Below are 65,560 nucleotides of genomic sequence, written 5' to 3'. Positions count from 1 at the left end.
GTTTAGTTGTGGATTAGTTGGGGATCATTTCCTCAATGAAGGTTGAGGAGTATTTATAGGCTTTCACCTTTTGTCACGTAGTGGCCAAGTGGCCGGAAAGACTGATCTACCCCTCGGCCGAGGGACCTATGGCAGGCCGGCGGGCCCTGTTGACTCACCGTCGAGGGGTCTTGGATGTGAGTACGCGGGTATGTGTCCCGGCTGGCAAGTTGCCATGCCGAGACCCAGGCTGACAGGCCGATGGGCTACATCGGCTAGGCTGCATGAGTCGTTGACTTGCTGTGGATATCTTTGACCTTGCTCGATATGTTGACTTGGTCAGCGGTGCAGAATATGCCCCATCAATTTGCCCCCAGCGTAGTCTATGCCGTGGTATGGGCTCCGATGTTCGTTTAAGCGTATATTCTGCGTAAATAATTTGCGGGAAATTTCCTGCATCGGCTTCTTCTGCGTACCATATCCCCCCTCCACATGGATGTGTAAAGGGCATCCGATGTGGAAAAAGAGAGTGACGCCTGCGGAGACCAGGGTTGAGAGTGCCGGTTGTTTTTGATTGCCCCATTGCCGGCGCTTATATAGCCTTTAGGTTGACATGGTGGCCGGCGGAGAATCGATGCACGGGAATTTGTTGAGGAAGGTGAATAGGCGGAGAGATACGAATGGGCGTGTTGAAGACGTTTGGTCACTTTGTTGCACCGATTGACGTTCAACCGTTTGCGAACGATTGACATTCCGTGGTTGCATGTCCGACACGTGTCTGTTTCGTTGATTGGTGACGCTTCATGGGCTGTTCCCTGATTGGTCCTTCTCTATGGGCTTTTTCCTATAAATAGGGTAGTTGCCCCGTGAAATTGGCCACCAATTTCATTCTCCAAAATTTTCCTCTCTAAACTTTCAAAGATTTTCTTTGTCTTCTAATCTTGAGTTGTTACTCCGTGAGTGTTTTCTTTAAGGTAAACAAACAAACTTCCTTCTTATTTTGTTAAGTAACTATTGCTATCATGTCTTCTGTCGACGCCGGGGCTAGTACTTCTGCACCGGGGGGTCCTAGGTCTCCTTCTCCTGAAGTTGATCCTCGAGTTTTGGAGGAATGGGATGACTCCGATGAGGTTGATGACGATTTTGGTGATGATGCTGAAAAGGCTCGCCCTAATGAGGAGAGGCAGTGTGTTATGGATCACGGCGACGCTTGTAAGGTCCGCCTTGGTGACGTGCTTGGACCCATAAGCTTGCCCGTTGTTCCGGCGAGAGATTTTTCGAGGACCATTTCTTCTTTGGCGAGGGGTACGAGATCGTTATTCCTAGGGAGGGCCAGGCGGTCTGTTGTCCTCCACCGGGTCATACTGGTGTATACATGCGGCATTTGGAGTACGGGCTCCGGTTTAGCTAAATGAGTACGTTATGGCTATCATTAGAGCCATGAACGTTGTCGTTGCCCAACTACACCCGTTGGCCATGAGGACCATAGTCGGTTTTGTTTGGTCATGTCTCTTCAGGAGAGGCCCCGACGTGAATTTATTCCGCGGCTTCATTATCTCCGGCCATCGATACCTAACCGTGTCGGATGGTACAGGTGTACAAAACGGAGCATGGTTATGCCTCTGTTGACAAACTTACCTCCCCGCAAGGACTGGAGGGATCGGTGGGTGTACGTTAAGGTGCTTGGATGACTATCCACGCCTCGCTCCTTCCAAAGACCCGGTTAATTTGCGGTGCGAGACTAAGGCGGAGCGTGACAGGTGGGTTTCATACAAGAAGCTCAAGATGGATGCCACCGTGTCTACCTTAACGCGGATGAGAAGGCGGCGATGAGGCTCTTTGAGACGGATAAGAGTGGGTGCCGAGAAGATGGGTTCCCCGACGCGGATCATTCTTCGGGATGAGCCGCTTTGCTATGTCGGTCTCATACCCTTACTAGCGCGGGGTGAGTGGGGTCGGTGCAAGGCCCATCATCGCTCTCAATGTTCTTGTTCTTCGAACTTTGATTTATTTCTTCCACCTAACTCCTGCTTTGTTTCCTTTGCAGACCGCTTTGGGCCGGACCTGTCTGAGAATATCCTCCGGAGAATGGGGCTGCACAAAGATATGACCGTTGCTAAATTGCATCCCAAGGCTCTAACCCGTGACCGCAGGACGTCGCCAAATGAGCTTATGGACCAGCAGCTGAGATGCTTGAATGCGGTGGAAGCCCAGGCGAGGGTCGTTAGTCACGTGCCGCGCCGTACGCGAAGAACAAAGTCTTCGGCGGTGGTGGCGCAGACATCAGTTCCACCCCCCATCCCCCCTGTTCAGAAGGAGACGGTGGAGATCGTTTACATTTCTAATGGGGATGATTCTGACGAGGAAGAGGGGTCTCCCCTTGTCCGTAAGAGAAAGCAGACAACCTTTACCGCTGCCGTTGCTTCTGCTGCTGACGAGGAGATGCGCCCTTCGGCCAAGAAGGCCAAGCACGGTACTGATCTATCCGGTGGCTCAGATTTAGCCGGTTCATCAGGCGCTGCCGATGACAGGCTCTTCGGCATGTCGATGTATGTTGATACTGATGCTTTCTTTAAATTTTGTAGATCAGCCGCTGTCAGTCGCCGCTCCTGTTGAGCAGCAAGTGGAAGAGAAACCCGCGCAGGCTGATGATCATGACGTCGCCATTGGGTCTTCATCCCAGAAGGTTTCCCTTTCCCGACCGCAGACTAGTGATCGAAATGTCACTGTTGACCCTTCATCCCAGAAGGTTTGCCCCTCCCGGCTCGTGGCGGGAGGTGCGAGGTTGGTCGAGAGGCGGCGAGGTGGAACGAGCTGGCCGGTGCTCGCATTATAGAGCAAGAGAAGGCCGTGGCTCAGTCCGCTCTTGAGCTTGATGTCACTAAGAAGGTGGCCGCGAAGGCGAGGCTGGATCTCCTTAATGAGCAAAGGCTTAGGGGAGATGTCGAGAAAGCGCTCTTGGCTGAGAGAAAGCTTAGGAGGACGCTCGAAAAGGAGGTCCTTGCCGAGAGAGCCAAGGCCGAGGGCTGCTGCGGCCGAAGTTGCAAAGTTCTTTGGAGAAATGTGACCTTGTTCGAGGCATGCCGACCTTTATCTCCAGCAAAGGAATGAATTTAGGGGCAAATTTCAGATTCAGGGGAAGGTGATCCGGAGCAAGGAGGCCATCATCAGGCAAAAGGAGGACGACATTGAGATGCTCCAAACCAAAATGCTCCCTGACCTGTGTTCCGAATTCCGGGATCTGGCCGAAGCAGCTGCCAGGGAAGTAATTGAGGAGCTTTTTCCTCTTGAAGGTTCCTTTCCGTGGGACAGATATGATGAGCTGTTTGACGATAAGCTCGAAGCTAAGGAGAAAGCCGTGGAGGAGAGGGTCAAGGAGGCGGCGAGAGTGAAGATAGAGCAAAAGCGGCCGAGGAGGCGGCGAGCTATCGCCGAGAAGGCTAAAGCGGCCAAGGCGGAAGCCGATTGGGCAAGGGCGATTGAGGCCGCCGAGGCTAAGGTCAGGCTGCTTGAAGCCGAGGCCGCCGAGGCTAAGGTGGGTCTTTGCTACCGCTGCGATGGCGAGCAACGCGGCAGACATAGGAGATGATATCCGTAGCCTTTTGTCTTTTGGTTTGTCCTTGTAATTTCTTGTAATTCGTTGAACATTTTTTTAATAAGAGCTCGTTTCTTCTGCCTCCGGCCTGGCCGAGGTTTTTACCTCACCTCTTTTTCTTGCGCTAGTATTTGAGCCTCAACCGTACTTTTAGCGTCTCTGTCTTCGTCTGGGTTGTCTCCTTACGTTATTGATTGAGTGTCTCTTTTGTTTCCGCCTCGGCTTGGCCGAGGCAGTCTAGAGCGCGTATCTCAATCGTGTTAACGCTTCTAAGGCATTTTGATTGCTTTGCGAGTATCAACTGCGATGGTCGTGATTGCCGCTCTTGTCGGTGTGACAAAGGTGTGAGCCAAAGATCGCTTCTTCATGAGTCATCGTGGCGTCTACCACTTGGTGTGACTGCGACGGCGCCCAACCTCTTGGGGTGGCTGCCGTGGCGTCTACTACTTGGGGTGACTGCGACGGCGCCTATTTCTTCATGAGGCTGCGCCGTGGCGTCTACCACTTGGAGTGATGCGACGGCGTCAACCTCTTGGGGTGACTGCTGTGGCGTCTACTACTTGGGGTGAATGCGGCCAGCGCCTATTTCTTCATGAGGCTGCCGTGGCGTCTACCACTTGGAGTGACTGCGACGGCGTCCAACCTCTTGGGGTGACTGCCGTGGCGTCTACTACTTGGGGTGACTGCGACGGCGCCTATTTCTTCATGAGACTGCCGTGGCGTCTACCACTTGGAGTGACTGCGACGGCGTCCAACCTCTTGGGGTGACTGCCGTGGCGTCTACTACTTGGGTGACTTGACGGCGCCTATTTCTTCGAGAGACTGCCGTGGCGTCTACCACTTGGAGTGATGACGACGGCGTCCAACCTCTTGGGGTGATCTAGTGGCGTCTACTACTGGGTGACTGCGACGGCGCCTATTTCTTCATGAGGCTGTGGCGTCTACCACTTGGAGGTGGCTGCGACGGCGTCCAACCTCTTGGGGTGACTGCTGTGGCGTCTACTACTGGGGTGACTAACGACGGCGCTTCTTCTTCATGAGATCGCCGCTCTTGTCGGTATGACGTGTGAGCGACATCCGCTTCTCGATAAAGACCGCTGCGCTCTTGTCGGTATGACAGTGTGAGTCGGCGTCTGCGTTTCCTAGTGACTATGGGAAGAGCGAACATTTTGATGGAAGACTTGGATGATTTTTCATTTAGGTAAAAACATGCGTCGGGGTGCCCAACAATTTTTTGGACACCTCTGCCGCTACATAGATTATTCCCGAGATTACCAGCGTCCTAATGGTCTGTCGAAGGCACAACGTCCTAGTCGGCCGCTAGTTACATCCATGAGGTCGCCCTCCCCGTTGTAAGGATAGACCTTTCCCTTTCTCCGATTTCTTTGCCACTTTGAGGGATTGCATGTTGCATCCTCCTCGCGGCTATCCGGACGTTGACCACCTCGTCGTTCTCGTCTTTAGAGACGAGCTTATGCGCTTCCCCCCGGTCCGAGACATACATCGGTGTTAGGGCCCGGATGGACATCACTGCGTCGGCCTCGCTCAGGGTGACTCGGCCTATGAGAACGTTGTAGGCGGACGAGCCGTCGATGACCACGAACTCGGCTAGGACATTTTTAGCCGCGTTCTTTCGCCGAACGTCACCGGAGTCGATTGATCCCGGTGGTACCGGCCGGCCCCGAGAAACTGTATAGTGGGTTGGTGCGGGGGCTCGAAGTCCTTGACTTTCGGTGCCGAGGCCGAGGAAGCACTCCCGAACATGATGTTCGTGTACGCGCTGTGTCAATCGGCACCTCTTGACCAGGTGGTTGGATATGTCCAAATTGACTACAAGTGGGTCGTTGTGAGGAGCGATGACTCCTTCGTAGTCCTTCCTTCCGATGGTTATATCGGGGATGTTGGAAGCAGGGATCGCCGTGTTGGGCACAAAGTTGATGGCCTGATATAGCTCGTTCAGGTGCCGTTTGTGCCCATGAGCGGATCCTCCGTTCTCGTTGCCCCCGATGACAACATGGATCACTCCTATCCGTTCAAGACGGATTTCTTACCCGAGCCGCTGTCGCGTCGGTCTTTTGGCCTTTGGCAACGTATTTCCGAGGGCTCCCCTTCCGGATCGCTCTTTCAATGGCATTCTTCGATGCCGGCATCGTTGGTTAAATGGCCGGTGTAGCCGTGGTACTCACGATCGGCTCGTGTCACCGTCACTTTTTTTTTTGGCTTGGGGTCTCTCCCACTGCCCTCGCTTTTGCTCGGGGCAAAGACCTCGGCGGCCGATACGACGAGAGGGTTTTATCACCGTACCGCCTCGGTGGTACGTTCCGAACTCCACTCGCGCCGTCGAGTCTGTCTCTGGCGGTTTGTCCGACCGTGACCTATTGTTCTCACGGCGTCTTTCATCGGACCGTGACCCGTTGTTGTCACGGCGCCTCTCATCCGTGTTGTCCTCCCGGTGACTCTTCTTTTCGGAGGGCTCGGCTTCGCTGGGGCCTACCCATGTCTTGTGATAGTCTTCTACCTTGATGGCCTGGTCGGCCATCCTCTGCGGCATCCAAGCTCGAGCCTCCGCACTTGATGAGCTCATTTTTAAGTCTCCCCTTGGGAGGCCCTTCATCGTGAGGCCGCCGTTCGGGATTAATTTCTCGAATCTGCTGGACCTTTCCGTCGAACCTCTTCACATAGCTTCGTAGAGACTCGCCCCCTCTCGTTTGATAGTTAGGAGGTCCGATGTCTCCACGGACCTTCTCTTGTTGCAAGCGTCTTTGGCTAGAAAGGCGTCCCTTAGGTCGGCGTAGTAGTATATCGAGCCGTCGGGAAGCCCTTTGTACCAACTTTGAGCCATCCCATGCAAAGTTGTTGGGAAGACTCGGCACCGGACCTCGTGGGTGCTCCCATACCGACATGTAAGACTCGAAAGCCTCGGCGTGGTCGGATCACTATCTCCTTTGTATGATAGGGGTGGCAACTTGAGCTTAGTTGGCACCGGACTTCTAGGACGTAGGCGTTGAGGGGTCGACCATGTGTCGAACGACACGCGGCGATCGGCTCCTCGCATTCCTACTCCGGCTCCTCTCCTCGTAGCGGGGAGGACTCCTTCTTCGACTCGGACTTCTTCTCCAACTCTGCCGAGTCGGACTCCTCCGTTCCTCCGGGTAAGCCTCGTTCGTGTTGCGGGGATCTTTGTCCTCCCATGAGTGCGGGAAGGACTTAGGTCTACCACGCCCACTTTGGGCTCCCCGCGACTTAGGCTGGTCGGCTTCTCCCGGTGCTCCGTTCAAATTTCTCGGAGTCACGTTTCGGGCCCTGGTATCCTGGATGGTTTCCGCCGCTCTTGTCGGCGTGACAGTGTGAGCAGGCGTATTACTAATTAAGTCCAGGACCATTTTCAGTTTTGCTATGTCAACCACATGTCCCATGATGGTGACCTGGTTGGCTGGCAGCGGCGTGTCCGGCATTATTGGCATGCCGAACTCCGGTTGGATTACCCCGCCGGTGGAGGGCTGCACGACTCCAGAATTGTTGAAAGTATCATCGTGGTAGAATGCGGTTTCGTCGGTCACGACTGCGTCTTGTTGTTTTGACATCTTAGCTTTTTGGGTGGGTTTTTGTTGTTTTTTTTTTTTGTGTTTGGGAATGAATGTGACTAGCTTCTAGCCTTCTAGTGTCTTTCCCCACAGACGGCGCCAATTGTTCCGGGTGTAATTCCAGATCAAGTATAGTTACCACCTGTGGCTTGTTGAATGATGTCTTGAGTAGGATTCTCCTTTGGTCTTAATCGTTCCCCACGGCCTCTCCTGCAACAATGAACGAACTGAGGGCTTGGCTTTGTGCCAAGCGTACTCACTCCGACGCTCAAGTCAGTAAACTTAAGAGATAAGTTGTTACTTGGCTGAATGTGTATTGTAGAGAGATAAGGAAGATATTACCAGATGATTAGTGTATTTAGGTTTAGTTGTGGATTAGTTGGGGATCCTTTCCTCAATGAAGGTTGAGGAGTATTTATAGGCTTTCACCTTTTGTCACGTAGTGGCCAAGTGGCCAAGTGGCTAGCAGGTGGAAAGACTGATCTACCCCTCGGCCGAGGGACCTATGGCGAGCGGCGGGCCCCGTTGACTAACCGCCGAGGGTCTTGGATGTGAGTACGCGGGTATGTGTCCCGGTGGCAAGTTGCCATGCCGAGACCCAGCCGATGTGCCAACGGGGTCGCATCGGCTAGGCTGCATGAGTCGTTGACTTGCTGTGGATATCTTTGACCTTGCTCGATATGTTGACTTGGTCAGCGGTGCAGAATATGCCCCATCACTTAGAAAATTCGAAGACTCAAGAATTTTAGACCAAATTGGAATTTGTTTGACTCAATACCAAACTACCGATGCATTCGTTTGAATTTACAAACTTGAACACGAAGAATCGAGGTAATCAATCCATATTCATCATGTCTAAAGAAATAAATTTGTATCTCGTTTGTGGATCTTAGATTTAGAGGTCAAAATTCCAAAGGTCATATAAAAATATGCCTTTGGAAGTTGGCTCTTTTGCCAAAATAACCGTTTCACTCAAATTATTTTTTAAAATGACCATCTTATAAATTTAATTACCAAAATGATCATTTAAGTCATAAAGTTGCAAAAAAAAAAGCAAACTAAATAAATGTAATATGAATTTCCCTAATTTAATATATTCAGCAAATAATTAAATAATGAAAATATATTCTACTAAATTAAAAAATGGTAATATTTTAAAATTATTTTCAAAAAATTAAGATAATTATCTATAGGCCTATGAATTTACTTTTGAGTGAAGGAATATGATTTTTTTTAACGTTTTACATAAAAAAAACATATGTCATTTTCATAAAGATATCAGACATTTTATATATTAAAAAAAACTTAAAGAACATGCAGCTTTCCTTCTAACATCCCCACTAAACTAAAAGAATAAGAAAGCTCTAATATTTTCCCGCCTAAATGAATATTCCATATTTGGGCTTCATTATATTCTATTTACAATTAGGCCAAACTACTTAATTCCATATAATTCTATTTCATTCACATTTATATACCTACAACTGGGTCAATACTGATTAATTACATACAACAACTAACCTACTACAAGATAAAAGCATTAATATATTCTTTTTACTTCTAAAACGAAAAAAATTATCAATAATATATATTTTTCTCACACTTTAATTTAATATCTATTTCTACTCTATACAACGCGAGCATTTAAATTTTGGTTAATTTTTTAATGTTTTTTTATTTAATAAATACATAAGTATATTTATTACAACACATATACACACAAAATAGTTTTGGTAATTTTATATAGAGTAACAGTGTTGAACCTGCTTTTTTTCTATCTCTTAATACAAAACATTACTAATATTAAGTTTTATTCTATACTAAAATTTCAAATGGAGTTAAAATAAGTTACAAAAAAAAATTAATAATTGTTAAATTCTCTAATGTCTCTCACAAATGTCGTGTTTTAGCACGGGATCTCAACTAGTTAATATATAAGTGTATTTCTAAAGTTTCTCTTTTACTCAACTTATCCAAACTTTCACCAATTTTGAAAATAATTGATTTTTTTATTATTATTTTTTTGATAAAATAAAAACTATTTTTGATCAATTAAGTTTGGATGCTTTGGTTAAGTTTAATTAGATATTCATATTAATATATTACTAAGTTAACATGGTCATTTTGGTAAATATAATGAACATATGGTCATCTTGGTAAATATATGAGATTAAATGGTTATTTTGACAAAAGACCCTTGGAAATTCAGGGTGGATCGGATCTGGATCTAAAACATTATACTAGATCTTTCGAATCTAGGTTGAATTTTGGTCAAAGGTCAAGATCATAATTCATATATTCAAAACATGGTCCAGCAAAATACGGTTTCCTTAAAAAAGCAAGCTCAACATATGCTAATTAGGGCTTCTTAAAGCAACTAGAAGTTATATGCACCGCAAAAAATAAAGCCCCAAAATATGAATGAAAAAATGTACTATTTTTTCCATTCAACTTCACTTTATATGTATTTCTTTTTCGTCCATTCAACTTCACTTTACATGTTTTTTTTTTAGGCTAAGAAAATGATCATTCTATCCTTATTCACACTCCATATTTACAAAAAAAATCATTCATACCACACACCAATCCACCATAAAACCGAGAAAAAGGATTACGCATCTGAGGTAGTACCTCAGACCTTGTAGTTTTTAAGCATATATACATATTTTTTTGAGCATATTACCATTTATAAATATAGTTTTTGAGCAATATTATATTTTTTTAGTTTAATGTTTAGTAAATGTGCTCAAAAACTTTATAATAAAGTAGAACTCAAAAACTTTAAAATAAAACTCAGAAAATAAACAATAAGAGGTACTACCTCAGATGTATAGTCTATGAACTGCATAAAACCCCACCTTTATATTTTGTTAACATTTTTAACCCCACCATTTTCTTTCTCTAGGTACTTTTTATATTTTTTATAATCCGCTCCTTAATACCCGCGCTAAAAGCAAACATGCGAAGTGGAGTTGAATGGAGGGAGTATACTCTAAGGGTTGTATTGAACTCCATCGCTTATAAATTCGGTGATCAAAAACACAGACTTGGTCAACACAAGGCCTTAGGCGCTCCTAATGGTAAGGAACTGAGGGTGTTTGCGTTAGGCTATATATGCCAATTTTCCACATCTCTCCTATTAACAATTAAGAAAAGTTAAATACCGTCACTAGGGGATATCGTGTCTGGATAGTAAATCTCAGTCTCTCACCCTCTTATTACAAACTCTTATGTAAGTATATCGTTCCGGGTGTAATTCCGGAGCAGGATTATGACCACTTAAGCTTGTAGAATGACGTCGTTGCTTGTCTCTTCCTTTCGCTCTCTCCTGTAAAGATGAACAAACTGAGGGCTCGGCTTGGTACCGAGCGTACTCACTCCGACGCTCAAGTCAGTAAACTTAAAGAGATAAGTTGTGTGTTAACTTGGCAAAGTTTATTGTAGAGAGATAAGGGAGTTTATACCAGATTAAGATGATTTTCGGATCCTTTTCTCAATGAGAGAAGTGGAGTATTTATAGACTTTCACCTTTTGTCACGTAGTGGCCAAGTGGCCAAGTGGCTAGCAGGTGGAAAGACTATCTTACCCTCGGCCGAGGGACCCATGCCGAGCTGGCAGGCCTGGTTGACTCCATGCCGAGGGGACTGGATACGAATACGCGTCATCTTATTGAACACTATACCTTGTAATGTACTCCCTCCCGGTCGTTATAATGTTCCCCTTTGATATGGGCACGATACTTAAGGAAAAGTATTAAAATATTAGTAAAAGAGTTGTGTGGGGTTAGTGGTAGGAGAGAGGGATGAATTATTAGTAGTTAAATAAAGAATTGTGGGGCCAAAACATAAAGGAAAGTAATAAAATAGGAGTAAAAGAGTTGTGTGGGGTTTGGTGATAGGAGAGAGAAATGAATAAAATAAGAATAAAAGTTTCTAAAAATAGAAAGGGGAACATTACTTGAATAATCCGTTTTGGGAAAGAGAGAACATTATAGTGACTGGGAGGGAGTATCTGAGAGGATGGTACCAAAAATCGGTACCAGACAACTCTATTATCCCGTTAAGGAAAATGTGATGAAACCATACTTTTTGAAATTTATACTAACCATATTCTGGTCTCGCTGTCTTTTGTTTTAGAGACCGGGAGCCTGTGAATGGCGGGTTATGGGTTCGAACTTTTAGTTCAAAATATGTTCTAAATAGGTTTATACTCTTTCTGTCTCGCTCATTTGTTTACTTATTTTATTTTAGGGTGTCTCAGTCAATTGTTTTACCTTTGTATTTTAGAAATGTTTTTGATTAGCAATTTGATCTCCACAACTAATTTGATTCACTTATCATCTAATAATTGACTCATTTATTTATTCTTGGTCTTTGTGTCAAAAAAAAAAAAGGTAAACAAATAACCGAAACGCAGATAATACTACTATCGTTTAGTCATTTGTCTCATTTCAAACCAAGAATAAATGCATGGGAATTATTGGGAAATGGTTGAAGAATGATTAGCTAGATATGATATGGAAAAAATAATATCAATGCATTGGGCCGTTAATTGGGCCATGGGTAAACAGCAACACTAACATCCTCATGGGCCATTGCCATGAGTAAGACCCTGATGCGAGTAAGGCCCCCTAGTATAATGGATAAGCGAAGCAGACGCTTATTTCCTGCTTTATTTTCAACTTCACTTACTCGTCGAACATTTTCTATTGATTCGATTCAATTCAATTCAATTTTCACTCTATTCGATTCATTCAAAGCTCGGCTCCATTCAGTTCAGCTCCACTAAATTCAGCCAATTTAAATTTTGTGAATCTTAAACTTAATAGTTTTTATTAATGTTATATATTTATTAATATTATTATTAACATTATTATTATTATATTATTTTTTTTATTTTATTTTTTTTATTATTATTATTTATTAATATTATTAATATTATTTATTTATTATTATTATTATTATCATCATCATTAATTTATTATTAATTAATCATCCTCATTATTGTTATTATTATGAATATTATGGTTATTAAAATCAATATTATTATTATTATTATTAATTAATTAAAAAATATATTAATAATAACATTGTTAATTTTAATATTACTATTATTAATACCTAATTAATTTTTCATATAAGAACTTTACTCTTTCACATACATTTTTTCATAACGTTCTATTTTGTACCCTTTTTACCTAAAACTGAACCAAGTAAACTCTTAAATCAATATTTTTTTTCCTTAAAACTTAATTTAATTGCTCAAATGACTTAAAACTTACAAGATGGAATCTAATTTATCAAAAAAATAAACTAATTTACTTGTTATCAATTATTAATATTATTTGTTGAGTTCTAATTAATCAACCAAATTTTATTTATTTGTTAAAGATGAAATTAGGGTCTGTCAATTTTTATTTATCTAATTAATTAAATTAGGATTGTTGGTGCTTCGTGATGGCTACATAATCAGTCAAATTAAGATGATAAACGGCTAGACTTTGAACATCAATCTAGCAAATCGATGCTCCATTATTTCACCTAATTAGATTGATGATAAACCCTGGTTCATGGTAGCTACCTAGGTAATCATTCAAATAATAATAATAATAATAATAATAATAACAACAACAACAACAATAATAATAATAATAATAATAACAATAATAATAATAATAACAAAAATAATAATAATAATAATAATAATAATAATAATAATAATAATAATAATAATAATTTTGGGCCTCTATCTTCTTAGGCCCCAGTTATTTGAACTGAATTGTTTGTAAATAAATATGATGAAATGGAACATAATGGATTTCTAAAATTTTGGGCCTCTATCTTCTTAGATCCCAGTTATTCGAACTGAATTGCTTGTGAAATTTTTTAAGCATCGCATCCTAAACTACCTGGTCTTAACTCTTAAGACCCGACTCTCTGCTTGATAGCTCCGTTTTTGACCATCTGTATCACCTTTTTGTTGATGATTTAGTTACTGACTTAAATAATTAATTGATTCTCCATAGCATTCTCCAAGATATCTCGGAATCGATTGTTGCAATTACTACGACTCAAGGTATATTTTAACAAAATACATCATTTTCATATATTTCATCCAAAACATTTTTTATTTCTTAACAAATATGTTGATATTATTTTTTGCTATCTTTGCGACACAGGATCTCATTGTTTGGATGTTGTTAAGGCACAGGATGATGACCCTGGATGGTTGATAGACCAACGAAAGAAAGAGTTGGACATTTTTTTGAGTTTTATTGTAATTTTTTTAGCTTAATGTTTAAGTGAATAAACTAAAAAACTTTATAGTAAAACTCATAATTTTTAAAACAAAACTCAAAAACTTTATTACAATGCTCAGAAACTATAGAATTGGTGGTAGTACATCAGATGTATAATCCACTTACTGTTTTTTCATCCTACAAGCGAGCCACCACCATCATTATTAGATCATTGATTGAAAATAAAACGTTTGTTTTCTTTGAGTATATTGAAATATGTTGGGCCTAATATATAATCAATATATAATATATATATATATATAAATTAATATATGTGTCGCAATATCGCAACTTTTTATAATTAGACCTTATGTATTTTATGTTTATTTCATTTTTTCAATACATATATTTTAAATATCACAAATATTATATTTAAAAAAAACCAATTTTTAATTTTTTTTTACTCATATTATTGAATTAGTATTTGTTACTTTGTATATTGTAACAAAATAACAAAAATAGCTATATACTCTATTGGAGGCTTTATATGCGTGTAATCATAAGTTGTTTTCTTAAAGTAGATATTTTATTTTTTTAATACATAACTTATTTGACAAATATAATTCCAGTTACACGGTTCAGTCGCACGAGATGATATTGGACCGTGGATGATGGACAGATCTCAAACATATCAGCGTGACGTCAAGCAACCGAAGGCCAGGAGATATGAGAACCATCAGGCCTATATCTTTGATCCAGGAGGGTCATTGCATTGGTGAGGTTTGTAATGATGCCTTGATGACAAAATTACAGCCTTGAATGCCTCATGTTATGCCTTGTTTCAACTGTCATTTGTCTTAGATCCTTGAGGACAAGGATCGTTTCAAGGGGCGGGTATTGATACACATCAAAATGAGACTAAGGGTAGCTTAGACATTTATTCTTTTTGTTTCTTATTTCCCAAGTCATTAGTAGCCTATATAAAGGCATTAGTTGCCTTGTAATAATTAATTAATGAATTTTATGAATGAACTTGTGAGATTAATCTCATTTGTTATAATGGAATCTAGGTGATTAATTCACCACAATTCTATTATTGGGGTAGCCTATCGATCCTTGTGGTCGAACAGCTGCATTTCTGTTAGGCCCAATTTAGCCTGGTCTGACTCTAACTTGGCCTGACCTTAGGCTGATTGAGGCAACCAGGGACCGGACAAATCTAACTACTATTTGGCAGATGAAGAGTACCACAAGATGGTAAGTGCAGAATTGCCTGGCAGGACACTCAAGCAGGCTGGATTAAGTAGATAAACAAGAAATACAGTTATATGAACAAATAACCACGTCCTACTCTCATGGAAGACCAAGTCCAACTACAAAGAGCATATAATCTTAGAAAATCTGAACGTGCAAGAGGAAAGGAAGGACGGTTTGTTAAAGAAGAATAAGTCAACCGTGTTAATAGGGAATGTGCCCTATTTTCCAGCTAACAACTCCAACAATCAAGGGGAACGTTGAGGTTGAATGTAACGTTAGCATCTGTAGAACTATAAATAGCATAATCTAACAATTGTAAGGACATTCATTATTCATCAGTTATTTACAATTTATCTCTCACTCTTTCCTGAATATTCAGTTATATACACAAGTTTGTACTCAGCTTATCAAAATAATACAAACGATATTCTTTATACTTAGTTCTTCCTTGTTATTTACTCATATTGTTATTCTAAACTTATTGAACTAAATACCCTAATTACTCAATAATCAAGCCGGATCCTTTCAGGGAAAATCCTGCTAAAACAATTTCTATCCTTTTTACTTTCCGTCTTAATTTAGATCCTATCACGAGATACACACTAATTTATACTCCATAATATTCTTCATTAGTTTAAGAATGAGACATGCAGAAAGTTCGTTGTTTCATAGGTGCTTGTGAGAACATTCTGCCTGTGATCACTTACTTTCTACAATTGTCATTAGGGAGAATATAGCAAAAGAGGTTCCATACTCCATAATATTCTTCAATGTTGTCTTAGAACTCTAGGGCTTAAAGTCATCATTCTAATGGCAACAACCCAATAACACAATTGTTTTATGCGTCGAGAGTTCCTTAATTGAGAGTTTCATATATAAAACCGTCAATAACCACAACATACACCACCCTTCCGTGTTTAAAACCCCTCCGAACCTCACTACTTAAAGCCATAAAATGAACATCATGCATATAAACCAGTTCATCTCCGTTGTAGTAGTGTTTTGCTTTTTCACGTTGTCAACGAGTGTGACAACGACGATAGATAATGACACCGCAATATTCATGTATTATTCCCTAAACATTGTGACAACTTTTTTTCCAAATGAAGTAATAAAGAAAACAATTAGTCTTGTTGGAGACGGGTCGGAGCAAGTGACGGATAATGCCACTCACAAAACGGATATGGGGGACAAGGTGGGGGCACCCCCATGTGCTTCCCTCTCTCCTTTATTTGGGTCATTTGTGAGGGAAAATGGTATCCGTCACTCCAAAGTGACGGATACATGCCCGTCACAATGAGATTTTATCTTTTATTTGTAGCCACTAGAAGAGTGGTAGTCTATACTTTTTCTCTTGACAATCTTGAACGTGTGTGATGTCAATCGACACAAATTCGGAAAATCGAAGTAGGTTTGATCATTTGGATTTTGATTGATCGTTTTAAACCAATTAGACCAAATGATAACCTACTTTAAAATGACCCAAAGAAACTTAAAATGTTCTGGTCCACTCAACTATCCAGCCCAAAATAACTCAGGTTTGAATCAACCCAAGCCCATATCAACTGGTAATAATGCACTAGAATTGTAATAACCTCAACTAATCCTATCTTAATAAATATAGAAACATTTCGTGCATCCACATTGATCCACGTCACCTTATACATTTTTCTTTTTCTTTTTTTTGTTTTTCCCATAAAATAAATCGTGGGCCCCATTTGCCAGTTAGTTGAATTAATTTTTTTTTTCATTACAGATTTATCGTGTTTATAATCTGATAAGTTATACGCACCCAAAAAAAATAATCTGATAAGTTAATATGTTTATATAATGATTCTTATTTCTTTAATTATACAATTTTACAACATTAAGAATATTAATTAAATAATATAATATAAAATATCAATACAATGTTCCCAAAAATTGAACAAATTAAAACTGATAGAATAAGTGCTTAAAAATTGATAGCTATAAAAATTTACGGAGTAGTTACATCAATATTAAATAATTTTTTAAGCATACAATTACAGATTTACATATTTTCTAATTCTAAAAAAAAATTACCATTTGATTCTCATGAAGTATAACTATTACCAAAAAAAAATAACATAATATTTTTTTTATGAATAATGAAAAATAATAAAAAAATCTCAAAAAATTACGTTAAACGCTAGAAGGAAAAATAAAGAATTTCATCACTACCGCTAAAAAAAAATAAAACTAAAAGAAATAGAGTATAAAATATTCATGTATTTTGGTTAACATTTTTTAAATGTTAATCATTATATCAATGTTCTTAAAAATATACCCGTGCAGTTTTGCACGGGTTGAAAACTAATAAGATTTAAGAATGATACATTGAAACTCCAAGGTACCAGGTTAGTAACATCACAAATTCTCATTTGTGACGAATTTTCTTGTGACGTGAGATGAAGGGGCAAGTGGAAGGGACAAGTGGAAAGGCAAGTGGCAGAGGGTTGTGAGAGGTCACAAGCTTATGACCATCGCAAATAAAACGGACTGTTGCAACATAGAGTATATTTAATATTTGATATTCTCATGAAATAAATATTCATTCTAAAAATTCATTAGGTACGTGATTGTACAACATCATCTAAATAATACTTATTAATCAATATATTAGGTATCTGAATGCACATACTCTAAATAATACTTATTGATCAATACTTATTATTATTATTATTATTATTATTATTATTACTCAACATACACATACTCTCAATCTCTCATATATCTTCATCAATGAGACCCGGACTCACACCAGTCACCAACTCACCAAATACCTACCTATTCATTATAAGATTGATATTGATACTAAATTAAGGTTGGTAGTACGAAATTAATTGAACTTGTTGACTCCACAGTTACTATAATACGTACTTACGTAAAGACTAGAGTCAACAGTCAAAACAAGAAGCACATAAATAGAAGTAGAATCCAAATATGAGTCACAGAAACACATGGGAAACTCACATGAAACAAGGCAGCCAAATATGAATATGGGCCAATTGATACTATACTAATCACAACATGAGACCTTCTCATTATTATTTTTTATCGTTTCTTCGCACTACTCCATTTCAGAAGCTTTTATTATCTTTGTATGTACTTCTTGTCCATACCCTCCCTCCTCGATGCGAGAAAGACGTGACCTTGAGTTTAGTGTACAATAAGACTCAAAATTTTCTTATTTTTTTCGTTCAGAATTCAAACTTCAATGGTTAGTTAAACGAATTCTTTTGTTGTTATAACAAATGAGTTTATTCCTCTTATAACGGAAAAAAAACAGATAAAAGCCTTGTTTTAATGAAACTAACACTGATTAAAGTTTGAATCATCGTTGTATATGTAACTCTATTTTATTTTAGTTATCTAATTAGCCATGTCTTGACTTAAACAATGAGCTACTCACCAGCTACGAGCTACACTTGACCTTGGTCGGCCTGTGACGTAAAGGAGTCAAGCTAAGCTCAAACTCACACGAGCCTAGTTTTGACCTAGCTGATCTCGAGTTGCTCGCGAACTGTCTCGTCTAATTATCACCCCTACACATAACCTGTCCATTTACTATTGATGTTTAGGATCCCACATATAACAAAGCAATTGAGCCAATTGAGCTAATTTTGTGAATTACATAAAAGGCAAGTGAAATATTGAATATTATTACAAAAACAAGCTGATGTAATGGAAGGTATTCCAAAGTTAAGATCATTTCAATTTCTTTCTCTCCCTTTCATGTGTATTTTTTTCCTAATAGTTTTAATTTAATATAAAATTTTAGTTTTAGGTTCACCCCTACTCACAATCTGTCCATTTACTATTGAGGTTTAGGATCCCACATATAACAAAGCAATTGAGCCAATTGAGCTAATTCTGTGAATCACATGAAAGGCAAGTGAAATATTGGACAGTATTACAAAAATAAACTGAAGTAATGGAAGCTATTCAAAAGTTAAGATCCTTTTGATTTTTCTCCTCCCCGTTTCATGTCCTTTTTTCCTAATAGTTTTAATTTAATATATTACTCCCCTCCTCCTCCTCCTCATTTTTCATGTCGTTCCAAGATGAAAACCACCAAAAGGAAATGAAAAGCGAATTAAATTGAAGGATCTTAGACAAAGGTATTATTTATGTAGTATTTGTTCCCCCATTAAAACTCCGTTCTTTTAGCCTGAATGGAGCTGAACTGAATTGAGCTGAAGTAGACTGAATAGAATTAAAGTTTGCTAACATAACTAAAAGTATAAAACTGAAATAAGCTGAGCTAAATAAAAGTTGAAATTAAATCGAAAAGAACAGAGCTTAAAACACCCAATATTTCGTAGTTAACTACTCCTTCAATTATTATTTTTGTCTACTACTAATTTCATAGATCCTACAATCCCCAACAAGTAACAACAGCCACTACAAAATACCAAATCAAACATTATTATCCATCTCACACCCCAAATATTCCTTCCTAGACCAAGTCTCCCAATCCCACACACAAACAAACACTCACTCACGTCAAATAAAATGAGTAAATGACCCTTAGAAATTAGAACACTTCCCTTCCTTACCCAAACCTTCCCTCCACCATGGGCAAAAATGGCCAATTCCTCAAACTAAAACTTTCCCTTTTCCGATCCTCATCCTCACCTACCCGAACCTCCACACCTCCACCACCACCCTCATCTCCACCGTCTCCGCCTTCCGAATACATATGCCCCGTTTGTCAAACCTTATTCACCGAACCTGTTGTCATTGGTTCAGGTCACACCTTCGACCGCACGTGCGTCCAAGCCTGTCTTGACTTAAACTACACACCTAATCTATCCGATGGCACGTGCCCTGATTTTTCCTCTCCTTTGATTCCTAATTTAGCCTTACAGTCCGCTATACCGAAATGGTGCGACGAAAACGGCGTCGTTTTGCCGAGCTCGAAGAGTTGTGTCGATGTTATGGAGAAATTGCGTGTTGATATTTTTAATAATGATGATGATAATTGTTTGATTCGGCCGTCGGAGAGGTTTTTGATTGATGAGGTTATGAAGGTTAAACCTAATCCGGATGATTCGCACGCCATGACGATGTTCACTCGGAAGGTCAACCGATTCGACTCAACGAGTTCCGACGAGTCGGTTATTGCGGCGGCGAGTCCACTCACTCCGCTTCCGTTGAAGACTCGGCCGGCGTGCTGGTCGTCGTACGGTGGTGAATCGTCTTCTTCCGAAGCGCAGACTTCCGGCGAAGTTGTAAACCCTAATTTTGTCAATTCGGATGAAAACGATGAGGAAATCGTTGCGAAATTCAAGAGCGATTATCCGCATGATCAAGAACAAGGTGCGATTTTGTTGAGGAAAATCACGAGAAAAGACGAGAACTCGCGAATTAAATTGTGTACTGCGAGATTATTGCGCGAAATTCAACCGTTGTTGATATCGAGTTACGAGTCGGTTCAGGTGAACGCCATAGCCGCGTTAGTGAATTTATCTCTTGAGAAAGAGAACAAGATCAAGATTGTAAGGTCAGGAATCGTTCCTATAGTTGTTGATCTTTTGAAAGGTAGATTATCGGAGACGCAAGAACACGCTGCAGGCGTAATCTTTTCGCTTTCGTTAGAAGAGAAGAATCGAACTGCGATCGGAGTTCTTCAAGCTTTGCCGCCATTGATGCACTGCTTAATCCGGTCTGACTCGGACCGGACTCGGAGTGACTCGGCTTTAGCGCTGTATAACCTTGCTTTAGACCATAACAACCGAGTCAAACTCGTTCGACTCGGCGCAGTTCCGCCGCTTTTAGCGGTACTGCGATCGGCGAACGAGGCTATCTCCGGGAGAGTTCTCCTAGTGTTGTGCCAGCTGGCGGCGAGTGCGGAGGGAAAGGCGGCGATGTTAGACGGAAACGCGGTGGAGCACCTGGTGGCGATGTTGCGGAGTACTCAGTCGGCGAGTGAGTCGACTCGGGAGAACTGTGTTGCGGCGCTTTACGCGCTGAGTCATGGGAGTTTGCGGTTTAAGGCGCTTGCGAGGGATGCGAGGGCGGTCGAGGTGTTAAAGGCGGTCGAAGAGAGCGGAAGCGAGCGAGCTAAGGAGAAGGCACGGCGGTTGTTGGTGGTGTTGAAGCCGCGGAGGGAGAGTGTGGATGAGGAGAGTGATGACGTTGATTGGGAAGCGATCCTTGCATCGACTTCCGCTGGAATCGGTCCGACTCGTCCTCGAGTTGGTCCGGGTCACGGTGGTGTCGGGAATACAACCGAGTTTTAATTGAAACATATCGTCTTAAGCTTAAAACGAGTTTCAGGTCCAGGTCCAAAAGGGGAAATCGGAGTTTTTGGGTTATTCTTTAATTTATTTAAGTTTGCTTAATTTAGTAATGTTTTAGGTGTACATAAGTGTCAAATGTTTTGGTAGATGTTAATCATGAAGCATGATTTGGGGATTAATTAAATTTATTTGAAATTTGATGATAGAATGTTTGTGTACATAATTAAGTGTTTAGTTGGGGCCAAACAAGACAAAATTGGAAAACACAAAGAAAAGAAGAAAGAAGATTAAGGACATGAATTGATTTTGGAGTGGTTAGTGATATATAAGTGTACTTTTTGTTGGTTAGTTGGTAATAATTAGTGATATGTTTGTGTACTTATTCTTGATTAGTTGTTGGTGATTGTAAATTTTGGTAACATAGTCATTGTAAATAGTTGTTTGGTAATCATTTTGTATTGCTTTTCTATTTTCAACAATTTTATTTGAATACTCGAGTATAGAAGACTATCTAAATTCTTACTTATGACGATTCAAAACCTGTTTCAATAATGTTAAAAAGAAAGAGGGTTGTAAAACATTCCAAGTCTTTGATCGTCATAAGCAAAGAATAACTAATTAATGGATTCACTCAAGTCACTAGGTATAGGTATAACGGAGTATGTCGCTATTATATTGTACGATAATAGACCCACCACATCCACCGTCGTCATTTCCATCTCATCAGAGTTATGTGTTCGCACCCCCATTGCTACCACCATGTCCAAACTCAGCTTATGGAGTTAAGCATGACAAGTTAATGGAGTTAAGTTTAATAGCCCTCAAACATTTATGCTGTGTTGTAAGAGTAGGCAGTGAGTCATGAGTGAACGATGGCGTGTGCCGGGGTAGAGACTCGGGTCATTATGCTGGAACGCCCCAACAAGGGTCATGCTCATTTTAGCATGATACGAGATTGACACGACACATCACGTCATGGATCGTGGATTGTACTTGGGTAGAAGTTTGAGAAAAAAGATCGTGCCTAGCCCAGGCATGCCACGACCTACCTGACACGACATGCTTAGGCACGCCCATAATACAAAGAAAGAAGACTTAAGTGCAAGAATTTGTTGGTCACTTTCAAGCACGACACGACACGTTGTAGGCATTGCCAGGGCCACCATTTTATTTCACCGGCAATGCACGAAACACATATTTGTGGGTCGTGCCATTTCCTCCTCCGAGCACGGTGGACCGGTATGAGACACGACCTACCTCCATCTCTAGTGGGGACGGGTGTCCATGATGAAGATGATAAGTATTTTGTGAGGATGGTTGAAGTAGATGGTTGATCAATTCTTATACCATATACCCAGGTGTATGGTACTTCCTACTCCCAATATTAAAAAAAAAATAAAAAAAATTAAATAACAAAAGTCCCCCACTACTTAACAGTTATCACTTTCCATAAACTCTTTCTTTCTCCTGTTTCAAACTACGTCTTCCGTTTCTATCAAAAAAAATCGTCCATAAAATTTAATTTTCCATCCAACACAGTGGTTTTGTAATCTTGATTCGAGTTTTGATTAATTAAATTCTAACTTATCAGGTATGTGTTAAAATTACTTCGTGTTTTGATTAATTAAATTCTAATTTATCGGGTTTGCGTTGAAATTACATAAACCCTAAAAATTGTATAATACATTAAATTAAATTGAGTTTTTATGTTTTATCTCTCATTATTTATGATTAAATTTGTGGTTTCGAGTGTGATATTCATCATATGACACTATCATATTCACTCAGAATTTAGTGAATATGATAATTTAATTTGATGAATATGTCTTATCAAGTGTGATATTCATCATAAGTCACTATTATATTCATTTTGATTTTAGTGAATATGATAATATAATTTGATGAATATGTAGTATTTAGTGTGATATTCACCTTATGATACAATTATATTCACGTTGAGTTAAATGAATATGATAGTGTAATTTGATGAACGTGTGTTATGTAATGTGGTATTCATTTTATGACACTGTTATATTCACTTTGAGTTTAGCGAATATCGGTATAATTTGATGACTATGAGCTGTAAATTTGATAAAACTCGAATACAAATAGATGAAAGAAAACTACGAATTTAATAAATTCAATAGGATTTTAAATTTGATAAATTGAGTTGTTCCGGGTGTAGTTCCAGAGCAGATATTCGTTACCACTCGTAGCTCGTAGAATGTCGTCTTTGGTTGAATCCTTCTTCCTTAATTGTTCCTCTCGGCCTCTCCTGCAACAATGAACGAACTGAGGGTTTGGCTTTGTGCCAAGCGTACTCACTCCGACGCTCAAGTCAGTAAACTTAAGGGATAAGTTGTTACTTGGCTGAATGTATATTGTAGAGAGATAAGGAAGATTATACCAGATGAATAGTGTCTTTCACTACAAAAAAATCACGCTAAAGTGACGGAAAGTTTTTGACGGAAAATAAAACCGTCAGATTTTTCGGTTTTCTGACGGATTTCTGACGGAAATGTGTTTCTGACGGAATATCCGTCAAAATCCGTCACATATAAATGGCGCGTTGGCGCCATCTCTATTGTAGCCAGTTTCTGACGGATCATGCGTCAGAAATATTTAGGGGATTTTGACGGATTTCCCGTCAGAGTTCGAACAACATATAAACAAAATAAACCACCATTTTTGTTTTCCCCAAATGATTTGCAATCGCTCACTCCCACACTCCCAAACCCTAACTCCCAAAACCCCGACACTCACTTTCCGTCCACCATCGGCCTCCTCACCGCTGCCACCACACCGATCGGCCATCACCGGCGACTTCACTCCCTTTCCCTCTCTTCCTTTTCTTTTCTTCTTTTCCTCTTTCCTTCTTTTCTTTTTCGTTCTTCCACCGGTCGTCATCACCGCCAGCTACCGCGAGTCTTTGCCTCAGGTCGTCACCTCTGGTAACCGCACTCTCCCATTTCTATCTTTACTCCCTTCCTTTTTCTTCTTTTTCCATATTATCCCATGTGTCGGTCATCGATTTGTCAGTTATGCTTACCTGTTCGCTATTAAGTATAAAATTAATTTTCTATTATCTTAATGCTTATGAGCTATTTAACTTCCTGGGTGCTATACTTGTTTCTGTTATATTTGGTATAGTGCGCTTGTAGCTGATTCTGGAGTATTGTTAATTAGATGCATATTTATTTGTATTTTATGTATTGTTTTTGCAAAATGCAAGATTTTTGCTACTTGGGTTTAGTTAATATTTGAATTTTATTGATGGTAGTGATTGTAGTTTTATGTATGGTTGATTGTTTGTAAATGTTAGATGTAGGCAAGGATTAGAATGGGAGAGGTGGTTATATAAATTTGTTTGTATTAATTGTTGTTGCAATTCCTTATGTATTTGTTTTTTACATGCTATCAAATGTTTGGAGTACATGGGCTATTTATACACATTGAATGGCGGTGTATATAATTCTACTAGCTTAAGGATTTTTCTAGATAATTACCCACTAAAACTTGCTTAGCTTTGAACTTGAGTGTTGAATCTAGATTTCTATAGATTATATTTAACACATATGCATGATTAGAATCGTGGGATGCACTATATGAGTAATGGGGATGGAATGGAGGATGAACAAGATGATGGTATTCCATAGAAGGTCAGTCTTCTTTCCCGTCAGTTCTTTTCACTAAGGATTACATTTGAACTTTTAAGAATTGATTAATTTAGAAAATGTAGTATACAAGCACTTTCTAAGGTAACCAGGTACACAAGGTATAGTATTGGGCTGGTCATAAGATTACATGTGCTATATACGAGTTTGTTCTGATTGTCGCTCATTTTTATTGAAATTTTGTGCTTATGCTAATTGGTATTTTGTTCAGTAATAAGCGAGCAATGGTCGTTTTTGATGATGACGCCAAGCAAGATGCGAAAAAGCAATGCTTGATTCAACCTAAGCAGGAAGAGAGGTATAATATAACTTGTTAGTTTTTCAATTTACATTTCGAGGATTCTAGACTAGCTGTTATAAGCTGATCAAAACTCAAGCAGCTTTAATTTCTCAATCAATCAATCTTTTAATTCTCTTTTATTTCATTAATATGGATTCTTGCTATCGACCATAGAGCCAATATCTTTAATATAGTCATTCATTCTTGCTTTAGATTTAAGGGCTTATGATGGATATGCTGCTTCTAAAGAGGAAATTACTAGATGGAAAGGGGCAGTAGAACAAGAAGCTGCAACTGGATGTGCTATTGAGTAGGAATTTCTCGCTCAGGTATACATAGCTAGTCAGTGCATTTAGCATTTGAGCTCTTAGTATTTGACTCTGATTAGAAATTACTCTTGCTTCAATGTCCCCTTATCCATTTTTCAGACTTAACCTAAATGAGTGAACTCACTAGCTTGAATAAGTTCATCTCAAAGAATTGATTGATGTTCTTTTCTATTTCTCCCCCCAATATGCAGGTGGCCACAAGTCCATAACCTAGACCTATAAATTATGTTATATATACAATCCCCATCCTATAAATGGTCGCTTTGTGTTGGGTAAGGATGCTCACATTAAACCAATAATGCAGGAGGGTGGTGTAATCCTCCTTTGAGGCACTTTGATTTAGCTCAGCCTGTTTCCAGCAAATTGCTCATTACAGTGCTGGCATTGTTCATGTTTCCTTCCGAAGGTTTGTTAACTCTGCTTATTATTCCTAATTATACTCGTAAATAGCCCGTTACCGTGGCGCTAAGTGGTGAAAACTTAGTTGAAATTCTCAAAGGTCTCAAATATCTCACAGAGTAATCTTGTAGAGATATTTATGACCTTAAGGCTAAAACTATACTCGTTGCCATAAGACGACTCTCACACTCGATAAAAATAGTGGTGAAAATATACTGAAACGAGAGGTCTTAAATTATGACGGACTTAAATAAGACCGACTGATCTTTTAATAGTATTAGTCCTACTTTTAATCCGTAGTTTCCAATGTGAAAAGTTATATACAATTTCTCAAATAAGGGTTTGAATCGTATGGGTTCGAATCATAATTAGCTATGTGGTTGATCGGTTAAGGCTATTTTTTAGCGCGGGATGTAGAAAAATTTGAGGCACCTGATTGATCGGTTAAGGCTATTTTTTAGCTAGATTTTCAACGGATGCAAAACAATGTGTTTAGCTAGCTATCTGACACCCTTTTATTTGACAGTTGAATGATAAGTTCCGCATGTGTACGAGAAAAACTATATGATTTTCTTTGTTTCAGCCTGCTTCTACCTTTAAGGCGCTTTTTTCGTTGAATTTTTGCAGGAAATATGAGCTTACACGAGTATTGGATTATAATGAATGTATTAGACACAGGAAAGGCATTCCTTATCATTCTCTTCGCATACAATTTTCTAGGGTAATATATTGATGAAATTAAATCTAAGTTCTAATGAATTTTGCAACAAATCATTTATTTGACAGGAGCAATTCATTTAAGTTGCAGGTATCATAGGCTGAGAGGAATCTCTTGAAAAAGGAAAGAACTAGAGCTTGTAAAAGAATAGTGATAACATGGGACGCACTCTGTTCTTGTTCTCTGAGTTTTTCCAATTATGTACTTGTTTTAGAGTTTAGCTAGTATAAATACCTGATGAAAAAACAGTGTGTGTAACCTGATGGAAAAAACAATGTGCTTGTGTATATTTTGAACTAGGCTGATGTAAGCCATATATGGCGTGGAATATTTTTTTATTTTTTTTTTTAAAAAGTCAACTTTTCTGACGGAAATTCCGTCAGAAATATTGACTTTTCTGACGGAATTTCCGTCAGAAAAGTTGACTTTTTGTTGACTTTTTGTCAGACATGAGAGGCTACGTTTGACGGATTAGCCGTCGATGTCCGTATTTCGACGGAATTTCCGTCGAGAATGCGTTTTTGTGACGAATCGTAGTGACGCTCTTTCCTGACGGATTATCCGTCAGGAACCCGCTTTTCTGACGGAAAAAGGCGGTTATTGACGGAATTAGGCCGTCAGTTTCCCTTGTTTTTTTTGTAGTGTTTTAGGTTAAGTTCTGGATCCTTTCCTCAATGAAGGTTGAGGAGTATTTATAGACCTTCACCTTTTGTCACGTAGTGGCCAAGTGGCTAACGGTGGAAAGATCGATCTACCCCTCGGTGAGGGACCTATGGCAGGCCGGTGGGCCCTGTTGACTCACCGCCGAGGGATCTTGGATATGAGTACGCGGTATATGCCCCGGTGCATGCCGAGACCAGTGACAGTAGATGGGTTTGACGGCTAGGGTTGTCGAGCCGTTGACTTGCTGTGGATATCTTTGACCTTGCTCAATATGTTGACTTGGTCAGCGGTGCAGAATATGCCCCATCAATTTGCCCCCAGCGTAGTCTATGCCGTGGTATGGGCTCCGATGTACGTTTGAGCGTATATTATGCGCAAGTAATTTGTAAAAAATTTTCTGCATCGGCTTCTTCTGCGGCGGCTTCTTTTACCTCGGCCTGGTCTTTCTTAGGCCGTACCATATCCCCCCTCCACATGGATGCGTAAAGGGCATCCGATGTGGAAAAGAAAGTGACGCTGGCCGAGACCAGGGTTGAGAGTGCCGGTTGTTTTTGATTGCCCCGGCCGCTTACTTAGCTTGGTTGATCATGTGGCGGCGGAGAACAGATGCTTGGGAATTTGTTGAGGAAGGTGAATAGGCGGAGAGATATGAATGGGCGTGTTGAAGACGCTTGGTCACTGTTGCATTGATTGACGTTCAACTGTTGCAACGATTGACATTCCGTGGTTGCATGTCCGACACGTGTCTGCACGCTGATTGGTTGACGCTTCATGGGCTGTTCTCTGATTGGTCCTTCTTCATGGGCTTTTCCCTATAAATAGGGCAGTTATTCCGTGAAATTGGCCACCAATTTCATTCCCCAAAATTTTTCTTCTCTCTAAACTTTCAAGGGCTTCTTTGTCTTCTATTTCTCGAGTTGTTACTCCAAGAGTGTTTTTCTTCAAGGTAAACGAACAAACTTCCCAATTTCTTAACTTTGTAAGTTTTTATTGTAAACATGTCTTCTGCTGATGCCGGGCCTAGTAAACCGGCGCCGGGGGGTTCCCCGTCGCGTCTTGATGAGGAGGAGAAGTTGGACGCCCTCCTGATAAGGCCTGGGGGCCCTAGGTCTCCTTCTCCTGAAGTTGATCCTCGAATTTTGGAGGAATGGGAGGATGACGATGATGTCGATGATGACGCAGACGATTTTGGTGATGATGCTGAAAAGGCTCGTCCCAAAGAGGGGAGGCAGTACGTTATGGATCACGGTGACGTCTGTAAGGTACGCGTTGACCGTGCTTGGACCCATAAGTTAGCCGATTGTTCGGCGAGACATTGTTCGAGGGCCATTTCTTCTTTGGCAGGGGGATACAAAATTGTTATCCCCGAGGAGGGTCGAACCGTCTGTTGCCCTCCACCGGGCCACACCGGCGTATACATGCGACACTTGGAGTACGGGCTCCGGTTTCCGCTGAATGAGTATGTTATGGCCATCATTAGGGCCATGAACGTTGCCGTTGCCCAACTGCACCCGTTGGCCATGAGGACGATAGTCGGCTTTGTGTGGCTTTGTCTCTTCAAGGGGGGAGGCCCCGACGGTGAATTTATTCCGCCGGCTTCATTATCTCCACCGTCAATCTCTCGGCGCGTCGGTTGGTACAGTGTGCACATGGAGAAGGGTTATGTCTCGTTGACAAACTTACTTCTTGCAAAGACCGGAGAGATCGGTGGGTGTACGTTAAGGTGCTTGGATGACTATCCACGCCTGCCGTTGCTTTCAAAGACCAAGTTAACTTGCGGTGTGAGACTAAGGCGGAACATGACGGATGGGTCACCCAAAAAAGCTCAAGATGGATGCCAACAAGGTCCTTCTTAAAGAGGATGAGAAGTCAGCGATGAGGCTTTTGAGGCGGACAAGAGTGGAGTGCCGAAAAGATGGATTCCCCAACGCAGATCATTCTTCGTGATGAGCCGCTCATATGTCGGCCCCATACCGGCCCTAGCACAAAGGTGAGTGGCGTCGGTATGAGGCCCATCACCGCTCTCAATGTTCCTGTTTTTCGAGCTTCGATTTATTTCTTCTACTTAATTCTTGCTTTATTTCCTTCGCAGACTACTTTGGACCGGATTTGTCTGAGGATATCCTCCGGAGAATGGGGCTGCACAAAGACGAAACCGTTGCTAACTTGCATCCCAAGGCTCGACCCATGACCGCAGGGCGTCGCCGAATGATCTTATGGACCAAAGAACTGAAAAGCTTGAATGTGGTGGAGGCCCAGGCGAAGGTTGTTAGTAACATGCCGCGCCATACGCGAAAAACAAAGCCTTCGGCGGTGATGGCGTCGACATCGGCTCCGCCTTCCATCCCCCCATTCGAAGAGACGGTGGAGATCGTTTATATCTCCAATGGGGATGACTCCGATGTGGAGGAGGGGTCGCCCCTTGTCCGTAAAAAGAAAGCGATGCCTTTACCGCTGTTGCTTCGCTGGCCGACGAGAAATGCGCCCTTCGGCCAAGAAGGCCAAGCACGGTATTGATCTATCCGTGGCTCGGGTTTAGCTTGGTTCATCAGCGCTATTTCGATGACAGCTCTTGGCATGCCTATGTATGTTGATACCGATGCTCTTTTTTTTTTTTTTTTTTTTTTTTTTAAATTTTGTAGATCGGCCGGCTGTCGGCCGCCGCTCTTGTTGAGCAGCAAGTGGAGGAGAACCCCGCGCAGTCGGTGATCATAACGTCGCCATCGACTCTTCATCCCGGAAGGTTTCCCTTTCCCGACCGCAGTCGGTGATCGAAACGTCGCCACGGCTCTTCATCCCGAAAGGCTTCCCCCTCCCGCTTGTAGCGGAAAGCGCGAGGTTGATCAAGAGATCGGCGAGGTGGAACGAGCCGACCGTGCTCGTATCATGGAGCAGGAGAAGGCCGTGGCTCAATCCGCTTTTGAGCTTAATGCCACTAAGAAGGTGGCCGCGAAGGCGAAGCCGGATCTTCTCAATGAGCGAGAGGCTTAGGGGAGGCCGAGAAAGCGCTCTTGGGCGAGAGAAAGCTCGGGGAGGACGCCGAAAAGGAGGTCCTTCTTTGAAAGAGCCAAGGCCGAGGCTGCTGCGGCCGAAGTTGAAAAGCTGGCGGCGAAGTGTGACCTTGTTCGAGGCACGCCGACCTTTATCTCCAAAGCAGAGGAATGAATTCGAACGGTTTCGATCCGGGGAAGGTGATTCGGAGCAAGGAGGCCATCATCAGGCAAAAGGAGGACGATATTGAGATGCTCCAAACCGACATGCTCCCTAACATGTGCTCCGAATTCCGGATCCGCCGGCAGTTGCCGGGGAAGTAATTGAGGAGTTCTTTCCTCTTGATGGTTCCTTTCCGTGGGGCAAATTCAACGAGCTGTTTGACGACAAGCTCGAAGCTAAGGAGAAGGCCGTGGAGGAGAAGGCCAAGGAGGCGGTGAGGGTGAAGATAGAGAAAGAGGCGGCCGAGGAGGCGGCGGCTCTTCTTTGAGAAGGCTAAGGCGGCCAAGGAGGAAGCCGAGAGAATGAGGGCAAGAGAGGCCGAGGCTAAGGCGAGGCTTGCTAAAGCCGAGGCCGATAGGGAAACTATTTGGGTTGCCCATCGAAGAAGATCTTTGCTATCACGCTGATGGCGGCGACAACAGACATAGGGAGATGATATCTGTAACCTTTTGCCTTTCCTTTCTTTGTATTTTGTACAACTTTGGTAGGTGGTCTTTTGGCTTAATCCTTATGGGGACGGCCGTCGTTTTGCATTTCTTGTAATTTGTTGAACATATTTAATAAGAGCTCGTTTCTTCGCCTCCCGGCTTGGCGAGGTCTTTACCTCATTCCTTTTTCTTGTGCTAATAGTTGAGCGTCTCAATCGCGCTTAACGTTTTCACTTTGTCTCTGCTCGGCCGAGGTCTTTTCTCGTCCTTGTGCCGAGTTTTCTCATGTTATTAATTGGCGTCTCTCTTTGTTTCCGCCTTGGCTTGGCCGAGGCGATCTAGAGTGCGTTCTCAACCGTAAACGCTTCTAAGGCGTTTTGATCGCTTTGCGAGTATCAACCGCGCTGGTCGTGACCGTCGAGGTGTTTGTTTCCGAGGGTGATTGCCATTCTTGCCGGTGTGACGGTGTCGGCCAGCGTGTGCTCCTTGTTATTGATCGCTGTGGCGTCTACCATTTGGAGTGAGCGTGACGTCGTCAAACCTCTTGGGGTGATCGCTAGTGGCGTCTACCACTTGGAGTGACTGCGACGGCGTCAAACCTCTTGATGGAGATAGTGGCGTCTACCACTTGGAGTGATTGCGACGGCGTCAAACCTCTTGGGGTGACTGCTGTGGCGTCTACTACTTGGGGTGATCTGCGACGCGCCTACTTCTTGATGGAGACTCGCTAGTGGCGTCTACCACTGGAGTGATGCGACGGCGTCAAACCTCTTGGGGTGACTGTCGTGGCGTCTACTACTTGGGGTGATGCGACGGCGCCTACTTCTTGATGGAGGCTGCCGTGGCGTCTACCACTTGGAGTGACTGCGACGGCGTCAAACCTCTTGGGGTGATCGCCGTGGCGTCTACTTCTTGGGCGGCTATGACGGCGCCTACTTCTTGATGGAGGCTAGTGGCGTCTACCACTTGGGGTGACTGCGACGGCGTCAAACCTCTTGGGGTGACTGCGTGGCGTCTACTACTTGGGTGACTGCGACGGCGCCTACTTCTTGATGGAGGCTAACAGTGGCGTCTACCACTTGGAGTGACTGCGACGGCGTCAAACCTCTTGGGGTGACTGCCGTGGCGTCTACTTCTTGGGCGGCTATGACGGCGCCTATTTCTTCATGGAGGCTGCCGTGGCGTCTACCACTTGGAGTGACTGCGACGGCGTCAAACCTCTTGGGGTGATCTAGCAGTGGCGTCTACTACTTGGGTGACTGCGACGGCGCCTACTTCTTGATGGAGGCTGCCGTGGCGTCTACCACTTGAGTGATGCGACGGCGTCAAACCTCTTGGGGTGACTGCCATGGCGTCTACTACTTGGGTGACTGCGACGGCGCCTACTTCTTGATGGAGGCTGGTGGCGTCTACCACTTGGAGTGATGCGATGACGTCAAACCTCTTGGGGTGATGCTAGTGGCGTCTACTTCTTGGGGCGGCTCGCGACGGCGCCTACTTCTTGATGGAGACTGCCGTCGCGTCTACCACTTGGAGTGACTGCGACGGCGTCAAATCTCTTGGGGTGATCGCCGTGGCGTCTACTACTTGGGGTGATCTGCGACGGCGCCTACTTCTTGATGGAGATCGCTAGTGGCGTCTACCACTTGGAGTGACTGCGACGGCGTCAAACCTCTTGGGGTGACTGCCGTGGCGTCTACCACTTGGAGTGACTGCGACGGCGTCAAACCTCTTGATGGAGACTGCCGTGGCGTCTACCACTTGGAGTGACTGCGACGGCGTCAAACCTCTTGGGGTGACTGCCGTGGCGTCTACTACTTGGGGTGACTGCGACGGCGCCTACTTCTTGATGGAGACGTAGTGGCGTCTACCACTTGGAGTGACTGCGACGGCGTCAAACCTCTTGGGGTGACTGTCGTGGCGTCTACTACTTGGGGTGACTGCGACGGCGCCTACTTCTTGATGGAGACTGCCGTGGCGTCTACCACTTGGAGTGACTGCGACGGCGTCAAACCTCTTGGGGTGACTGCCGTGGCGTCTACTTCTTGGGGCGACTGCGACGGCGCCTACTTCTTGATGGAGACTGCCGTGGCGTCTACCACTTGGAGTGACTGCGACGGCGTCAAACCTCTTGGGGTGACTGCCGTGGCGTCTACTACTTGGGGTGACTGCGACGGCGCCTACTTCTTGATGGAGGCTGCCGTGGCGTCTACCACTTGGGTGATGCGACGGCGTCAAACCTCTTGGGGTGATCGCCGTGGCGTCTACTTCTTAGGGCGGCTAACGACGGCGCCTATTTCTTGATAGAGGCTGTGGCGTCTACCACTTGGTGTGATCACGGCGTCAAACCTCTTGGGGTGACTGCTAGTGGCGTCTACTACTTGGGGTGACTGCGACGGCGCCTACTTCTTGATGGAGACTGCCGTGGCGTCTACCACTTGGAGTGACTGCGACGGCGTCAAACCTCTTGGGGTGACTGCCGTGGCGTCTACTACTTGGGGTGACTGCGACGGCGCCTACTTCTTGATGGAGACTGCCGTGGTGTCTACCACTTGGAGTGACTGCGACGGCGTCAAACCTCTTGGGGTGACTGTCGTGGCGTCTACTACTTAGGGTGATCGCGACGCCTACTTCTTGATGGAGACTGTCGTGGCGTCTACCACTTGGAGTGATCTGCGACGGCGTCAAACCTCTTGGGGTGATCTAGCCGTGGCGTCTACTACTTGGGGTGACTGCGACGGCGCCTACTTCTTGATGGAGACTGTCGTGGCGTCTACCACTTGGAGTGACTGCGACGGCGTCAAACCTCTTGGGGTGACTGCCGTGGCGTCTACTACTTGGGGTGACTGCGACGGCGCCTACTTCTTGATGGAGACTGCCGTTCTTGTCGGTATGACAGTGCGAGCCGGCGTCTGCTTCTTCCTAGTGACTATGGGGAAAATGAACATTTTGATGGAAGACTTGGACGATTTTTCATTAGATAAAAACATGCGTCGGGGTGCCCACAACTGTTTTGGACACCTCCGCCGCTACTGAGTTTTCCCGAGATTACCGGTGTCCTAATGGTTTATCAAAGGCACACCTTCCCGATCGGCCGCTAGTTACATCCATGAGGTCGCCCTCTGTTGTAAGGATAGACTTTTCCCTTTTTCCGATTTCTTTGCCACTTTGAGGGATTGCATGTTGCATCCTCTTCGGCGGCTATCCGGGCGTTGACCACCTCGTCATCCTCGTCTTTGGAGACGAGCTTATGCGCTTCCCGGTGAGACATACATCGGTGTTAGGGCCCGGATGGACATCACTGCGTCGGCCTCGCTCAGGGTGACTCGGCCTATGAGAACGTTGTAGGCGGACGAGCCGTCGATGACCACGAACTCGGCTAGGACATTCTTAGCCGCATTCCTTTCGCCGAACGTCACCGGAGTCCGATTGATCCCAGTGGTACCAGGCGGCAGGCCGGCCCCAGAAGCCGTATAGTGGGTTGGTGCGGGGCTCAAGTCCTTGATTTTCGTGGCCAAGGCCGAGGAAGCACTCCCGAACATGATGTTCGTATGCACGCGCCTCATGTCAATCGTGCACCTCTTGACCAGGTGGTTGGATATGTCCAAATTGACTACAAGTGGGTCGTTGTGAGGAGCGATGACTCCTTCGTAGTCCTTCCTTCCAATGGTCATATCGGGGATGTTGGAAGCGGGGATCGCTGTGTTGGGCACAAAGTTGATGGCCCGATATAGCTCGTTCAGGTGTCGTTTGTGCCCATGGGCGGACCCTCCGTTCTCGTTGCCCCGATGACAACATGGATCACTCCTATCCGTTCAAGACGGATTTCTTACCTGAACTGCCGGCGTCATCTTTTTGGCCTTTGGCAACGTACTTGCCGAGGCTCCCCTTCCGGATCGGCTCTTCAATGGCATTCTTGATGCCGTGATCGTTGGTTAAATGGCCGGTGTGGCCGTGGTACTCACAAGATCTTGGCTCGTGTCACCGTCACTTTTTGGCTTGGGGGTCTCTCCCACTTCGGCCCTCGTTTTTGCTCAGGGCGAAGACCTCGGCGGCCGATACGACGAGAGGGGTTTTATCATTATACCGCCTCACGGTGGTACGTTCTGAACTCCACCCGCGCCCGTCGAGTCCTGTTTCTGGCGATTTGTCCGACCGTGACCCCTTATTGTCACGACGTCTTTCATCGGACCGTGATCCATTGTTGTCACGGCGTCTTTCATCCGGGTTGTCCTCCCGGCTCTTCTTTTCTCGAGTGCTCGGCCTCGGCGGGCCTACCCGTCTTGTGATAGTCTTCTACCTTGATGGCTTGGTCGGCCATCTTCCTGGCGGCATCCAAACCCAGGCCTCCGCACTTGATGAGCTCATTTTTTAAGTCTCCCCTTGGGAGGCCCTTCATCAGCGCGAAGGCCGCCAGTTCGGGATTAATTTCTCGAATCTGCTGGACCTTTCCGTCGAACCTCTTCACATAGCTTCGTAGAGACTCGCCCCCCTCCTGTTTGATAGTTAGGAGGTCCGACGTCTCCACGGCCCTTCTCTTGTTGCAAGAGTCTTCAAGGAGAAAGGCGTCCCTTAGGTCGGCGTAATAGTATACCGAGCCGTCGGGAAGCCCCTTGTACCAACTTTGAGCCATCCCATGCAAAGTTGTTGGGAAAACTCGGCACCAGACCTCATCGGGCTGCTCCCATACCGACATGTAAGACTCGAAAGCCTCAGCGTGGTCGGCTGGATCACTTTCCCCTTTGTATGATATGGGTGGCAACTTGAGCTTAGTTGGCACCGGGACTTCTAGGACGTGGCGGCGAGGGGTCATCGACCACGTGTCGAACGACACGCGGCGATCGGCTCCTCGCATTCCTAATCCGGCTCCTCTCCTCGTAGCGGGAAGGACTCCTTCTTCGACTTGGACTTCTTCTCCAACTCTGTGAGTCGGACTCCTCCGCTCCTTTGGGGTAAGCCTCGTTCGTCTTCGGGGGACGCCTGTCCTCCCGTGAGTGCGGGAAGGACTCGGTCTCTACCACGCCCACTTTGGGTTCCCCGTCTTGACCGGGTCGCTTCTCCTAGTGCTCCGTTCAAATTTCTCGAGTCACATTTCGGGCCTGGTCTCCTGGACAGTTTTCGCCGCTCTTGTCGGCGTGACAGTGTGAGCGGGCGTATTACCAATTAGGTCCAGGAGCATTTTCGGTTTTGCTACGTCAACCACATGTCCCATGATGGTGACCTGGTTGGTTTGGCGCGCGTGTCTGGTATTATTGGCATCCCGAACTCCGGTTGGATTACTCACGCCGGTGGAGAAGGCCTGACTCGAAATTGTTGAAGGTATCATCTTGGTAGAGTGCGGTTTCGTCGGTCACGACTGCGTCTTGTTGTTTCGACATCCTCTTAGCTTTTTGGGTGGTTTTTGTTTTTTTTTTTTTGTTTGGGAATGAATGTGACTAGCTTCTAGTAGCGATATTCCCACAGAGGCAGCGCCAATTGTTCCGGTGTAGTTCAGCGGATATTCGTTACCACTCGTAGCTCGTAGAATGTCGTCTTTGGTTGAATCCTTCTTTCCTTAATTGTTCCTCTCGGCCTCTCCTGCAACAATGAACAGGCGGGGCTTGGCTTTGTGCCAAGCGTACTCACTCCGACGCTTTCAAGTCGGTAAACTTAAGGGATAAGTTGTTACTTGGTGAATGTATATTGTAGAGAGATAAGGAAGATTATACCGGATGAATAGTGTCTTTTAGGTTAAGTTCGGATCCTTTCCTCAATGAAGGTTGAGGAGTATTTATAGGCCTTCACCTTTTGTCACGTAGTGGCCAAGTGGCTAACGGTGGAAAGAGCGATCTACCCCTCGGTGAGGGACCTATGGCGGCGGCGGGCCTGTTGACTCACCGCCGAGGGATCTTGGATATGAGTACGCGGTATGTGCCCAGGGCATCAAGACCAGTGTGACAGTGGATAAATTTGCTGTCGGCTAGGGGCGCAGTAGTTGACTTCTTTGTGGATATCTTTGACCTTGCTCATATGTTGATTTCACGATTGGTGCAGAATATGCCCCATCATGAGTAATTTAGAAAAGGAAAAAAAAAGGTACTGTGAGAGAAATAGTGGGTAGTTTATTTTTTTCCCATAACTACCATGGGTGTATCTTACTCCCTACTCCTGGGAGTAGGATATAATTTGCCATGGTTGATTACACTGCCTGATTAGATAAGGTGAGGAGAATTACAAACCGGAGTTCAGACACATCGCACTTCCGCTCAAGTCGAGGATGTCACTCACCCTAAAATGAAAAATCTAATGAGAAATTGAAATATCAATCTAATCAATTACGTAATTCCTCATAAGAATATTTCAATTTTCAAATTAGTAACACATATTTAGTAGACACACGTTAAAAAATTCGTTAAAACGAATCTAACCGCGTATCAATGGATCTAATTACAAACTTAATATTCTTCTTAAACCGTCTCACATAAAAATTTATCCAACACCGGAGAGAACAAGACCCAAATACTCTTGCAAATAATCCCTCCTCGACAAATCAATTGCAACCCCAAAGCGCAAAACCAATCTCCAGAAATGCAAAAACCCAGAAAAAGAAAGCAAATTTCTTCAGAAACAGCAATTAAAATCCCCCCAAATAAAACCAAAATCTCAAACATAGAACCATACCCATCTCACTTAAGACCAACCCCAGAAGAATGCCTAATTATCAGAGATGAACTCTTGGAAATGCATGGTTTTCCTGAAGAATTCGCCCAATTTAGAAAAGATAGACAAATTTCAGAGCTTAGTTCTTCAAATTTAGTTAATGGGTCTGTGAAATCTGAGGGTATTTTGGAGAAAGTTAGTGTCTTGGATGGTTTAGTCAGCACTATTCTTTCACAGAACACTACTGATGTTAACTCTCAGAGGGCTTTTGCTTCTCTTAAAGCTGCTTTTCCTACTTGGGAGAATGTATGTAGCACTTTTATTCCGTTTCGATCATTTGTTTACGTTTTTATTTTTTGTGAGACAGGTATTTCAATCAAAGGTAAATAAATGATAGTATAGTATAAGCTATGAGTCTTCATATTTCATGAAAAGTTATGTTCTTTTAGTGAGCACTATTCTTGTGTGGATTAGTAAACTGTGATAGTGTGATGGTATGGAGGATGTCCTAGTCTAGTGGTTAAGACGGAGGAAGAACTTTCTATAGGTTGCAGGTTCCAGGTTCGAATATTGTCGAATCTTCACCCTCTTTGAACTGTGCTGGTAGTCTACCACTTAGGCTTACTTGACAATAAAAATGATTAAAATAAACTGTGGTTGACTGATAAAGATTTGCATTGTTGAACACTGTTGGCTTCTGTTTTTGCTTGAGGTGGTATTTTCATTGATTGCCCTGGACGGTTTCAAATGATGATTCATGTTAGACGCTCCCAAATTATTTTGGGGCTAAAGGTTGTTGATTCTTATTTATATTCGCATTGAAGTTTTTTGTTGATATGGTAATCGCGTCAGGTTGCACCATTGCAGCTTTCAATTCCCCATCTCCTTTTAATTTGTTTGATTGCATTAATCCCCACGCTCGTTTGACAACAGAAAGATAATAAAAACAAACTGTGATTAACTTATCAAGATGAAGCTGTTGAACATTGTTGGCTTTTTTGTTTTGCTTGAGATGGTATTCTTATTGATTCAGGTTTCCATTTGCACTTTACTAAGGAAGTTATGAATTTCCTTGTTCATTTGTTTTGGTAATTTACGGTCCATTGCCATTGTGATTTACGTCTGAAGGTACTTGCTGCTGATCAAAAGTTATTGGAGGATGCTATAAGATGTGGAGGCTTGGCTCCGACTAAAGCTTCTTGTATAAAGAACTTGTTGAGGTGTCTTCAAGAGAGAAAGGGGATGTTATGCTTAGAATACTTACGAGACTTGTCGATAGATGAAATCAAGTCTGAGCTTTCTAGTTTTAAAGGCATTGGACCTAAAACTGTAAGTTCACGTCTTGATCATCACAAACTATGTGTGATTATTTTTATTTACTCTTATACTTCTAGAGTCCACCTCTTCCCCCATATTCCGCCTTCTTGTACTGATGGTTAGAGCTGTCATATGTTGTTGCAAGAACTCTCATTCAATGGAAACTGTACCTGTTTCCATGTGTGATCATGTGGCTTGTTATTGAGGTTTTCCCATGTCCCTCTTGCGAGGGACCCAATACTTGTGACTCCAGATAGCTACGCGAATGCCAAAAAAACGTAAATTAGTTTGGCAGGCTGTTAAGCGTATAGGTAAGAGACTGACTACCTGTGAAAATTAATTTTCTGAAATTCATACCCTTTTGTTTTTCACTTTTTCTTTTCTGTTTTTCGCATTTTTGAGGTGTGCGTTCACCCATGGACGGTTTTAAAGGATGATTCATGTCAGCCGACCCCAAATCGGCTCTGATGATGTTGTTGTTGTTGTCATACTCTTGGGAAAGAGTATTCCGGTCCTTCGAAATTTTCCTTTTCAACAATGTAATCTTATTCGATAATGGGTTTCAGGTGGCTTGTGTTCTTCTGTTCCATCTGCAGCTGGATGATTTTCCAGTAGACACACATGTGAGTATTAATACGCGAGTCTTTTGCTGAAAAGACAGTCCATAGTTTTGCAGACCTCTTACTGATTTATTCATTCAGATTCTGCAGATTGCTAAAACTCTACACTGGGTGCCTGAAGCAGCTGATGCAAAGAAGACATACGTCCACTTAAACCAGAGAATCCCAAAGGAACTGAAATTCGATCTCAACTGCCTTTTATTTACGCATGGTAAGATGTGCAATAGATGCTCCACAAAAGTAGGAAAGCGAGACAAAAAAGAAAATGTTGGTAAGCCATGTCCTTTATTAAACCACTGTAAGGATCTTTGAGTTCTGATCATAATGTTAGCATTACTTCCTTTGCATTATATGTCTTCATCTCTCTTTCATTGCCTTCATAATCACTGAAAATTTTGGGTATATATGGTAAGGAGTATTATATATGGTATGGTACAGCAACTCAACAAGACAACGAGCTTCTGAAATTCCGAGTTGAAACATCACTAAAACCTCGGTCCTTAACGTTTAAAACTTCACTATGTGCAGAAAGTCGACATCTAGGTTCCGCATGTACTAACATTATTACTGAAGCAAACCTTGTAAGCCCTGTAAAATTTGGTTAGCTATTTCGCATAGTTATTATTAATCAGTAAAGTAAGAGCAATATAGACTTTCATGTTTGTGGGATGCCGCGGTTGGAGAAAAGCATGCTGCTCTTTATGAACCGTCTTTATGTACAAGATTTTAAAAGCCACTTAATAATTTTTTTTTTTTTTTTTTTTTTTTTTTTTTTTTTTTTTTTTTTTTTATGACTAGCAGTCTCTTCCATATTTCTCTTCCTTGCACGGCTTATATACCTTTTATGTTCCAATCACAAAGAAGATGAACTATAGAATCAAATTTATGGTGCGCATCTTTAACATTTGATTGCTTTTCATGGATAGAAGTTTTTCCGAGACTTGGCGTCTTAGCTGACTGTTTTATAATGTTCCGACTATCAGCCTCCCGATTTTGATTGCTAAGGCATAGGAGCCCTAGTAGAGTAATAGTATGCCAAAAAAAAAAAAAATTGTGCGGACGAGAGAAATTCTCTGCATATACTATGCTTTTTTTTTCTCAAAACCCGGTATTCTAACTATTCACGAATTGAAGGTTTATTCAGGTTAAATTCGCATAAATCTTTTAGAAGACATTTTGTTCGTAAAAATATGCACATGCTTCGTTATCGTGACTCGTGAGGAACGAATTATTCAGAGTTATGGTCATGCAGGATCGTACAGCAAAATGGGACGGCCACCCTTGGCTTTCTGATCATATCTCATTTGAATCAGTAAAGGTAGCGCGAGTCCAATAGTTAGATAATTTGACATGAAAATCAGAAAAACTATGGAGAATGCTTTTATAATTACGATTTGGGTATATACCAGCACAATAAACGTTATAGTGAAACCGGAAAAGTAGTTTGTGCCATGTAAATATGTAATGAACCACAATGAATTTCACGGATGGCAAAAAACTGGAGTACGTGAGTACAAGGCTTTTAAATCACAGCAGGCGGGTTAATTGTTGTATGCTGGCAAACTAAAACTGTCACAGAAATTATGATTCTCACCCAGACACCGGTATGACGTGCTAAACCTTAAAGGTATCATGTATATGGAAAATGGGTGGAGACGTAATGGTGCAAAAGTATCATGATGCTTTAATAACTTCTTCCCCAATATGTCCACTTCTTAGCTGGTTTTCCTGAAGCAAAGCATAGAGTTCCTGCGAATAAATTCGACAGACGATTTAGAAATATAGAAGCTTCAATTTTCAAACAAAATAGTACTCCGTATTAACATGTATTCATTGTTATTTTCGGCAAATATGATACCTTCTTCCAACTCTGGCTGGTCAAAAGGGGTACAAAGAGTCTTGGCAGCTCCAATTTCACCCTTCGTCCGTGTTTTTACATCTTTCTCTACTTCCTGGAAACATGAAACAAATTCAATAAAACCAATGTATTCGACAAATTCAAGCCACATATCGATCCTCAAGTGATAAATAGCTAATATAGCGATTCATTCTCAGAATGTGACAAACTGACAATATGGAATATACAAATTGAGGGTGTTGTACCTCCTCATCGCACCAGGGCGCTAAGATTAGTTTCTTGTGAGCCAAAGCATCAACGAATTCATCCCATGTCTTTACGACTTGAATGCATGCATCTCTCTTTTGTTTAGCAACATCAAACAGGTTTTGTTGAATTTGATCCAACAATTCTTTGACTTGAACCACTAAATCAGCCATTGGTATATCTACCTTTGCAGAGTTGTCACGCCTTACCGCACGAGCCTGGAAAAAACTTGATTGTTGTTATTTGTTAAGGCGCAAGTAAACTCGAAAAAAAAAAAATCAGTATTTTTACCAAAGACCAAAGACAGGACATCATGACCCAGGTTACTACGTAATACTAACACCACCTCAAGTAGACATTATGATACCATACTTTCAGAATGAAATAACTGTGTGACAAATTGATGAACATCTAAAGCATTAACGATGAACACGACCACCAAAGCAAATACCCGATTGTTATATGTTGCTAAGTACCCACTGAAAAGGCAGAGTTTGTAACATGCACATGTTTCAAGATACGATGTGCAACATATGTAGTCATTTGTTACGAATAAAGCACCGGAATTACCTGTTGCTTCGCCAAATCCTTTGGGCCGATCTCAATCCTCAAAGGAACACCTTTCATCTCCCAATGGGAATATTTCCAACCAGGAGAATAGTTATCCCTAAGATCGGTCTCAGCTCGGAAACCATTGTCAGTCAAAGTCTTGACAGTCTCAGCACAAGCATCATAGATTCCTTGCATATCTGCATCTTTAAAAGGAACAGGCACCACTATGATTTGCACATCTGCCACTTTGGGAGGCAATACCAACCCCTTGTCATCACCGTGCGTCATCACCATCACCCCTATCTGCAAATTAAAAAAGAAATTTGGTTTCATGTAAATCGTGTAAATGTATCAAAGGATCAAAGGGCGTATTAATGCCACATGATAGATGTTTAAGAGGGTTCAAGATGCTTGAGGAACGGTTAAAGTCATGGAATTACAAACAAATTAGAGCTGTATAACACAAATCCAATGGATTACCGTGCGGGTACTGTATGCCCACGAGTTCTGCCAAATCATTGCCTTCTCTCCTTTCTCATTCTCAAAAGTTATATCAAACATCTTTGCAAAATTCTGACCCAAACAATGAGAAGTTGCACCTTGTACCCCACGCCCGGTATTTGGAATAAAAGCCTGAAAGACAAAAATATAAATAAAATTAGAAGAAAGAAGCAAAAGCACATTAAAAACAGGCAAACTATGTCACTTAAACGACATTTCTCGGAAACAGAAAATCGAATTGTGTTAAATAAACATCATATACCTCAACACTAGTGGTGTAATAACCCCCCGCAAACTTCTCCAACTCACTTTTCTTCCCCTTGACAACAGGAACAGCCAAATAGTCTTCATATACTTGCCTATAAAGTTCCAAGATTTCAAGCACCTGATGCAAAAATATTAACAAATAAGGAAATAATCATAAAAGAAACCCATCGATGTCAGAGAAAGAGAGACAACCATGGTATCTAGAGTGAGCTAGAGCAAACTCGACCTACAACGGTAAGCACTTTTGACAGCATACATCATTCATTTTACCTCCTATTTCTCTCATTTTCTCCATCAATAACCAATTCTAGTTGAATTCAAGGCAACCAACAATATATCCAAGTGGCTGTCCTCACCACTACACCCCTAAGCCTACACGCTGTTAATTTTCAATAAACAATAAAGAAAAAAAATATACCAGCAACATGCTTTTGTTTATGAGTAACATTGATCTTAAGTTGACTTTGTTATGAATGATGATGAACATCACTTTTTCATGAAACCAAACTCCCGGGACTCCCGCCACAACGTTTCATGATAATAGCCAACTCGTGTCATTTTGCGACTAATGCTTTGTTGAACCTACTCTTGGCCTGTTGTTACAACCAATTCCAGGGCATGCAAATCACCACCCCCAACATTCAAACAATCTTATATTCAGAGGGTCTAGACTCTAGAGGGATGATAACTATTAAAGACTCACTCAACAGTTAATCCGGTATACCTCGGTATCTGCTTCCGCCTGTGTCGCAAAAGCGGTGTGGCCTTCTTGCCAAAGAAATTCACGACTCCTATGAGCAAGGAATAAATATTAATTAGCAAACGATTTATCACGTATGTGATCACTTCAGAGCTCACACAATTTGTGATGAAAATATTCAACTTTTCAATCACAAAAGCAGCAAATGGATAATGTGCCTAAGTTTAGTTGTAGCTTCTTAATTCCTAACAAATAAACGTGTTCGTGCCAATCAAAGTCCTGGATAAAGACATCTATAATATAGAAAGCCACCCAAGTTAGCGCATCTTTGCAATCTGAAAATAATGTTATCTACCATTATAGTGATGATATACTTTGACTCTTAAGTCTTAAATTAGAAAATAGTGTCAACTATAGTATGACAATTGTACCTTACTTAACAATGCAGCACTTCTCCTAAAAAGGATCCCCACATCACAAAAGTGAGGAAGATAGAACTTATGAAGTATTTCGTACAATATTTGATGATTTTAAACCTAATTTTAGGACAAATTGAGGCATGCTCAAGGCTCAAGTCCAAGACTTTCATACAAACGTGCCAGGTTCGGAGTAATATAGAGGGATAACCTCGACAAATAACACGAACATTAACAATGGGGGTAAAAGTTGTATAAATTACCTGATGAAAGGGGTGGGATTGCTGAACTCCCAGCGGACAACATTGCACCACTGATTAAGTCTCAAGGGTAGATCACGATGTCCTCTAATCCACTTCGAGAAGTATGGGTACATTACAGTCTCACTGGTGGGGCGAATGGCGATGGGAACTTCTAGATCAGATTTTCCACTCTTTGTAACCCATGCAACCTAATACATAATATTATAAACAAGATTTATACGCAGATTCACCGTAACGCTACAGAGAGAGAAAGACACATTCATTCTTTTTACAACGTATTATTTAATCAATTTAGGAGGGGCCTGGGAAACATTTTTTCACTTTAACATCTTCATTTCCAATTGCCTTAATATAGGGTAGTACATCAGTACATTAGAAAGTGAACATAAGCCATAGGCCTAGCATTGTGCATCCTAAGAGGACTGAAATTAAGGGTTCATTTGCCAAAATGAGAACCATCAAAGTACCCTCCAAAGAGGGTCACGTATAACTATCTCAAATCACCGTGTTCAAAGGAGTTGGCCAGTATCATGCTATGCCATAGATCATTGTGCAACAAATAAACACTAGCCAAGCACGATTCTTGCAACACTAAATTCTGGTGGTTACGCCGAAATTGGAAAATATTATCCGGCAAAAACAAGACGACGCAAACTTAAGAGATGGAACTTAACTCAACATGCAATTCATAACAAACACCACAAATATTAGCTTTCTGCCCACATGTAAATTTCTATGTACTTTTGGATGTAAGCCTGTAAGGTACCAAGCTACTATGAAAAGGTACTCGGTATATAGTATTTCTAATTACCTATCACCTAGAAAACACAACTTAGCATTAGAGTAGTTGTAAATTTACGAAAATTTTACCTCAGGCGCAAACCCCTCAATGTGATCCTTTTCCTTCTCTAGTACTCCAGGTGATACAAATAGAGGAAGTAACAATTTTTTATCTTCATTTTCTTGATTTTGTCGTCAAAAAAATCCTGCAAGATCAAAGCATGAAATAATACGCATAATTGTCGATGTTTAAGTCAACAGATTGAGTCAGATGACATCAATTATTTACTTTCTGATTTTACCCGCAATGGTTCCCCCAAAATTCAGACAACAAGGCTCACAAAAGTGCTGATACTACCAATGTCTTGAACAGAAGACATGTGAGCTAAAGTGGCAAAAGTGAAGAGGAATAAAAGTAACGAATATAGAAACCCATGTATGCAGGCTGGTAACTATAACCTAGCTCCGGAAACTCTCGTTCGCTACTTCCATAAATCCATATAACAGTATTCACAAGTCATGACTCATGAGTCATGACTAACACTATGAGCTTCGTATAGTTGATGTGATATGCAATGGCATTACAATCCTACAATCTAGTTATAGTCACATAATCACCTTAATCCAACACAAGTACACAACTACTTACTACGAGACAGTCGAACCAGTAAGAATAACCTGCAAACAAAATTCCTTATTTGGAAATACATTCAAATACGGGCTGATCATAAACACGATACCGTCTCAAATAAGATTAATGGCAAGTCCAAACCTGGTTAATCAACAACTTTTTGGTATCCTAAACAACATTACCGCAGTGCCTCAATGGCTCCTACAAATTACGGAGTTGGGGGGTCGAATGTACGCAGCTTTAACTAGCCAAATAATATAATTGGAATTGAGGAAGCAATAAACTTACTTTCAAACTCTCCCAAATTGCCATTGAAGTTGGCCTCAAAATGTAACATCCAGAAATATCATAATACTCAATCATCTCACCATTAACAACAACCTACAATAAAATCAACAACAACCCAATGTCATAAAACCCATAATTCACCAAAAAAAAAAAAAAAAAAACAATACAATTAAAATAATTAAATCAAATCATACCTCAGAATACCATTCACCAAAATTTTCATCTTTTTTGTAAGTTAAACCCAACCCAGTTTCTTTTTTCTTCCCACCTGAAAATCACATGAACAAAGATTAAATCTTTATTAGTATTGAGTAAATTACAGATAAATAATTGAATATTTATGGTCTCAAATCAGTAAAACAGTAAATTATTAGTAAATTGAGTTAAATAAACTTACCAGATTTTGTGTTTGATTTAGCTTTGCCCTCGTTCTTGGTCGCCATTAAAAGAGAAATTGAAGGTCAGTTTTTGTGTAGATTTGGTGAATTTTAATGGAGTTTTTTGGGGATTTGAACAGAGGTGTAGTAAGACGGCTATGGTCAGTCAAGCAAATCAAAACCTAGGATTTTTTTTTTTTTTTTTGGTTTATTACAACTGTTTTTATTTTATTCTTCTTACAAAAAAAAAAACAAATGGTCCGGCTACAGTCGAACTTGTTGAAATTAACCAAAAGTGCTCTTGGTCTAGTGGAGATCCGGGTACCCTCAAAACATTTGAAAGATGGACTGCGAGGTTCCGGGTTCGAATCTCCCTAGAGGAAGAGACTTGGCCACATGTCTTCCAGTGAGGGGTAACCCCGTGGATTGAGCTTACATGGTACGTGTTGGTTAGCATGGTATTGGCGCGTGCCGGGTAGGATCCAACCTCCTCGTTATCAAAAAAAAGAACTTGTTGAAACTTGAAACAAATCTTTATGTTTTCGGGTTCATTTTAATTCGGTTCGCTTTTATGGCTAACTGCGAACCGTTTTACATTTACATGTTGCGGGATTAGTTTTGATAATCAACTAGTTAGTTGTACAAGTAGTTAAGTGGTAAAATGAATTAAATAACCAAAACTGCTTTCGACAGATTTGGATTATTCATTCTTACCCAAGGAACAAGAAATAGAGAAGTCTTCATTAGGTGGTTTCCGCCTCCCCATGGATGGACTTTACTTAACACGAACGGAGCTTCAAAGGGTAACTCCGGTCTAGCTGGAAGTGGAGGTATATTTAGAGATGAGTCGGGTGACTTTATTTCAGCCTTTTATTTCTCTTCCGGAGTATGCACTTCAATGCGAGCAGAATTACTAGCTCTACAGGCCGGTTTAGAGAGAGCTAAACAATTGGGAATCAACAAACTAATTATTCATATGGATAACAATGAACAAGTCTTGTGTCCAAATCGTAAACGAGAATTAATTGGTTAGCAACAGTCTTCGATCAGTAGTAGGAAGATGCAAGGAACTTATTAAAGGCATGAATCATTTGGTCAAGCTGGAGCATACGTATCGTGAGTCCAACAAAGCTGTTGATTGGTTCGCCAATCGAGGAATTTAATCTGATCTCAGTCCTACAATTCTTGCCGCTCCTCCTATGGAACTAAGATCTATTCTACGCGAAGACATTCTTGGGGTAGCTATTTCCCGTGTAATAGCTAATTAGTGTTTGGGGTTCGCCCCTTTTATGTACCAAAAAAAAAGTGGTAAAATGAATCAAATAAACAACAATCTGAATTTAGATGGAAATGAAATCAATGGGAGGGTGATAATGCGTCGAGCCAAAGACGAGATTGCCTTGCTTAACTTGTATTCATGAAACAAAACTAAAGTTTAAGTGGATCTCTAGCTTACCCGAGTTGAAAAATTGAGCTCATTATCATGCCTTCGAGCTTAAGCATGGTTAAGCCAAGCTTGAGCCTATATATAAGTTATCATTTTTTTTTTCTTTCGATATTTTCAATAATCAGAGGTTATAAGTAAAAATATTAGGCAAATCAATAAAAACATTTGACATAATTATACAAAACCATAATTACGATAAATATCTTTATTAAATAAAATCAAGATATTATTGTATCACATATGTGTGAACTGCGCGCAAGTTTTTCAGCCAAGCTTACATAAGTTGAGCTTTGGCCAAGTCGAGTTCGAACTGCTCGCCAATTATCGCGTCTCGTTATCATCAGTTCATAGACTATACATCTGAGGTAGTTAGTACCTCTTATTGTTTATTTTCTGAGTTTTATTTTAAAGTTTTTGAGTTCTGCTTTAGTATAAAGTTTTTGAGCACATTTACTAAAACATTACACTAAAAAAATATAATATTGCTCAAAAACTATATTTATAAATGGTAATATCTTTCGGAAAAAATGTGTATATCTTTCAAAAACTACAGTGCGAGATCTACTTGGATCGTAATCCTTTTTCTCCGTTATCATCCCTACAACTTTACAAATATTGTTAAAATGTTACGCACATATCTCCTCCCTTGTGGAACATTGAAATAGGTGGAGATGTTAAGGTTTTGAAAGAATTTTAAAGGAGTCCAAGTGTCTTGAAAATTAAAGGACATAGTTGAGGTTCTATGAGAGTCCCTAAACATGGGCTGTACTCCCTATAAAATTCAGATATTTTCGTTACTTAAATTTGGGCCCAAAGAGATGTGAAAGCCTATAAATATATAGTGAGATCGGCCTTTTGCATCGAGTGGTTTGATTACAAGTTCTAACACAAATTCTCATTTAAGACGGCGGCGCGGTGCTACAGGTCAAGTATCATACCGCTTGTATATATAAGACAAATATATTATTTTTTCCCTATACATTTTTATATATACATAAGTGGTATATATATATATATACCTAACCCGTTTTAAGTTTAAGATGGATAATGTCGTTTTGAAGGAGACTTACTGCAATTTTATTGATGAGGAAATAATTGATTAACAAATTATTAGATAAACACGTCAACAGACATCGAATAAATTTAAAATTTTTTGCTGTCAAAACTCAAATTTAACCGAGCTTATATGTAATGTTTTTGAGTTATATTGTAATTTTTTGAGCTTAATGTCTAATTGAATGGACTCAAAAACTTTATAGTAAAACTCAAAAACTTTAAAACAAAACTCGAAAACGTTATTATAATGCTCAAAAACTAAGCAATATAATTGGTGGTAATACATCGGATGTATAATCCACTTATTGATAAAATGAGGATGTTTATGCTTTACACGTATTAGTAATTTTTAACACGTACGGAATAAGATTTAATTTAAAGAGAAATTCTTCCGTCCTTCCGAAGGACGTCCTTCCTACTCACACATGAGGAGGATACAATATTTAATTCTCAGACGTCCTCCGAAAGGACAGAAGAATTTTCCTAATTTAAATATATTATTATCGACTTTGTTTAAATGAAATAAAGCTCTCGATAATTCCCGGTCCGTTGCTTTCAGACTAAATGACTAATTAGAATACAAACAATGAACAATTAGTGTTATGGTTGATTGGAATCATAGATAAGTCTAATTCTTGTTATTCTATATTCTTCACAAGAATGTAATTTTTACGATAAAATTAACAAATGGGTCCATATGTCATGTAGGTTGAACCGTACGGTCCTAATCGAAAAAATATCCGTTACCCCCTTGCTCTCCTATTTAATTTTAGGGCGTCTTAGTTAATTGTTGTCATTTCTATTTTAAGAATGAATTTGATGAGCAATTTGATCATTTACAGCCAATTTGGTCCACTTGTCATTTACTAATTGATCCCCTCTTCTTTTCTTGGTCTTTATACCAACACCAAAAGACAACAATTGATCGAAATGGAGGGAATAGATGTTAAATTTGAAGATTGCAAGAATCTGTATGTACGTTAGTGTGTAGAAGCTTCATGCATCAAGGCATGCAACATGCAAGGGTCACGACACACAAAATTAACCAAGCATGATTGCATGAAGCATGCATGGTAAAAATAATGAAGACACCAATATTAGTAGAGTAATTATTATGCAAATGTTAACTAGTTTAATTAATAAACTAGTTTTAATGCCCGTGCAAAAGCACGGGCCCGTAGAAAGACTTGCTTTTTAAAATTTGACTATTAATTATAGTGTAAATCATTGTATATTTTTTCTTGTTTTATTTATTAAATAAGTTTTATATTGGTCCCTCCATTTTGGTTAATAATAACATAATTTGAAGTTTTTTGACATTATTTTTGTCACATATTCTGCAGTGCTTGCTTTATTGCTCTAAATTATACTACTTCCCAACTTATTGCATTAGAAGATGGAGAACCTCGATATAATGAACTTTTTATTAGAGAATTTAATGGTTGGATTGGGATAGGATAACAAAGAGGCATAATAGTTAGATGATCAAGGGGATTTCAAAGTGTACTTTTACAATATATGCCCGCGTGTTTAATTTATGAATTTAAATTGCCACTTAAATCGTAGTACAAATAGATATAAGACTCGCTATAAGAGTAGAAGGAGATCATTGCTTAGTAGCTCAAAACATTACAATTTTTGTCCATAGGTATAAAGAAACAAAAACAAAAAATATGAGTAACTGTGTTTTTATCCACACAATAAATAAGACCCGTTTTTATCTACACAAAATACTGTAAGGTCTTAAGGTGAGTCACTCACCCTCAGATTTTTCTACACTATAACTTCAGACGCTTCTTCATACCTGGTTAATCTTAGTCTTACACATATACTTTAAGTAAATGAAGAGAGATAAAAAAAAGTAGAGTAAATGCATATCTTAATTCTTGTGCATATAGACAAAACGTCATATAATCAAAATTGGAGGGAGTAATAAGTATCTAAAAAATGAAAAGACTCAGAAAATGGGAACACATTTTTCAATCAAAAATGGAGGGAGTATTTTTACGACAACAAAATTAACAATATGATTCGTAATTGTTATCAAAGTACTTATCCATTAAAATTAAAAGTAGAACAACTGCTTATAGAATCATATGGAGATGAATCAAAATTCACAATGTTCCAAATAATAATGGTTGTCCACTTTAAATTTTTTTGAATGTCTACAAGATGATGTATGCGTAATTAGTAATGTTTATGTTTAATAATGTTCATAATATTTAATTTAAATGATTTATTTATTTTGTGTTTTGTATGTTTATAGGAAAATAAAGAACTCGGTTTTTCTTAGGCTAATTTTACTTACCAATACATAAAAATTGCTACCTCATTAATGATACAATAAACCTTGTAATTAAGAATCTGAACACAAATGTGAGGGATAATGGTCGTTTTAATTGCAAAATGAAATCGAATTCAACATTCTTATTCAATCAACCTTAGCAAAAGTTGCCATCTATTAATCGTTGACAAAATAACAAAACCAAAGTCACTAAACAAAAGGAGGGCCAAATGGATTGACGATGGCAATACTCGGGATATGCAGGAGGTATATAACATTTTATTTTATTTTTGGGTAGAAATTAAAGTCCACTTACAATAAAAATGGACTATCTTAACAAAAAACATGTAAACTTGTCATATGTCTTATCATCATGTATCTCATATCTGCAAAATCATAAAAACTCCATAAGAGACATGTAAATGAATAATTATTTCTTAAACAATAGAATGCCAACATATAAAAAATGTTACATTTTATTTGCTTTTGGGTAGAAAAGTCCACATACTATATAAATGGACTCTCTAAACAAACATCCTGTAAACTCGTCATTTGTCTTATCATCATGTATCTTATATCTGCAAAGTCATAAAAATTTCAAAGAGACATGTAAATGAATAATTATTTATTTAACAATAGAATGCCAAAATATCAAAAGTCAAAGCATTTTTATTGATAAACGTATATTCAGCGACCTAAATTAACATATAATAATGCATAGCTTATTCAAAACAAAAAATATAAATACATCTAAATTGCTATAAAATAGATAGATCAATAATCAAGAAAAATATTAGCAACATCTATAGGAGTTAGTGGAAAAAATTAGGAAAAATTCATACTTTATAATAAAGACATATGAATGTCTCTTCCTATTCCCTTAATAGTGAAAAATAAAATGAGTAAATTAAAGTGTCTTAATGGGGTTAATTATATCAAATTATTAATGACATTATTTATATGGTTCATGACTCTAAGATTTTCACTATGTTGATATTCCTTTAGTCTTAATGTTGGAATTGATTAAAATTTATTCATGCTTAGGTAGTAGTAGGAGAGATCTTAATATACACAATTAATTTAAGAATAATGATGATATACTTTAATTTTCTTTAACTTATATGTTACAAAATATATAATGATACTTTTATAAAGAATTTTAGTAAATTTAATATTTATGTGAAAGGGTTAGTGTATTAGTTCTACATGGTTGTGAGGTGACATCATACATAGCTAAAAAAAATGAAAAATCTCATAAATTAAGTACCCAATATGCTTTCTAATTTTTTTTTTGAAAGAAGTCTTTTAATATTATTGTATAAAGGATAAAAGAATCAAGGGATCAAAGTGTACGTGTAATGGTGAGATAATCAATACTACAAATTAAGATATTATGAAAATGCCACATGAAATAACATTTAATGGTTATGAAAATAGAAAATCTCATTAATTAAACACTCAACATGTCGTCCAATTTTTTATTTTGAAGGAATTTTTTAATATTATTGTATATGAAAATGTCACATGCAATAAAATTCAATGTTTTTAAGTAGTCTTTTAACTATATTGTATAGGTTTAAATCATGATTTTATGATTTCAAAAAAAATATTAATAAACCTTATAGAGAGTTTTAACAAAATAATTCTAAAATAACCTTAATATTAACCAATATAAATTAATAGAATTTAACTATGATAATCCTATATGACAAAAAAATTAATGTGTTAAGTTGCTTTTTAACTATATAGTATAGATAAATAAATTTAGTAGTAGACTAAAATGTGTAGGAATTAATGTGTGAGTTGTGATGTGTATTTTAATTTAATGCTAAAGCCATGTGGATTTTAATTTAATACTAATGCCATGTGTAATTTAATTTAATGCTTTTATCTAACCTTTTAATTAAATTGTATAGATTTCGTTAATATTAATAACGTCATTGTGGCTCTCATTAAATATGAGCCTGAAGTTAACAATTTTAACTTGTAAGATATTGTGTATAGGTTGTGTTGATTATCAATAAGTGGATTATACATCCGATGTATTACCACCAATTATATTGCTTAGTTTTTGAGCATTATAATAACGTTTTCGAGTTTTGTTTTAAAGTTTCTGAGTTTTACTATAAAGTTTTTGAGTCCATTCAATTAGACATTAAGCTCAAAAAATTACAATATAACTCAAAAACATTACATATAAGCTCGGTTAAATTTGAGTTTTGACGGCAAAAAATTAAAATGTAACTTATAAACTTTAAAAGTTCAGAAAAATACACATAAGCTCAAAAACTAATGAAGTTTGAGGTAGTACATCCGATGTATGTTCCTATTTCTCTTTTATATTTGAAAAAATTAAATATTGTCCCGGAAATATTTGCGATCGGAAAAAATATCATAAATAAAAATATTGTAATGAACTTTACGTCACAAAATAAAACGTAAGAAGTGATGGAATTGAAATGACTACTATATGGTAGGCATTGAGAACCCCAAATTTTAACTAACTTGGAATTGAGTCAATTCCAATTCCAAATTCTAAGGAGTTTCCAAACACTTAAAATGTCTCAATTACAAAATTCAATTCCAATTCAAGGTTGACAAAAATACACGGGAATGTTGAATTATTGATATGTTTCAACATTTGGGAGGGTTCTTAGCCAAAAAAAAAAAAAGAAAAAAAATTTGCGAGGGTTGGCGCTAAATTAGAGTGAAAATGGTCGTTATCAGTAGATCACAGGATATTCCCCCGCCAAAGAACGAAGCTTCCGAGACATAACGGTCACATTGGTAGTTTAAGTTGTCGACAATAAGGAAGCTCATGTCATCTCGTACAGTTTTAGTACTTGGTACTTGTACTATTCATTAATGCAATGATTATTTGAGAGTACAACCTTCAACTTCAAGTTTGTTCCTTGTTCATCTTTGATTTTTCTAATTAAAATCCTTGTTTACTTATTAGATTTTACTCCTTTAAGCCATGCTAAATTATGTAATAAGTTGGTTTGTTTACATTTCATTTTGGCATAAAGACAAAAAAAAAAAAAAAAAAAAAAAAAAAAAAAAAAAACGGAGACTACGCTACAAGGTGAAAACCAATTAGCTACAGATATTTCAGTGGCAAACCACTAAATTTCGGTAGCTAATTACAAATAGAGACAAATTTTTTTTTCTTTGTTTACCTTTGATTTTGGCACAAAGTCCAAAAAAAGAGGGGATTACAAATTATTTGATGACAAGTGGATCAAATTGAGTGTGAGACAAATTGATCGATCAAGTTGTTCATCAAAAACATTCCCAAAATAGAAGGTTAACAATTGACTGAAACACCTAAAAATGGAATAGGTAAACAACTGACTGGGACGAAGGGAATATCTCTTACAACGGGCATATTCACTTTATAATTAAAATGAATCAAATGAAAATACTTAGGGTCATTAAGAAAAGGGCAAGGGGATGGAATGAAAAAAAAGGTAACAACACGAGCGGAATGATGTACTCTTTTATAACCGTCATTGTTTGTTTTACACGAGTAAATGAATAACACTTGCTCAAAACCCCGATAACCACCACCACCTCCCGCTACTAAACCTCCACTCTCCTTTGGCCATCATATTATCGTGGATGGGGGGACTCGTGGTGGCAGTGTGATATTTTAGGTTATGAGTGGTGATTATGAGGATGGGTGCGTGTGGTTGCGATTGGGGAAAGAGTCAACAAGGTGGCGGGTCTGATTGGGAAGAATTGTTGGTGGGTGAAGTGGTGTTAGTAGGGTGAATTTGGTACAATTGAGATTCCCTTCGTTTCTTTTTCTATCCATTTTCTTCCATTATCTTTTAATGGCCCAGATTTCATCTTGAAATGATCCAACGGTTTACTATTTGGTGAGCTGGAAAGTGAATAATGATTTAATATTATTGTATTGGAGGAAATGTAAAGAAATGGAGAGAAAAAAATAAATGAACAGGATCCATATTTGCTTTGATGATTATCGATAGAGCTGAGCATCAGCACGAGCGGACCCGGCCACCGACTCGCTCCTGGCCCAGGTCCTAAATTTCCAGCCCGGCCTGTCCTTAGCTCGCCATTTTAATTAAAAAAAAATAATAAAAAAAATAATACACAAGCCTGCCAGTCCAACCCGCCCTCCACTCATCACGGGCCTGGCCCGGGTCAAACATACTCCCAACCCGACCCGACTAAGCCCGCCCCTCCCCCCGGCCGGTTCAGGGCATAAGCAGAAGAGCCTGACCCGGCCCAAACCCTACCCAAATACAGTTTTAATTGTCGATGGTAAAAGCTGTTCGATTTGGAGCCTAAATTCCTAGGCCCGGCCTATTCCAACTAACTCGATTCATTCCTAGTCCGATTCAACCCTAACTCTGTCTATGGCCAAGTCTACGTATTTATATTTAAAAAACAATCAAGTCAAAATAATCCACTTTAAAATAGTAAAAAAATAAACCCGTTAGCAGACGTGGACATAAACCCGTGACACGTCAGTTTCAAAGACAAAACAACTACGTGTTCAAGTGGTCCCACATACCGACCCCACAAAAAAACGCGCTTTCTCACACACACTCCCACAAACTAAATTCCATTCCAAACTCCCTTCTCCACTCTCATTCTACAACATTAATCCCCCTCAAGAAGCTTCCTCCCTATTTCCTAATCTCACCAAAATCACTAAAATAAATAAATACAAAATCATACCTGATTTCCTTTTTTTCTATAACCAATTCTCATTTGTCACGTGTCACAAGCTTGCAACGTCTCACAAACAGATGATAAAAAGAGAATGTGGTCGTGACTCGTGAGATGTCACGAGTACCTTTTCGTCTATACTATTTTGAATAATCATACCAAACAACCCAAAATCTTGTGATACAAGGGTTTATTTTATTTGTTTTTGTATTTTGTTTTTTTGGTGGATTATAGGAGGAGGAAGGAGGGGGAGGGTGGGCAAAATTTGGCAATTATAGATATGGATAAAAGAATATTATTTGTCAATTTTAATGATATTAATAATAATTATTATAATAATAAAAAAGATAATTATAATTACTTTGGATTTTACCTAAGTAATTTTAGCCATTTATATTCACCAACTTTGTATGTTTTTTTTGGGTATTGGAGTAATAGTATTTCTACCAACAACAATAATAACAACAACAACAACACAAGTGCATGTTCTTATTGTTATTTAGTTGGTGTGTGAATTTATGAATGGTAGTTGGAGATAATTATCGTTGACAACAGTGAGTAATCCCCTTGCCGCGGTTGTTATAGAGTAATAGTTTAAGTGGGTGTGAAATGTCTCAGAAAAGAAATACAGATGATGCTTCAACTTCTGGGAATGTTCAGGGTAATCATAGCCCTGATGATAAGAGGAGAAGAAGTACTCCTTCATTTAGAAGGTGAATTTTTTTAATTAATTTGATTATTATTTATTTGATTGATAAGACTACGTACATCCGATCCCTTACCCCGCAATTTGTTGTATTTGATTGATAAAGTTTGGTTCTTTGGTATTTTGGTTTGAATTTGGATGGTGGGTTTGACTTGGTTATGGGAATAGTTTTGTTACACTATAGTTTTGGGAAAAGTTTGATGCCTATGAAACATGGCTATTTCTTTATTTAATGTTTTAGGTTTGTTAACTATTTTATTTAGACATGTATTGATTCTCTAATATTCCTAGAAGGTTTGAAGTCAAGGCTACTTTATTCCCTCCGTCCTCAGTCATTTGTTTACCTTTGATTTTAATAACCTTCACAATGAATATAAAAGGTAAACAAATGATTGGTATTGTAAAACGGATACTTTTGCAGTTTGCTACTACTTTTTAACATCCATGGGCTATGTTCTTTGTAGTTGGAATTTGTTTTACATAATTTGTGTGAAATCGCCTTTAGACGACTACCTGCATTTCATATCACTATATTGTGTATGACATTTATAATCCATTTCTGATTTTCTGATAAGTGATAGGTTTGCTTGTTTGAAATTAAGAGGTTGAATGTGAATTATGTAGAACTAGCTACATTTCAATAGTCATTTTGTCTTGTTAACATCAAAATTGAGGATGAATTAATTTTTTTTTTCTACTTATTAGATTGTAGTTTGTATGACATAATAATAACCGATATAGTTAAACGAATGTAGGACTGCAATTGTTAACTGAAATGGTTTTTTATGAGTTAGGATTGGCTGTTTTATTAAGAGTTTTATTGAGGTATATCTTGCATAATGTTTGCTGAACTGAATACTTGAGTTCTTTGAGATGCACAAAGGATAGAAGGCTATCATGATAAGGCTCTGTGTGAGTGTTTCAAAGTGTGTTATTTACTCGTCATAATCTTCTTGTATCCCGTCTAAGTAAAACGAACTATGTCTTCCCCATAATGTGTGTTTCACTTTTGCCTCAACACATTCATTTTTTTCTTTGGCATAAATAGTTGATAGGTAAGATCACCATAACTGTATGTAAACATTACAGCGAGTGCACATTCAACGTGGATAGTTTACATGACAGAGTTGTCTCAGAACATTTCTGGTTGTCAATGAGGAACTAAATCACTAATTACCTCTACCTTTGCTGATAAAGTTATTGGTGTTTGTCCTATGATATTTCTCCTAACAGAAATGTCTTTTGTTTGAAATTGCAGTGTTGTTATGGAGGTGATGAATCAGAAGAGCTTTCAACATGTGCTGGAGCCTATGCTTCGCAGAGTTGTAAGCACACTAAATCTGACCCTTTCTTCATTAACTTAAATGCATTGAAGGTGTTTTTCTTCCGGTTGATTTAAATAAAACTGTGCGAATATAAGAAGTTTCCGAGGATAGTATTCTTATCAGTATTGTGCTTTTCAGGAAGCTATTGTTAAAGTTGCTAGACTTGAACTGTCTCATAATTAAGTAGTTTTAGTATTTCCTATCCTTGTAGATCATTTCTCATCAGACTAGATGGATTCTACCGACTATGGCTTATGAAGTGCAAACAGAACCATGTACGTTATTATTGTTAGGGACTTAGGGCATCCACAATGGTAGTTATTGAATCACTTTTGTTCTTATTAAGGAGCTCCGTGAGACCGTCCACTTCTTGTTTGAGAGTTGATTCTGTAGGGTTGTAAGGGGTTGGTTTTAATGGTGGAAGCTGAAATAGAACTTCTACCATTGTGGATGCCCTTCTACTGACTGCACAATGTTCGTATCATTGTTCGGAATAGTTTGGTGGTACTAGTATTTATGGATAAAGAAATTAGCTGTCTTCTCTTTAGAGATTAGAAGCTATGTTGAAGAAGCTCCGAGACATAATTTACCTTAAAGCACCATCATTTAGCCAAATATGGGTTGCTATTGTAGATTTACTTTAAAGTTCAGGTATGGTTATTGATATCATAATTTTATACGAGTAATATTTAATCAGATATAAGTTGAGAGACAGAAGGAATGGCTGCTCAAGTCCATCATTATTATCAATGTTGTTCTTGTTTAGTGTTATGAATTTTGGCTGAATAATTCCCCATTCTCTTAGGTCAAAGAAGAGGTGGAGTCTGCAATAAAAAAGCATGTCGTCAATTTGAAGCGGTGAGAATCCTCTTACTTCAGTTAGTGTACTTGCCTATAGATCAATTGAAATTTATATATTTCCATTTCCAAATTCTACAAGAGCCGAGGAGTAGGACTTACTATTCGTTGGTTTGGAATATGAGCATAAAGCAAAATGGCACTCTAAAGTTTGTGTGCTTCTTATATTGTGAAGCAGTAATCGACCAGTTTAGTGTGTGTTTGGCCTAGTTTGTAAAAGTGTTTTTAGACTCAAAAACACTTTTTGGCCAAACGCATCGTTTTCTAAAAGTTAAACAAAAATTCTCAAAAGCTAAAAATTCATATTTTTGCCCATAGAAATAGAAGCAACTATTTGTTGTTTCTGCTTTTGAAAAACACTTTTGAAAAATTAAGCTTGAAAAACAAAAACCCATTTTTGAGAATCGAGGCCAAACATGCTCTTAGTTTTCATCACGTGTGTAGAAACAACCTCTATGTTTTTCAACGTCGGGTTTAGGTCTTATACATCGTACCGCTTAATCTATAAGAGGTAGGAGCCTTTGAGGCGGTGGGTAATATTGTTGTTGATGTTAAAAGGAAATTTAACAGCTACTACCTTTTGCAAACTCATTTTTTGGAAACTACTACCACTGTAAAAAGAAAATTCGAAACTACCGTCGTACTACTTTGACAGTTTGACTCCAAAATCAATACCGAAGTCTCGTTTAGTAAAAAAAACGTGACCCTTTTCTTAGTTCCGGCCAGATTTGTATTTTGATTATCTTTTCTACTGTTATCCTTGCGAATTTTCATAGGAATTCTGAGGATGATGTATTGCATTCTGAACCGAGAATCTTGCAACTCAAGTTCTTGAGCACACTCTCGCTTCCAGTGTTTACTGGAACTCGAATTGAAGGAGAAGATGGCTCTGCAATCAAAATTGCTTTAATAGACACTCTTCGTGATGAGGTTGTGGTGGATGCTTCTGAATCCTCTGCTAAGGTAGAGGTAGTAGTTCTCGAAGGAGACTTTGACGGGGATGAGCGGGAGACTTGGACATTAGAAGAATTCAAAAACAACATTGTCAGAGAAAGGGAGGGGAAGAAACCTCTTCTTACTGGAGATGTTAATGTATTTTTGAAAAAGGGCACTGGCACTGTAAGCGAAATATCTTTCACAGATAACTCAAGTTGGACAAGGAGCCGTAGATTCAGATTAGGGGCAAGAGTTGTTGGAAACTCTAACGGAGCTAGGATTAGAGAAGCAAAGACAGAATCTTTCATTGTTCGGGATCATCGTGGAGAGTGTGAGTACTTCGAACTTCTTATAGCCGTTGTAATGGTTACTTTTAAATTGTTACCACGATTTTGCGCAAGTGTTGTCTGAGTGATTTTTACCCTTAAAAATGTTACCGCGATTTTGTTAAAGCTTATAAACTCCGTTGCAGTGTACAAGAAGCACCATCCCCCGTCTTTATTTGATGAAGTTTGGAGATTGGAAAAGATAGGTAAAGACGGCGCCTTTCACAAGCGATTGAGCATTGAAAGGGTGAAGACTGTGAAGGACTTCCTGATTTTGCTCAATCTAGATCCTGCTCGTCTCAGAAATGTAAGAACATTGAGATGTCTGTTTTTTGATCCCTTCTATTTTATCCTGGCTGCATGCATATAAAGATTTGACCTCTGAGTGCTATCATCATATGCTTTTGGTTTCTCATTGGTACTTCTTCCTCACTGAGGTTTCGTTTGTCTCTCCGAGTATTGCACAGTTTTTTTTTTTTTCTTGCCATCGAGTTGCAGACTGTGTAATCGATATGTACTTGGCGGGGTCTGATTGTGTTAATTTGAGGCAATTTTGAGATAGAAGAGGGAAATTATTTATATTTGCGTTGTTTTTGTGACTAATGTCTTCCATGCCTGCTAAAAATGATTTGTCGAAGCTCATGAAGTAAACTTCCGGTTCCGTTCCTTAAAGCCCCTCGATTTTGTTTAAAACCTACGAAGTATAAATTGCTGCTGTGATTCTCTTTCTCCTGTGACGACTTGTAGCTATGTGTTTTGGTGATGTTTTACGTAGGGGTTAGGTTGCGTAATTGAACTCATTTGTTTTTCCGATACATTTCAGATTCTGGGCTCTGGCATGTCTGCCAAGATGTGGGACGTCACAGTAGAACATGCTCGGACATGTGTGATTGACAAGAGAATTTACTTGTACTATTCGCTTAATTCTCAGCACAAGAATGGTGTGATCTTCAATGTTGTCGGACAAATATTGGGACTTTATTCTGAAAGCCAGTATTCTCCTTTCGACAAGATGTCTGAAGCCGAGAAGGCATGCTTCTTTCTACCTTTAACGGCTTTAAAATGTTCCTACTCTATTTTTAGTCATCTTCGAATCCATCAAGACTCGATTATTTGGCTGGTCTCACATTTAAGATCATGTAAGTTTGTGTTTCGAATGATTCTTTCTGACATAACTCCGTTTTATCACCTTTTCCAGCTGGAGGCATTACGAATGGTGACCGAAGGCTTTCAACATTGGGATGGTGTGATCTCCTTTGAAGACATAAACTCCCTCATTGGCGGGTCGTCACAAGAACCAAGCTCTTCAAAGACGGAAACTTCAGAGGCAAGCAAGGATTTATCATCGCAAAAGATAAATAGACTCAATTACGGACAATCAAGTGTGCCGTCCCCTGATATCCTTTCACCGCTTTATTCTTTGGGATGTTTAAGCAGTTCAGATGAGTTTTCGCTACAAAACATGGATACATTGGACTTGAGATACGACCAGTCGCTAGACATTCCGGTACAAATTCCTAATTCCTTGTTTTGTGACTCCCTTGCTCACGCCTTCCAAGACGATGATCATCTAGGGTTTATGGACATAGATTACGCTTCCTTGCAACCTGCAACTCCAGGTTTGGATTCTCAAGCTGATTTACAGAATGCTTATAGTGACTTCCTAAGATCAAAATCTTCGTCTCATATCGTAAGAGGACCTGTGTCACCTGCTCACAGAAGATGGAGAGTTCTGTCGAGTATCTTCAGATGGTTTTCATTGCGGAGACTAGTGGTAACAAGAAGAACGCATGTATCGGAGATACAAAAGTATCGACAGTCATGAGGTACTTTCGAGCTAGAGCTGCTTTTTAGCCGGGGACTTCATGCGCTCATGTTCTGGGAGAGGAGTTTTTTTTGTTGGCAGTGTGTATAATTTCTGTAATAGTTTAGGTAATGGTTTTTCGGAGATTGTATCGTGTAAATATTTGAAACCTTTTCGACGAGTAAAATATGAAATGATATTCTGCCATTAAATTTCCGGTGTCCAAATCCTGAATCAAAATGTCAAGACTTTTATATAGTCTGAAGTTTGTCAAAGAGGGGAGAAAATAGAAGAATAAAAATGTCAGAAGTGGGATTTGAACCCACGCCCTCTTTGGAAGACCAGAACTTGAGTCTGGCGCCTTAGACCACTCGGCCATCCTGACACTTGTTGAATATTCCCTCCAATCCAGTCTAATGTACACATTTACTTTTGGATGAATTTCGAAGCAACACTTTGACTGTATTTTTTACCCTTTATACATAGAAATTATAAACAAAAAATATATTTATGAAATATATTTCATAACAAAACTAAGTATGTTAATTTTATTTTTCAAAGTTATATAGTACCCTGTATCTTTTTTTTTTTTTAATGAATTAACGGTTAAAATTAACCTCCAAAAAGTAACTGAGTACTGTATTGCATAGAACATGAATTTGTTAGTTAAGGGTTGTAAGTTTAATCTAATTCGATAACCCGAACTGAACTACTCGAGTTGATTTGCAACATGAATAATTAAATGATGATCTGAATAAACTCCAGCTCGTTATTGGTCCAAAAAATCTTGGGCGTGTTATAACCCGGTTTACTATAACTCAATCCATATAACCAACCCGAGTAACCTAATTTTCACTCCTAGCACAACTGTTGGGTTCCTTATGTTGATGATAACATGCCCATTTGATTTGTGTCATCTTAGTTTACCTTTTCAGGATATATGATCATATCAAGCATGGATTAAGAAGTGTTGAAGTTGTTATTAATCCCATTGTAATAAGTCGTGTGTCATCTAATGTACAAGTGAGAAAGCAGAGTATATTAGAGTAATAGAAACAGTCCAGACGACTGTTGCTTTCACACGCAAACAGCTGTTTGGATTATGCCACAACTCGTAAAAAAACTTGAAGTCCCTTTTATCTTTCAAAAGCTTTCACGTGACTTATTTTTCAAAGATAAAATATCAGATTTTTATTAAGGAGTAGTCTTCATTAAAGAGTGGTTTGAATTATTCAAAATGTTTCCTCTTTGTGCAAATTCAATCCTTTGGTCTTTAAGAAAACAAAAAATGTTTTTTGCCATATTTGTGTTAACTTGTCATCATGTGACTTGTCTCACATCCTTTGTTTTCTGATTTTGCATGAGCATTTAAGGTTATCTTTCAAACCTTCTTTCTCTATTCTTACCTTTGCAAAAGAGTCCTCTTTGGTGCAAGTTTTGGGTGGTTGCTATTGCCCTTCACATATGAGGTCTTTGACCCTTCAAAACCCTAGCAACCCCCTTCACTCACCTCCTCTATATAAACCGTGTCCCTCCATCTTAAATTCCCAAGACTTTTCTGAATTAATTCTTCCATATTTGCAAAGTATTTTTTAAAGCTTAAAAATCGTGTTTGTTTGCAAAATCCTTTAAAAGTCTTCAAGTGTCTTCAGTTTCTACAGTCGTGGCTACTGTTGCTTTTCTATACTAAACTCTCTTGCTTAAGAATTGTTGATCTTGTAAAAGTTGTCCACCTCTATTCTTTGTTAAGAATGTGTTAGTGGAAACTTGATCCTATAACATTCTAAGTGTGTTAGTAGAGTTTAGGACGGAGTAGTCTTTAACTCTTGACAACCGGAGTAGGTTGTGAGTTGGCAACCTAGTAGGTTGCGAGTTAGCTTGTCATAAGAACGGAGTAGTTCTTGTACTAGCTTTACAACCGGAGTAGGTTGGTGTCTTTTATTACAAGGGTCTTTTAGTTTTCGGAGTAGATCACTAAAGGAAAGTAATAAAAAGGTAGATTGGACGTAGGCACTTGAGTTTCTTGCCGAACCAATTCAAAAATCTCGTGTTCAAGTGCTTACTTTATTTCCGCTGCTTTATACTTTGTTTGTTTGTTTTGTTTCGCTTAAACTTAGAAGCAACAGTTCATCATACTGTCGCATTTGGTCTGCAGTCATATTTCACAAACTGAGACAAATAGATACAGTATTATTCAAAGTATCCTCTCATCTCTTTTGTTCTTGTAACTCACTTTAATTCAATAAAGTTGAAGTTATAAAATTTTAAAATAGTACCTAATTCACCCCCTCCCCCTCTTAGGTACTTGAATCCATAAACTCAACAATTGGTATCAGAGCCTCGTGCTCTTGATCGAGGCTAACCGCCTTAGAGTTTGATTCGTGGGTAATGGATTCCGAGAAACTGATAACGGGGTTTGTCGCACTCCCCCGATCAAACAAATAACTCAACTAATGTAGTAGGGTAGTCGAGGTCGAACCACAAGGAGATCAAGTTTGAGTATTAGTTTTGTCTTAGATTATAAGTTAGCTACGCGAATCAAGAAATTGGTTGATATTAAACTAATTAACTAAATTAATAACTACTAAAACAATTAAAGTAAGAAAGCAAGTAATAGAAATGGCAATTCAACAAGAGAAGTGAAAATAAGCAAGAAAAGATTAAGTTGTAAATAAAATGATTAAAGGGCCTAGAACTCGGTTCTCCCACAACGATTCATAATTCCACGTCACGATTCCCTAGGCTAATCACTCGGGTAGACAAGCAAGGGGGAGATGGCTCTAATTCGCCTACTAACTCCCTCTCGGGCTCATAATAGGACACTAGCTCTACCCACCAACCCCCCTCTCGGGTTCGAAGGTCGGAATCCCTAACTAAACACCCAACTACCCCAAAAACATGCATTTTTCCAAGGTGGTCAAGTAATTGGTCAAGGTCACTAAGCACTCATCATATTCCGGGTCATCCCACTCCTCCTCTCGGAGGTCGATTTCAAACGCTAGCCTAGAGGTACCCTCCCTTGGTTCTCCCTTTCGGTCTCAACCTAGGTTAGTGATAAGACCAACTTCCGGGTACCCAATTTACAACCTAACCAACTCTCGTTGGTGGACAAGGGTTACAAATCGACACTACCCAAAATCAATCCATAAACCAAATCATTCCTCTAAACTACCCTTACCAATTTCTCCCAACAATTAGCCTTTATGAGAATCAATTAGTGAAATTACTCATGTCGGGTCAAACCGAGTCCTAGTAGAAGACTACTCATTAATCATTACTAATCTAACACTAAACACATTTATAATTACTCTAATCATGAAATTAAACAAAATAAAGTAATAAAGATTGAAACTTTAACTAATCTAATGACTAAACATGAATAAATTAACATTAAACATGTTAAGAGTAATAAAGACTAAAACTTTAACTAATTAAAGAGACTAAACTAAGTAAAACATAACAATAATTAAATAACAATAAGAGAAAGGGAGAGAAGAAATTTATACCAACTCGTAATTAAATGGAAATGAGATCTTCATACAAAACTTGTAAATTGAAGGAACAAGTTACCAATATAAACTAAGAACAAGGAAAGATGGAATTTTTGTATGTTATATGAGAACTACTCCTACATTCCTACTGTTTTCTATTGTTTGTGTAATGAGGCTGCGTCTGCCAAAAAGAAGGGTTCCCCTTTCTCATACAAAATATGGGTTTAAATAGTGGACTACAAAAGACCAACGAAAAGACTATAATGCCCTCAACTTAAAATGAAAAAGAAAGGAAAATGAATGGGCAGTTCCGTCATTAGCTGATCAAAACTCAAACAACGAGGCCCAAATTTCAGCGGAGAGCACGGGCTTCAACACAAAGAAAACCGGGTTTCAACGGAGGAGATCCCGGCGAGGCAAGGCGGCTGATGATGCGTTGTTCTGGGTCGAATCCGCCTGCTTGAGGTTGAATGGAGTACGAATTGGTGGCGCAGCTTATTGCGAATTAACTCGGGTTTCGACTCCGAGTTCGAATTGGTGAACGGGTT

At 39.8% G+C, this 65,560-nt stretch overlaps 3 protein-coding genes, 1 long non-coding RNA gene, 1 other non-coding gene and 1 pseudogene across 5 annotated transcripts; 4 read left to right on the top strand and 2 right to left on the bottom strand.

The window, feature by feature from the left end:
- The first annotated feature begins 19,052 nt into the window (after positions 1 to 19,052).
- Positions 19,053 to 21,409, top strand: LOC141652652 (U-box domain-containing protein 38-like). The gene has a single exon (XM_074460204.1). It carries the CDS (start codon positions 19,252 to 19,254, stop codon positions 20,917 to 20,919), a length of 1,668 nt encoding a protein of 555 aa, XP_074316305.1. The 5' UTR covers positions 19,053 to 19,251; the 3' UTR covers positions 20,920 to 21,409.
- A 2,221-nt stretch (positions 21,410 to 23,630) lies between these two features.
- On the top strand, positions 23,631 to 26,146 carry LOC141651997 (uncharacterized). The gene is made up of 5 exons (XR_012546929.1): positions 23,631 to 23,870; positions 24,507 to 24,578; positions 24,805 to 24,891; positions 25,087 to 25,202; positions 25,507 to 26,146. It is a non-coding gene; the product is annotated as an uncharacterized LOC141651997 (long non-coding RNA).
- A 10,808-nt stretch (positions 26,147 to 36,954) lies between these two features.
- Positions 36,955 to 39,579, top strand: LOC141652651 (putative DNA glycosylase At3g47830). The gene is made up of 4 exons (XM_074460203.1): positions 36,955 to 37,568; positions 38,391 to 38,591; positions 39,146 to 39,202; positions 39,281 to 39,579. Exons 1-4 carry the CDS (start codon positions 37,191 to 37,193, stop codon positions 39,509 to 39,511), a joined length of 867 nt encoding a protein of 288 aa, XP_074316304.1. The 5' UTR covers positions 36,955 to 37,190; the 3' UTR covers positions 39,512 to 39,579.
- Positions 39,580 to 40,659: 1,080 nt separating this feature from the next.
- Positions 40,660 to 46,258, bottom strand: LOC141652650 (proline--tRNA ligase, cytoplasmic-like; annotated as a pseudogene).
- Positions 46,259 to 55,655: 9,397 nt separating this feature from the next.
- LOC141652649 (calmodulin-binding protein 60 A) lies at positions 55,656 to 61,733 on the top strand. Its single transcript, XM_074460202.1, has 7 exons — positions 55,656 to 56,279; positions 57,531 to 57,597; positions 58,403 to 58,455; positions 59,232 to 59,722; positions 59,864 to 60,024; positions 60,541 to 60,747; positions 60,916 to 61,733. Exons 1-7 carry the CDS (start codon positions 56,176 to 56,178, stop codon positions 61,540 to 61,542), a joined length of 1,710 nt encoding a protein of 569 aa, XP_074316303.1. The 5' UTR covers positions 55,656 to 56,175; the 3' UTR covers positions 61,543 to 61,733.
- Positions 61,734 to 61,822: 89 nt separating this feature from the next.
- Positions 61,823 to 61,906, bottom strand: TRNAL-CAA (transfer RNA leucine (anticodon CAA)). Its single transcript has one exon. It is a non-coding gene; the product is annotated as a tRNA-Leu (tRNA).
- Positions 61,907 to 65,560: the final 3,654 nt, after the last annotated feature.

Source organism: Silene latifolia, chromosome 4 (genome assembly GCF_048544455.1).
Source record: "Silene latifolia isolate original U9 population chromosome 4, ASM4854445v1, whole genome shotgun sequence".
NCBI classification, from domain to species: Eukaryota; Viridiplantae; Streptophyta; class Magnoliopsida; order Caryophyllales; family Caryophyllaceae; genus Silene; species Silene latifolia.
Note: the sequence above shows the minus strand (reverse complement) of the source record. Positions and strands in the feature narration are given on the sequence as shown.

What these genes read in the sequence shown, in the direction of transcription:
- LOC141652649 (XM_074460202.1), top strand. Translation starts at nt 56,176, where the DNA reads ATGTCTCAGAAAAGAAATACAGATGATGCTTCAACTTCTGGGAATGTT. An exon ending in AGTACTCCTTCATTTAGAAG is followed by an intron (nt 56,280 to 57,530) that starts GTGAATTTTTTT and finishes TTGAAATTGCAG; the next exon opens with TGTTGTTATGGAGGTGATGA. An exon ending in ATCCTGCTCGTCTCAGAAAT is followed by an intron (nt 60,025 to 60,540) that starts GTAAGAACATTG and finishes GATACATTTCAG; the next exon opens with ATTCTGGGCTCTGGCATGTC.
- LOC141652651 (XM_074460203.1), top strand. Translation starts at nt 37,191, where the DNA reads ATGCAAAAACCCAGAAAAAGAAAGCAAATTTCTTCAGAAACAGCAATT. An exon ending in CTTTTCCTACTTGGGAGAAT is followed by an intron (nt 37,569 to 38,390) that starts GTATGTAGCACT and finishes TTACGTCTGAAG; the next exon opens with GTACTTGCTGCTGATCAAAA. An exon ending in ATTTTCCAGTAGACACACAT is followed by an intron (nt 39,203 to 39,280) that starts GTGAGTATTAAT and finishes TTATTCATTCAG; the next exon opens with ATTCTGCAGATTGCTAAAAC.
- LOC141652652 (XM_074460204.1), top strand. Translation starts at nt 19,252, where the DNA reads ATGGGCAAAAATGGCCAATTCCTCAAACTAAAACTTTCCCTTTTCCGA.